At 38.3% G+C, this 72089-nt stretch overlaps 1 long non-coding RNA gene across 1 annotated transcript; it reads right to left on the bottom strand.

The window, feature by feature from the left end:
- Window positions 1–20676: 20676 nt before the first annotated feature.
- LOC142063112 (uncharacterized) lies at window positions 20677–37230 on the bottom strand. The gene is made up of 3 exons (XR_012662639.1): window positions 36988–37230; window positions 35877–35984; window positions 20677–21750 (listed from the first exon to the last, which is right to left on the bottom strand). It is a non-coding gene; the product is annotated as an uncharacterized LOC142063112 (long non-coding RNA).
- Window positions 37231–72089: the final 34859 nt, after the last annotated feature.

The raw sequence follows: 72089 nt of genomic DNA, 5'->3' as shown, positions 1-72089 counted from the left end.
TGATTGGATACTTTTATTTAAGGCAATACATTTGATATTTATGAGAACGAAGCTGGAAATTGTCCATTTAGACAGTCTACATAAGGCATAAACCATTAGGTTGGTTACAGTCTGCTTTTAATTTTTATGGCCTCTCCATTTAGCATATACAGAACAGATGAAATAAAACAACAGAAAAGACCCACTCTGAACAGAACCCCAAATAAAAAATATCATAACAAATTCAAATATAGTCTCATGTGCATCCAAAGTGTTTGTTACTTATTAAAGGAACCAAAAATGCTTTCCTTTGAAGCTACTGTATCTGTACAATACACTGCTGAAAAGTTTACTTTTTCTGTCCCAAAGCTGAAATGAAGAAATAGTTTTGTATATTCAGTAGGACAAAGATGATTGTTATGAAACATCTGAGGTTTCCACCACACTAAGAAACAGTACTGGCATGTTACATGCATGAACGCTTTTTTAGCATATAATTCAGTGTGTTATTAAGCTGTGTATTAAAGCAGAAAATAGATGAGGTTGGACAAAAATGGAAAGAAGAAACTGTACTGGAAAAACCGGGTGCATTTGGTCACTCTGCATTGACAGGAGCAGCTTAAGAATGGTGGTCAGAAAGCAAGGGAAATATTTCATTCAGCTTTTAGTGCCCTTGACTAGAAGAGAACCCACTCAACCAAATAAGATCAAGGATAAGATTCTCAAACTCTGCCTCTGGGCACTGCAGAGAGTATTCCCACTCATTTGAGAAGGAATGAGGTGTTTCTTCAAATGGTTGTGTTGGTCGTATTCGTCGTGTTCAAATGGCAGAAGTTCAAATGGTTGTAGTGGAAAACTCAGTGTGAATTCTCATTACTTGCTATGATAGGAAATGTTATAAATTGCATAATTTGAATTCAATGTATAATATATTTACAAATATATTTTTACCTTGGCTCTAGTGCTGGAGTAATTTCATAGGCAGAATTCTTTGTCAGCAAATGAATTAACACTTTTTCTTCTGTAGCAGTAAATAGCATGTGCCAATACTTAATTCAAAATAGGTAATTAGGAATCTTGCTAATGATGCTTAACACATTTAGTGTGCTGACACTTCAGCAGATTCCTCCCAGGGTGATATTATGCAGTTCCTTGGCTCTTTGCCCATTTGGGGTCATCGAGAGAGCTGCAGCAGACCCTTGGTACTACCTGGTGCATTTGTCAGCCACAGCATACCACCATAGCCTGTGCCTGGCGATGTGACTCAACAAATCGCTTGCATCACGAGGATGCAATGTGAGAGGTTATGACACAAGAGATCTGCACATGCCACAACTATGGCTTCACTTTTCATGCCTTTCTGGAAGAATCTGAACCTGTTATTGCCACTGTATGTCTAGAATATCAATGCTTGAAGATACGAAGTTAACATTCAGGAACAATTGGGTGCCGTTCTTTTGGGATGTAGAGCCCCATAAACTTCCCATCAGTGAAAGAAGTCTAATGAAAATTCATCTGGCCTATTGCATTAAATGTTTTCAGGGTAGGTAGAAGAAAGTTCATGACAAATTGTTCTCTGTACTTAGTTGTTGAGTTATGATCACTAAATATCTAGACCTGAGAATAAAATCAAAACAGCAGCCCTGGTCCAAAGCCAGTAAGAGCCTTTTCATCAGCTTCAGCAGACTGTGGGGTAGGCCAGACTATTGTTCAAGTCTTTGCTTACTTTTTAAATTCTGCTCAAATGTACTGGCTAATTTTTAAGGTGATGTAAGATACTACATCAACTGCTGAGTAAGAAGTCCAGCAGCTTTAGTGGAGATAAATAAGTTTGCATCAGCTGAAAATGTGGTTCTGAGTTTTCATCTAAATTGCAATGAACCGAACAACTAATGCTGCTAATAAATAAAACTTCAAACCAAGAGAGTTGCGTAGTGTAAGCTTTGAAATGCTATCAAAACAAGTGGCAATCCCTAAATGTATTGTATATTCTACTAAAGGAAGGGTTGATCACCTTAATTATTTATGACTGAGTGATTTATGGATTTTAGGTTGTGGTTCACTTTTGATTTTTTTCCATGTGTGCTGTTTTCTCCTGCTCTCAATTTAACAATCTCTTTAATATTGATCTGGATATGACAAGCAATGCAAATTTTTAATGTTCTGCATCATGTGGCATATTTCAATTATTGGGATTTACTGACATGAATAATTTATAGCTATGTTCTTTAATTTTTCATTGATTGTTGCCATCTTTTAAAAATGAATGTAGTTCTCAGTTTTGCTGGATCAACAGGCATGAGTAGACCTCTTCTGTTCAACCACGTACAGGAAAAACAGTGGTAGTTGAAACTTTCCCAGAATGTATCACAGTACGGTCTAGCACTGGTTTTTTACTACATCTTAAAAGGAATATCTTAGACTTTAGAGTCTTCCAAGCACGGATGTGTCGGTTGATATGGTAAACACAACCAACAATTCCATGAGCGGCAATTTTACACTGAGGCCATAAATCCATATCCCAGAATCTGAATATTTTCAGGTTTTAGGCTGCATGCAAACTAATGTTTTTGGAGTGCCAAGCATTAAAACATCTAGTACCCTAACCAATCCTAGAGGCCTAGAGAGAATGAACTTCTATTAGGTATGGAAAGGCAGAACTCATATTTTTAAGCACTACAGGTTCAGAGAGGTTTGGTGGATCCACGACGACATGATGGTGGAAGTAAGAGATAAAAGATCACTTAGCCTGAGAGAAGAATTACTTCTTTAGAGAATGCAGGGTTATAAGAGTGAAACTGCCAGGCTTTAAGAACTAACAAAGTGAAGAAAAACTGTCTGGAACTGAGAACAAAGCAGGAAAAGGAATAGTCAGCTTTTTCACATTGGAATAACAATAATTACTCCTCCTAGTTGTGTCCTGAATCAAAAACAGTACTGAAAAAAGTTTCCAACCATAGGAAAAAAACCCATGAGGCAGAAAGTTTAATCTTCTGCACGGTAGCAATCTGAAAGCTCATTTTCTGATTATAATTATTTTTAGATGGTATGGCTTCATAATAGGAACTTATTTCAAAATAAGGGGATGACATAGATTACTTAGAAGAAAGTATGTAGTTCAAATTATTGAAGGAACTTGTTACTCATTATATTCTGACTTCTCCTCAAATGAAAAAATATACCCAGACAAGGTCACTGCAAGCATGCTTTCCAGCTGTCAAGTGGGGAAAAATTGGCATCAGTATTTCTAGGGGATAAAGTCTTAATAACAATTGGTACTTACTTAACAACCATGACCTAGCTGAACTAGTAGTTCAACCTTCAAGTACATCATACAATGTAGTCATTGCCCATTTTCATGGAGCAGTGTCATGGTTTAAGCCAAGCCAGCTACTAAGCCCCACACAGACACTGGGTCGTCCTCTTCCTGGTGGGATGGGGGGAGAATTGAAAGGGTAAAAGTAAAAAAAGTAATGGGTTAAGATAAAGACAGTTTAATAGGTAAAGCAAAAGCCGTGCATGCAAGCAAAGCAAAATAAGGAATTAATTTGTTACTTCTTATTAGGAGGCAGGTGTTTAGAGCCATGCCCAGGAAAGCAGGGCTCCATTATGCATAACAGTGACTTGGGAAGACAAAGAGTCATCACTCCAAATGTCCCGTCTTCCTTCTTCTTCCCCCAGCTTTTATTGCTGAGCATGACACCATATGATGTGGAATATCCCTTTGGTCATTTGGGCTCAGCTGTCCCAGCTGTGCCCGCTCCCAACTCCTTGTGCACCCCCAGCCCCTCGCTGGTGGGCTGGGGTGAGAAGCAGAAAAGACCTTGACTCTGTGTAAGCCCCGCTCAGCAATAACGAAAACATCCCTGTGTTATCAATACTGTTTTCAGCACAAATCTGAAACATAGTCCCATACCACTATGAAGAAAATTAACTCTATCCCAGCCAAAACCAGCACAAGCTGTAAACTGCAATGCAGCAGATGGGATTTCCAAGAGTGTCTAGTATTGCCCTGTTCTCGCTTATGCTGAAGTTGATGAGAGTTTTCACATTGGTATTTATGGGTAAGAATCACAATAATACTAACTCTGTCATTGACCTCAGCAGTAGAAGAGAGAAATCAATGATGATGGCCTTTGAAAAGCTTTTCCTAAGTGAAATCAGCCGCCTTGACATAAAAAGATGTTAGCAGAAACAGGCAGGTCACTTTTCTCACCTCTTCCAACCATCACACTACACTGCCTTTGTAGAAAAACTTTAAGATGTTTCATTCACCTGCTGAGAACTGAATGCACAGTGCTTATGAAAAGCCTGTGAATGCAACCTCCGTTTTCCTCTCCGTAGAGTAGTACAAGAGAAAGGGTGAAGGCATAATTTTGTATCTCACAATAATGAATATTTTTGTAACTCCATATGACTAGGAGGACATTTTCCCTGCACTGCCACATGTAGAACAAAAATATCAAAACTTTCAAGCACATTTGGGATCACAGAATCCAAGTTAAATATTACAACTCATTATATGGTCACAAGCCATTAGTTTTAGCTCCAAATTGGCAAGAAAGTAGCAGTCAGAATTCATATGCATGTGGGAAAAAATGTACTCAGAAAAATCTAAAAATTAATCAGAAAAAATGTGTTTCATAGCAATTCCCTTTTTCCATTTTAACACCCTATTGCTTATGATGATGGCTCATTAGCTTCTGTCAAATATTTCATCATTTAATCCTCAGCCTTATTTGAGAATGGCTATATTACATTTCTATTCTGGCTTTAAGGAGGTTTATATTTGTTAGTCTTGATTTCAAATTTATTTAATGCTAATCCACTTCACTAATTCATAGTACTTCAAATACATGTTTATTCATTTGCCATTCTTCTACAATACTAAATCTGTGCTTTAGATGAAGTAGGAAATTGTGAAAAATAGTTCTTTTCTTCACAGTAGTAATTATTCTAAGTCACTGCACAAAACTGGTTTCATGTTACATATGGAAATCTGCAGAAAGATGTGGTCTGAACAATTAATCACTTCCTACACAAATGTAGCCCATTTTCCCCCTCTGTTCTAACAGCCTGTTAAAATAATTCTATTGGCAGCTAGCAAAAAATTCTGAGTGCTCATTAAAAGAAAATGACAAATATTTTTTTTCCTTAGCCAGTCTATGATGATAAGTGTCTGGGAATTACCAATGCCAAAAGACTTTACTGCAGCTGTGTACTACCTACTTAAACAAGTTGGAAACATTTCTCTTAGTTGGACTTTTGTTTTGTATTGGAGAAACTCTGTTAATGGATCAGTCAGGCAGTATATATTTTTTCTGCTTTTACTAAAGGCTTAAAATGTCCATCTGTTGTCCTTAGTAAACAGAATCCCATGAAACATATGTAGTCATTCAGTCAGGACATGTGACTTTTCTTTGTGCAAACCTGTGCTGCACAGTTCACACACCCATAATTTTAAAATAGAGTGGCATATGTCACAGTCCTGGTAAGCCTTCTCCTGGGGAGTCCTGGATCTCCGAAAGCTCATGCAGCGGCTGTGTTTGAACGCTAACAGAACAAACCCCTGTTGATGCAAGTAAGCTGGCAGACCCCAAATATGCTTCTGTGACATTCGAGAAATGCTGATTCATTTATTCATACGTATGCAACAGCAAGAGCTTGCATTAGAGCTTTAAAATGGCACAGAACTATGCATTATTGTGGATCCAAGTAGGTAGGATATCAGGCACAGGGACTTGTCTTTGCACCACCCTCACCAACCTGTAATCCTAAAGGTGAGGTTTCGTCTTTCCTATCTTTCACTAAATGGCTAATTTGAGATGGTGTAGTTGGTGCATCTCAGCCTAGGACAGATGTCTCAAATCACTGAGAAGGATCACACTCTAGAGGTGCTAGACTGTCTGTTGACTTTAAAGGGAGTCCAGATGATTAACTGCAACAAGATATTTAATTCTGGATGTCTAAAATTAGGTGAGATATATTCCATACAAATTGCATACAGATTCTTGTTACCAGCATGGCTTACAGGGACTAGTTTAGATTGTGTGTACTTGTCAGAAAATCATGAGTCAAAGTTGTTTTGATTACATTATTTCATTGTAATGCAGCAGAATATGGTAAGAATAAGGCTATACAAGCACAGGGTCCTTCTGCATAATTTGTATAATGATGATGACTATAATACAGGTAACATTTGGGAGAAGGAAAGCAATTGACAGAGGGTGGGAAGAAGTACAAGCAAATAAACTAAAACAATGATCTACTATCACCAGAAAAAAACAGAGCCAAATTTGGTCCAAGGGTTGCAACTGCAAATATACGTTAATAGGATTCCTCACTGGATGTAGCAGAACATAATTTAATCTGAATGCCACTTGAGAAATTAGAAATATCTCTCTTTTGTTGCTTTTTGACATGACAGAGGTCTGGATAAGTGTTAGATTTTAATGTAAATTAACAAGATTAGTATGTCTGCAATTGGTCTACAAATAGTCTTCGTCTGTTTAATTTCCTTCAGTACTGTCACCCTCCATCTTATCCTCTTGGAGATGCTCCAAGGGGAAAAGAATTGTCAGGGCACAAGAATTATTTAAATTTCATTTTAAAATACTGTCTTGGTTTCTTAGACTGTCTTGTAATCAGGCTAACCATCTTGAAGAGTAAATCATAGAATCATAGAATGGTTTGGGTTCGAATGGACACCTTCCACTAGACCAGGTTGCTCAAAGCCCCATCCTACCTGGCCTTGAACACTTCCAGGGATGATGGGGCATACACAACTCCTCTGGGCAACCTGTTCCAGTGCCTCACCACCCTCATAGTGAAGAATTTCTTTCATGTATCTGATCTAAATCTACCCTCTTTCAGTTTAAAGCCATTACCCCTTGTCCTATCACTACATACCCTTGTAAAAAGTCCCTCTCCAGCGTTCTTGTAGGCCCTGTTTAGGTACTGGAAGGTCTCAATAAGGTCTCCCCAGAGCCTTCTCTCCTCTGGGCTGAACAAACCCAACTCTCTCAGCCTGTCTTCATAGAAGAGGTGTTCCAGCCCTCCTCTGGACTTGCTCCAACAGGTCCATGCTTTTTTTATGCTGGAGCCCTGAGAGCTGAATGCAGTACTCCAGGTGGGGTCTCACAAGAGCCAAGTAGAGAGAGAGAGAATCACCTCCCTTGACCTGCTGGTCACACTTCATACATCAAGTTCATGCTTGTATGTTCACAAAATTCCAGGAACTCATAGCATACACTGCAAAGAGGTTAAAATGATAATATTATAAAACTATGTTAAAATGACCTATGCCTTGGTTTCTGGAGAAAGGCTGGATAAATGAGCAGGGTACATAAGCATTCATTTTGTCAAGTACTTCTCAAAAAGCAGCTAATTAGAACCACTTCTATTCAAAGATAGCAAGAGTTACATTTGAAAAGGCTTAAATATAAATGGAGCTTTTTCTCCAGTTCAAAAATATTTTGATTATCTTTGGTGTAATTTTGCAAAGTTCTTTTATTACTCTTGTAGGAATGAAACCGAAATCTGTTCTAAAATTTAAACCACTCCTTCCCCCCAGCTTCACAGAATCACAGGTTGGAAGGGACCTCAGGGATCATCTGGTCCAACCTTTCTAGGAAGGGCACAGTCTAGACAAGATGGCCCAGCACCCTGTCCAGGCGAATCTCGAAGGTGTCCAACGTGGCCGAGTCAACCCCTTCCCTGGGGAGATTATTCCAATGGTGACTGTTCTCACTGTGAAAAATTTCCTTCTCATGTGCAACCGGGAACTCCCCAAGAGCAACTTCTGTCCATTCCCCCTTGTCCTCTCCATGGGACTCCTTGTAAAAAGGGAGTCTCCATCTTCTTTGTAGCTGCCCCTTAAGTACTGGTACCTGGTGATGAGATCCCCTCTGAGCCTCCTTTTCTCAAGGCTGAACAAACCCAACTCTCCCAGCCTATACCTCGTATGGCAGCTTCCCAGTATTCTGATCATCTTGGTGGCCCTTCTCTGGACCCCTTCCAGCCTGTCCACGTCTTTTTTGTATAGCGGGGACCAGAACCGTACACAGGACTCCAGGTGTGGCCTGACAAACGCTGAGTAGAGTGGGATGACAACTTCTTTATCTCTGCTGGTGATGCCCTTTTTGATGCAACCCAGCATCCTGTTGGCCTTCTTGGCCGCAGCAGCACACTGTTCGCTCATGGTGAGCTTTCCCCCCACCAGGACCCCCAGGTCCCTTTGCACAGAGCTGCTCTCCAGCCAAGTGCATCCCAGTCTGTGCTGCACTCCTGGATTATGTTTTCCCAGGTGCATGACCTTACACTTGTCCTTGTTGAACTTCACAGGGTTCTTGTTGGCCCACTCCTCCAGCCTATCCAGATCTTCCTGCAGAGCAGCTCTCCCTTCTGGAGTGTCTACTTCCCCACTCGATTTGGTGTCATCCGTAAACTTCATCAGGCTACACTTGATGCCGGTATCCAGATCACTTATGAAGGTGTTGAATAACATTGGGCCCAATATCGATCCCTGGGGGACTCCATTTGTGACAGGTTGCCACTTGGAAAGGAGCTATTTACCAGCACCCTTTGGGTGCGGCCTGTCAACCAGTTCCCCACCCACTGCACAGACCACTTGTCTAGGCCATAATGCATTAATTTCTCCAGGAGGAGGCTGTGGGAGACCGTATCAAAGGCCTTGGAGAAGTCCAGGTAGACAATGTCCACCAGGCAAGTCACTTTGTCATAGAAGGCCACCAGGTTAGTCAAGCACGATCTGCCCTTAGTCAAGCTGTGTTGGCTTTTCCCAATCACGTGCTTCATTTGACTTGTGGTTGCCCCCAGGAGGATTCGTTCCATAACTTTCCCAGGAATTGAAGTAAGGCTGATGGGCCTAGAGTTACCCAGATCCTCCCTTGAGCCCTTCTTGTAGATAGGGGTAACATTTGCCTTCCTCCAGTCCTCCGGGACATCCCCCGTTCTCCATGGCTTCTTGAAGATTATGGAGAGTGGCCTTGCAATGGCATCAGCCAGCTCTCTCAACACCCTCGGGTGGATGGCGTCGGGGCCATCAATTTGTAGGGGTCAAGCTCCTGTAGTAATTCATGTACTAACTCTTCCTTCACTGATGGTGGGTCGGTGTTTGGATCAACTGGCAATTTTGTTCCCAAAGCCTGGGACCCGGAAGTGCTGGTAAAGACAGAGGGGAAGATAGTGTTGAGGATCTCTGCCTTTTCAGCATCATTGGTGATTAACTCTCCTTTTCCGTTTAACAGTGGGCCTATGTTTTCCTTCTTTTTCTGCTTATGGTTCCCCAAACTTACTTTCACCCTGAACATTTTAAGATCCATTTTGCAGTTTTTTAAAAAAAGATAAATTAAGTAGGTCCACCAGAAATCTCCAACTTTTGCAGGGCCTAATTTCAGCTTCTGCTTCCTTGGGTCTCAAAGAACTTTTCTTCCTCTCCACCAACAAAAATATCCTATAGTGATAAGTAGTGATATAGTGAATATAAAATGTTTTTCATCATATCATTAATCCCAAAGTGCTAATATGGACTCAATGTGTTTTATAGCTATGCGATTTGTGTGAATGTGTATGCATGCATAAAGGGAAAGGAGGGGATACAGAGCAGATGTTTATTACAAATTTTGCATTACTGTATAAATTTCATTTGCAGATTCTGCTCTTGCACATGAACCCTTTCAGCTATCAGACTGTATAGCACAAGGGCTTACACAATATCAAGTAATTTTTGGCAGTTGCTGCTCATTCTTTCATTGCTGCCAGATCTTTGGCAGTATAAGCCGAATCCCTGTCTGGTGTACAACTAGCACAAGGTCCTCATTATACTGGAATTTAATACTTGGAGCCAGAAATCTCTACATACAATGTAAACCCAGACTCTCTCCCTTGCCTTTGAGTGAACAACCATTTAACACGTGGTGCCTTACAAAGCTGACATAATTAAAAGTATAATTATTTATATGCACATTCAGATCCAATGTAAATAAATAAAAATAAATAAAGTAATGGAATAAATTTCAGAAGTTAAATATACTTGAATATATGCATTTATGCCACCAGGGAACAGAAACAATTGGCACGGAAGTCTACATAGTGCGATTATGACCTACTGAATATCAAAGGCAGCTTGAAGCCTGCAATACATCCTAGTACTAGAAACAATATGTATACACAAATATACAGCTGTGCACACACAACAAAAATCCTTTTCTGCTCATTCTTCAAGGCATTATTTTAAACATGAGCAATAGCTTAGAACCACCAGACAATTTTATGCAATGAACTTTTAAATTTCAAAGTCCGTCCATTCTCTAAGTGGGAAAGGAAGAAAATCTTACTGAGGTTCTTTGTAATGTGTCCGTGCAAATATACCTCTTCCCAAAGATATCAGTTCAGTGCAATGCTTACACTGTCAACATGTACACCTGAAAAATTCATTACAAGTAAGAGTTTGAGAAAGCACCCACCTTATAAGGACAACCTTGTGGATCCAGAGCCTTAGAAGTTTATAGCTCCCAATATCATGATTTCTACCATATCTGCCCCATGGAGGGTCCATGCACACCTCTAAACTTTTTAAAGTTAAAACTCTACTAAACATAATGTTCTTCTCCATGAGAAGCAAATAAATGAAACACTCTTCTCATGCACACTGTATTAAAAAATACTTGTGACATTTCCTTATTGGGTTGCAATTTCTCATCCATGTCTCTCTTTTCATGAATCTTTCATTCTGTATTGAACAACCACACAGATAGCCTGCACAAAGGAAATACTGCAAGCGAAAGTGATATTCTTGCATGGAGTACTTTACACATATCAAGAAGAAGATATTGGACTTCCTTTGGCTGAGATACATGCCAAGCACTTTCCATCATTACATCAGCCTGATATAATTTGGTTTTGATTTTTGACTCAGTTCCTAGTATCAGGAGAGAGGAACAGAGTGCAACATAAGGGTATATGAGGGATAGGAACACAGAAGGACTCTAAAGCTATGCTGTTTTCTTTTGGAACATGTACATGTTGGTAATTCTTTCTCTAAGGGGTCTCTGAAAGCTGAGTATTCCCTGCTGTTGTGCAGTTAAAGTGCTTCACTATCCATGGGCAATTTCAGCCGATGGTCTACATTCTTCCAACAGACATCTTTGATAGTAAAATTGGTGTCCTGAATCTCACCTTCCCCCTACACACCCACACAAAAAAAACAAAAAAAAGAGGAAAAAAAAAAAAATAGGGGAAAGGATTCCCTACTGGGTTTAAGGCAGTTGTTCTGAAAACAGAAAAAACAACGATTTTTTTTTTTCCTTAATCTATGCCCTAACCTAGAAATATTGAGGAGCTTTGTGTGGAAGATGAGTACCGAGGCAGCACTTCTGGACATGCACAGCAGCATAATGCAGAAAACCTAAGGAATTTTTCACCTTTTCAGTCTAAGTAAAATTTTTGGTCTCATTTAACTCCTGGTCCCTGCATACACCACAGTCTAGGTGCCTATGTACTATTCTGGATTTTTATCCTAAATTAATAGATAATCAGAGTAATACTATGGGATCAAATGGCTAAGTAGGGAGGAAAAGTGAATTATTTTGAATGGCCAAGTCAACCTCAATGATCAAGGCTGTAAACAGAAATAGGTATTTTTATTAATTCACCTTCAGTGTTCTTTTTTATTAAAAATGAAACAAGGCACTGTAAATGGGAAGAAGATAACCGCAGAATATGGAGATATAGTGGGCTTTACATCAGTTCATGGCGGTTTGAGGTTACTTCATTGTGCAATTTCACAAAATTAAGCGTTAGTTGCTATGAGGCTCTTTGGCACAAGATATCATACGGACCTTGAGGTTAAGTAAAAACTGAGGTAAACTGTGCATGTTTCTATTAATAGTAGTATTATTATGACCTTGACAGCATTTTCATGAGATAGATTAAAATTTTGCCACTAAATTCCCCTCTACATACTGAGATTTATCACAACAAGGCTTCAGTATTTTAATAGCTCCTCAAAAGATGAAATTAGACTCTGATGCTGGAAAAGGCTTTTAGATCAAAGCTCACTGAAATTCAGTTTTGTTTCATGGGAATTTAGAATATTTTGAACAAGTTTTAATTTCAGTATAGACATGAAAGTAGAGTTTTCTAATTTTCCCATGGAAGCAAATAATTTAAAAAAATTGATAATTTTGATATTAATAATTTTGAGAAACAATACAGATTTTGATCAGGTCTTTCTAAAAAGAAAGTGAATCTGTACTATATAATTACCAGCTTTCCAGAAGGTTGGAACATCCAAAGACATTCCCATGAATTAGGAATGGTGAGTTGAGGTGTGGAAGACTCAGTCCCAGGCAGGTTTGCCAGAGTGTTCATGAGGAGGAGTCTGGACATTCCGAGTACCCTGAGCCTACATCTGAGCATCTGCTCTGAATACAATGTCTATTTGGCATTCAATGTGCCCTATAAATTGAAGAAATAGTCTTCTTGTTTTGAAAATGGGGACAAAGAGAGATGGAAGACATTGCCAAGATGTAAGCTCATCTTTGCATAACTTAACCTTGGAAAGTCAGGGACTGAGAGCAACCAGGAAGTAAAGCCAAACAAGTTGAGAAGAAATATGTTGGATGGGCCTGCAATTTGGGCTGGAGGGTGATGCATCCATCCAATCAGGAATCACAGTAATGTTTTTCTTGTCAGGTCAGGAAACTCAGCGAGCTTTGTATCTTCTAATAGAAAATTCAGGAAAGTAGTTCTGACTCAGTGTGCCAGTACATCAAGGCAGGAGGCATTCTCAACAAGCTTCTTGTTACTCACTTCCAAAACTGTTCCACTCTCTATACCAAAATAATTATTTGATCATAGGCCTTAAGAGAGAGAATGACTTTGCAACCGAGTGGGTTAGATGCACCTTTGGGAGTCACTCGTGCCTTGAGAAATTATATTGCTCCACAGTGAGATGACGAGTGGCAAGTTTGAAGGTCAATATTTTAGTTTTAGCTACTTTAAGATCCTTTGTGGGTCCAAGACCATGCGTTTATCTGTTCAAAGGCTCAAGAGGAAAACGGTAGTTGAGCGAGCAGCTTAACTCTCTCAGAAAAAATTCTTGTGCTATCATAATTCTTGTGCTATCATTGCTGAATAGTCACTGTTTATTGTCAAAAGGCATCCTTTCTACTAGTTTTCCTTAGTTTAGAACATAAAACTGCAACATATATTTGCAAAACTCTATAATTAGATAATAATTGCAGTGACAATAATAAATGTATAGTTGAGATCTGTAAAACGTAAGGGTGTGGTTTAGTGTGAATTATATTTTTCTAAGGAAACATTTATGACTTATTCTAACATTATATAACTCTATGACCAATTCATACTCTATTAAAGATCTATAATATGGAGTACACATTGATTTCTCTATTTCTCTAGCAGGACCCCAAAGGAGCTATTAAAATATAGGCGGTGAACAAGCATTAAGTATAAGTCACAAGTCTTGACTAAATCCTAATATGGCTATTGATAGAATATTAAACTCAAAATGAGTATCATATCACACTGTGTATTAATAAGACTTTGAAAATGCATATACTTTAATTTTGCCAAAACAGAATAGAAGTAAAAAGGAATGAAATTACTGTACAACATCATAAAAATGCTTAAGTAATCATGAAAATGTAAAAAACCCCTACCTTATTCCAAATCATTATGGCTATTGTTATAAGAATTTATGCTGCCTATGTGATCACAGCCATGACTGCCAACTTAGGAATGATTGTACCTAAAATAAACTGCAATATTTTACTGCAAGCCGTGGAAGAAAATAAATCAGAACGAAACAAGCTGGGAGAAGAGTGAGACATAAAGCCATGGCCTGTGATTTTACACCTTATCATGTTAAATCTGCAATTTTGACATGATTTCCAACAGAGGCATCCTACACAACATCAACTGTCATTTTTTTTGGAGTGCCTCAGCTATCTCATAGATGTTACTGTGAGCAAGGTTTGGCATGGGACTCGTTACATAGGGAAATAGTCTATCAGTACACATGTCCCCAAGTTCATGAATCTCAATTAGAAATAATTTGTGCCATTTCCTCAAAATAACAAGGAAAATCACCGGTTAAATTAGATCCATTACTGAAGTGCATTACATGGAGGCATGGATGGATGCATGCAAATTTTGTATTCCTAAATTTTAGGTGATGGGCAGGAACACCTATATCCTACATCTGGTGACCAAAAGATCTATCAGATTCTCTATGTGTACATTCATGAAAGTTCTTACTGGAGGTTCAGCAATGTGACAGATTTTGACATAAAAAGTTCAGAACTGTGAACTGGGAGAGGTGTCCAAATAAAACCTGAGTCTAAAACTTTAAACCAGGTCTAAACATGAGTGTTGCTAATCCAGCAGACACTTTATTCAGTGTGCTTCAGTGACTCACTCCAACTACTAATTGAATGCAAATAATGACATAAGAACAGTTTGCAAGATGAGACAGTGCTAGATGAAAGGAGTAGAAAGTGTTCAACAGCTGATCTGCATCTCTTTTTCTTTTTCCAAATCCTCAGTGACAGAAAATTAGGCTGAATTTCAGAAAGAGGGAAAGATCCCCAAACAAGTAAGTTTTGAATAAAACTGTCTTTTGAATCAAACACCAGCACTGTTTCCTCTGAGAAAATGCTTTGAAAATTATGAGCTTTCTTTAAGTTAGCACATGCCAAAAGAAGGGTTGACTTGCAGCTGTTTCCAGAGCTCAGCATATACTTTCAATCTGATCTCAGTTTCCTTTTCTATTAAAAATGTAAGAGAATCTTTCTCTGTGCTAAAAAGCTGAAAAAATGCAGTAGCTTGTAAAAATCTTATTCTATGAGGTTTAGAAGATCTCTTTAGTAAGGCATTTGATTTTGAAAGTTAAGGCTATGCTGCTTCCACAAGGTTTTTCACAGCTCCCACATGGAATATAATCTTGTTTCAGGATTAAAAAAATATAAATCTCTTGACAGTGATGCCTCCGGCTTTCAGTAGGACTCCTTCATGGTTATTGCAGGATGGCAAGTTATGTGTCGCTGGCCCCTGCTGAGTGAAGACACTCAGGAGGTATTGGGGATATGCTGGGGCTCAGCAGACTCAATAATATCCCTCCAGTAGCCGGCTACTGTCAGCACAGCAAAGCAGGGCTTTTTTTCACTCCTACAGCTGACAATAACTTGGATGTTTACATTATTTCTTTGAGACACAAATGTAATCGCAATGGAAAAGTACCTTCTCTGGGCTGACAAATCCCACAGCATGACAGCGTTAACATTTCGCAGGCTAAGTCGAGTGAGATGGGAGAAGTTGAAGGAACAATTCTGGACATGGTTCTAGTGACAGAGAGGTGGCTCTTCTTTGTGGCTGTGATAGAAAACATTTCTTATCAAATTAAAATAAAAACCCATTCATAGCTATGAGATACATTAATGATGAGGGCATAAATGTAATCTTACAGCTGTTATGATGAAGCTTTATAACCTGACCAAAGGTGATCAGTAGACATTCTGTTTTTTTTTTGTTTTGTTTTGTTTTTTCTCCCCCAAGAACATGGGTGTTAATAATAAATGAATAAATATTAGCCTGGGAGTTACATAACAGGAAAAAAATTACAAACTGCTTTCCTTTGGTGTAGGGCCTGAATAAGTGTGCAGAAAAAGAAGCATGAGGGAGCTGAGGACCAGCACTGTGCCATCCTTGTTTGTTCTGTGTTCTGATCTGCTGGGTCCTGGTGATGGGAGCTGTGAGGAGGCTCAGTGATTCATCCCGTAGGTGGCTGCCTGTCACGGGTGGGTGAAGTGCTTCCTATATATAGCTTGTGCATGGGTTCCTAACATACTTGAGGATGGCCTGGAATGAAAGGTGTTCTCAAAAAGCCCTGAGTAAATAATTATTTTATTATTGCAACAAGGTGCTAGCAGCTGACAATTTCAATAACTGGATCAACATTCATAATGCAAATGCCAGCAGGTTTGACTCAGCTGTTTATAGCTTTATAGCAGATAAATTACATTCTATGAAACTGATTTTATTTCAGGTGAGATTTTTGGGAGATGAGAGAAAGAAAGGCCAGCCTGTCCTTTGCAGATGTTAGAGATCCCAGTGCTGCAGGGCCAAACGACTCCTCTGTCATGTTGTGAGTTAGCCAGCCAGACAGTGACAGTTTCAGTTCATGGCTGTGGCATGGACAAGAAGTTCAGCTCTGCACTGTAATGACTCAGTGCTTAGCGTTCTTGCCTAGAATGATGAAATCCCCATTTCTGGCCCCTGTTCTGCTATAGGCACTGTGCAGCTCATCAGTGCCGAATCCAAACAGGGACATGAGTGCTCTCACACATGACTTGAGCTATCTGGGTCTTGGAGGGGAATCTAATTCCCAGTGTAGGTCAGTGAGTTCCTGTGCAATGAAGATGTGTTCCCCTCAAAGCCATTTAAAGACAATAGACTGGCTTACATAGATAACAAGGAAATGCTGCTACTCTTCTCTGGAGGGAGAAGTTAATCGGCGTCTCAGGAAATCATCACCGGCAGGGTCCCATAGCTGGAACATCCTCCTGGAAGGAGAGGCCTTGTCTTCTTTCTAAAATGAGGCACAAACCTCATGGCAGGAGGATGATCCTTTTATGTGGTAACCTTAAGTTTAGAGCACATATCCAAAACCATGCAATGTAGGTTCAGTTTCTTCCTCTGTTTGAACATACTCAACCTTCATTTTTTTGAAATCTCTTGATATCAAAGCAAATTGGGTCATTAACTTCTGTTAATACTCATCTAAACTCACACATGACAGAAACTATGTACTGAAGTAATAAAATTTTGCTTTTCCTCAGTGAATCATAATTATATCAACGGCCTGTGCATTCAAAGCAGTGTTTCCCAAGATGACCTACAATTTGTACATTGGAAAACTACTGAGAAGCAGCACTATGAACTTCAGAAGTATATTTATTAGGTCCAAAACCAGGAAACTTACCCTTGATGGTCTGTTTATTTACTTTCTCCATCACTGCCTCTCTTTTTCCCAGGCATGAATAATGTATCAATGCTCTTTTTTTGTTGTTGTTATTTTGTTTGTTTTTTTTTGTTGTTTTGTTTTGTTTTCTCTTAACACCTAGAGAAAAACTGAGTTGTTAATTTCTTACAGTGGCAGCTAAGACAAATACAATTAAGCAGTTTACTTTCTAGGGATTGCTCACCGAATTCTTCAAGAAGTTCCTATGCAGCTGATGCAGTGGAGAGCCGCGCTATCGATTCGTAGCTGACAGCAAACAGATGGCCTGTCAGCAGAATTGTTCATACTTTTAGTAGGGTACATCATTAGTGAGGCCAAATACAAGTTTATGTTTTCAGGTCCCTGGTATTAAAAAAGTGGTGCAGTATACTGTAAAAGTAGTTTATTGGTTCTCACGTGTCATTCAAGGAAACCAGTTACGCTGAATCTGTGACATGGAAAAAAAATCAGCCTTCTTCAGCAACATATGTTAATGGTGCCCTGCATTCTTTCTGACAAATTTTATTTTTCCACAGGTAAGTGCTAAAATACTCCAGTATTAGTAGCATATCTCTGTATTTCCTGACATATGTCAATGTTAGGTGTCAAAGGATATAGAAAAAAGTGGGACAGCTAGAAATGCCAATCAGAAAAGTCTATTAATTGGGGGATGCCCAATTGCTACAACATAAAATTGTAGTGAGATGGTGGAGTGTTGTGTGTAAAAATTCAGATTTTAAAACACCTGGCCACAATTTCACATACTCTGAATTCCAAATGAAACAATAATAGTTAAAGGATCAAATCCCACTCACTTTACTCTCACAAATAGTTCCATTGAAACTAACCCAGCTGTGTAATGTATGGTCTTTTGCTTATCGTTTTTTCCCTAGAACTGAATTTCCCCAGGGCAGTGACCTGTGTGATCAAGTTCACCAGTACAAAAAGGTGCATTGCTTCATAGTCACTTGGTACTTCTCTGTGGGGCAAAACAATAATAAACTAGTCCAAAATCCTAAACATTGAAAGATGGATTTAGAATAGAAAATATAGATGAATAACTGCTGTGATGCTTAATCTTAAGAGATATATTTATAAAGACACTGACAGCACCACAGGCAATATTCTTAAATACTGTGTTACTGTTCACATGATTTGTTGTTCTTTGGATGTATTTTTCTATGTAATATACACAGTTTTAAAAGAAATTTCTTCATATCCCTGTAGTCATCTTTGTCAATTTTATAATTGCTTGATAGTTTTGTTCAGTAGAATGTTAGAAGGGTTTTTTGTGTGCTGTCACCTTTGATTAGTAAAGTTCTCTATAGGGGGATGGTGATGTCTGAAGGCTAAATTGGTTGCATTCAAGGGTTTTATATGTGAAGCTGTATTTTTTAATAAATGGCTGTCATTTAAGAAAACTCCAAGAGTATGGAAAAGTATTGTTCCTAGGGTGTATTATTGTACTTTATTTTTTTCATGTTCACCATTTGCTATTCTTCTATTCTTTCTCTCTCAATTACTATTGATGTTCACGATGCCTGTCAGCTGATAGCTTTTTATAAGCTGTTCTGCAGGCTGAACACAAATAACATGACAGCTTGCAGGCTACTTGTTGTCATGGTGTTCTTGCTTTGCTCTGGGCAATGCCATATAAAGAATATTACATCTCGACTCCTATTTGCATCAACCAAATATTTTAACATTAACACAATAATATCAGAATGGCAGGATGTTTATGACATTACCAGCACCAAGAAAGCAGAATAAAATTATGTCCTGTTTCCGCCTACACATTTTCACCCACACCCAGGCTCTGTACTACTGTGGTTACAGAATTGTTGATTTCTGTGGAGGTAAGTTGATTTCAGGTTCTAAGCCCAATTATGAAATTTAATTTAAAAGGGCCTTCTGACTGCAGTTGCAGGCATTCATTAAGTGAGACGTAACACAGGGAATGTCACCCTACATGCTACTCTTTGAACTTGCTTCCAACAATTTAGTCTGAGGACATCTTAATTTTAGACTTCTGTGTAGCATCCACAGTTGAAAAAGCTCCAAGGAATACTGACCAAGAGCAGGTGAAAAATCATTGGTATGAGAACATTACCAAAATTATGGATCACAGAGATTTCCTGCACCAGGAAACACCTCTCCATTCAGTGTTCCTGCAGCTTAGGATTGACTTACAAGAAAAATATGAGAAAAAATGCCTTCCCTGTGCGGGTTCCAGAGCAGGGGCACAGGCTGCCCAGGGAGGCTGTGGGGTCCCTTCCCTGGAGACATTCACACCCCGCCTGGACGCGGCCCTGTGCCCCCTGCTCTGGGGGTGCCTGCTCCAGCAGGGGGTGGGACAGGGTGATCTCCAGAGGTCCCTTCCAATCCCCACCGTTCTGTGATTCTGCAATTCTTACTCACTTTGGAAATGGACTAGTCTAAAGAATAAAAGGCTTTTGTAAGCAAGAAGATGTATTTTAAAGCAAAACTCTTTGAAGAGATTGGTTTGTAAAGTTACATATAAGAACTGTAGCCACAGCTCTCACCACATAGCTGGCTGCAAGTTTCTAATAGATCATTTTGAATAAAACATCTTTCAGTGCTGGTAGCTGGACATATCCGATATGTTGCTGTATGACCCTTCCACAGCTTTGCAAACCAACTCATGTTAATAACTGCAAATTTTTGCCTGCAAAGCAGTGTCATCTGCATCTTTACTCTCTTCCCCTGGAGTATGAATGTTTGGGAACATGAGGAATAGCAGGCAGAGCATTGCTGGAAGCCTTGAGGTTGTCAGGCAATACCTGCCTCATCACAGCAGGCTTCATCCCAAAAACTAGAAAAATCCAGTGCAGGAAGGGTTGTGAGAAGGACCTTCAGAGGTGGTCTGGACACTCTGAGTAGCTGCTGTGGTTGTCCCTCCAAAACAACAGTAAGAAGGTTGCTTTCTCTGGCTGAGATATTTCTGATTTGACACCTACTGCCTCTTTCCTCCTCTCATCCTATCATTAACATCCATTGCCCATTATAACATTGGCAAAGAAGCAGCTCAGCACCTTAATGCTTGTTCCTGTGTTTCCCTCTGGGCCTGGGAGGAAGACCTTGCAAAATCTGTACAACTGATGTATTGCTTTGCTTCCAGACTCCTCTCAGAAACCTGTTTGAGCATGATGTGTACACAAGCCTGACCATGGGTATACTGAGTGGAACTCCCTGTTGTGCTAGCAAGTGTGATCTTAACATACTTATTAGCATAGCATGCAACAAATACTCAGTAATAGTTACTACTGCTATTATTTTCTTCTACAGATTACCTTTCTAGACAAGATCTAAATGCCAAGAAATAAAACCAGAGAATAAATACCCCATGGACGTGTCTCTCTAATTAGGTTAGGCTACAATAGCCTTTCAATTTTCCAGCAGCCAGCGCTCAAGGTAAAGAAACACACCCTTGTCTCCCAGCAGTGCAAAAGAGAGAGAGTGTTGCCGTTCCTGCATTGACAGAAATTAACGACAGACAGCACCACTAAATCCTCCAGTCTAACATGAACAAGAGCATATACCTGTGGGCTTTAGACCTGTTGAAAAAAGTATTTTGGTAAAAGGAAGTATTTAAATAAAGAAAAAAAAAAAAACAAACCAAAAACAACCACAAGTTTTATTTCACTGAGCCTTTATTTCCTTTCAGGAAAAAAACAGAGGCAAAATACCTGGTATCAGTTTCAAACCTCAGAAGTCTTTCAAAAGAGGAACTTAGAGAGGTGAAAGAGGGAGCTTAAAATTGGCAGGAAGAAAAATATTTACAAACCTGTGAAACCAGCAAACAAACCAATATACTAGTCAAGATCCCAAATCTCATCTAACGTGGAAAGTTGCTGTGAAAAATATTGCTTTTGATTCTAAAGCATTTTTCAATTGGGAAAACCTGATCTGAACAGTGTAATGAGATCCAGAGGAGATGTGGTGATGCTGAGAACCAGTGAAGAACTGCTGTAGATAGACTTCAGAAATGTGTTCTGCAGATAGGTGAGGACAGTTCTTCCTGACAACATCAGCAGGATTGCCTGAGGAAGCTGAACTACTAAATTTCACAGCTACATGATTGCATTTCCATAGTAGAAAAGGGAAGAAATTAGAGGTAGCTGCATGTGAATTATCCTGGTTTCCTCATGTATATCATAGATCTTTTTGTGTATTTTTCAAGTCAGACTTAGTGACAGACATCAAGGTCACTGTGGCAACAGGTGAGACTTTAATGCTAAGACAGAATGGAGATAAACATAACCAACCGGGCTTACAATTGGCTTTATATAAAACAAAGGTATTGTTCCTTCCTGGGATTTGAAGGTGGTATTTTGTCTTTCACTATTCATCAAAGCTTTTGCACTCCTTGAAGTATTCACAGAAAACACTCTGCTTCAATAAAGAAGATTTTTTTTTCTTTGTGTTTCTTTGTGCTTTTCTTATGGTGTGTGTCACAACAGGGCACAATGGATTCATCTGGGTCTAGTTATTTTTTGCACATTCTTTCTCACTTTTCCTGGACAGCCTTTCTACCTGCCTATTTCAGCAGTGTTCTTCCTTGTAGGAAGAAAGAAATTAAAGATTTAAGGATGTAATTTGCTTAAATTATGTTGCCCAAAATAATTCCATTCCCCAAAATACTGTTGATTACTCATCATTTTGCTTTGAAGATGGAGAACAAGTTTTTCTTCCAAAGATCCATATTCCTAGAAACATAAAAGAAAGTGGAAATTAATAAATAATGTATGTACAACCTGCTTAAGGCCAACTAATGAACAGATCAATAGCCGGGCATATTCCATAGTCTCATAGCATATTCAAAAATGAAAGACATCAGGCAAATTAGATCAAGTTTTATAATTTCCTTCATTTGCATTCACACCGTGTCTTGTTTTACTCCCAAGAATTATCACGTTTTGCCCTCGCCCCCGCTTCCCCCTTCACAGCAAGTATTAGTGTACACATGACCTCATCCTGCTGGTATGAAAAGAACCTAAAACCTCTTAAAAAAGGCTTAGGTGAAGAGTATTTGCATATTGTCCCCTGTATCACCCACCACTATGAAAAGCGGATGCTTCTCTTCACTCCCTTTCACAAGAAAAACAGCAGCTGAAAGTAATTTGATCATCTCACAGACTGCTGTAAAATACTTGGCGTGCAACTACTTACAGTGAGGCTGAGCAGCATTTTTGAATCCACATTTTCAATTGAAATTGTTTGCTCTTTGGGTTTGACCCACAGATAAACCTTCATATCTACATCATGTAGTCAAAAAAAGGTTTGTGAGTAAGAATATTTGTACCAGGCCTATATCAAGACTTTTTTCTCTGAGTGTTGGTCTGACACTTTGGTCAACTTCAAAATGAAAGGTAAATGAAAAATAAATGCAACTTCCATGTTGAATATGACTTTACAGTTCCTGTCAAATGGGAAAGATTCACCTCTGGAGCTCCACCAGAGAACTGTGGTCCAGCAGAACATACAGTGTTGTTCTAACATACTCTGAAAACTAGAAATGCACCTTTAAGAATCTGTATGCATGAGCCAGCTTTTTAATGAGTATTGGTTGGAAAGGCAAGAGAATGAAATACTATTCAATTAAGTATGTTTCATATTTTTTTTAATATGGTATAATGTAAGGTCAAATGCTTATAGATTTTTTTGATACTGAATTATGCCATCTATAGTGTTCTAACACTACAGACAACAGAAAGATAAATGGTTAGGTTACTGGCTGTCTTCAGTCTTTTTAACAGAAACAGATAAAGAAAATAACTGGCTTTTAGAGAGCCCCTAAGGACATGTTATTGCGGGTTAACCCTGGTAGGCAGCTACGCCCCACACAGCTGCTTGTTCACTCAGCCTCAGTGGGATGGGAAAGCAAATCAGAAGAGTAAAAGTAAGAAAACTCGTGGGTTGAGATAAAGACAGTTTAATAGGTAAAGGAAAAGCTGCATGTGAAAGCAAGGCAAAATAAGGAACTAATTCATTACTTCCCATCAACAAGCAGATGTTTAGCCTTTTCCAGGAAAGCAGGGCTTCAACACGCAAAACGGTTACTTGGGAAGACAAACACTCTAACACCATATGTGCCCCCTTCCTCCTTCTTCCCATATCTTTTGTTGCTGAGCATGACATCAGTTGGTCTGGGATAACCTTTTGGTCAGTTGGGGTCATCTGTCCCAGCCATGTCCTCTCCCAACTCCTTGTGCACCCCCACCCCCTCGCTAGTGGGGTGGGGTTAGTGGGGTGGGGTGAGAAGAAGAAAAGGCCTTGACTCTGTGTAAGCCCTGCTCAGCAATAATGAAAACATGGGTGTGTTATCAAGGCTGTTTTAGTTATAACACTAGAACATAACACCATACAAGCTACTATGGAGAATAATAACTCTATCCCAGCCAAAACCAGTACACACGTATAAAGCTTGAATTGAAAAACTGTTAAAATATGAGAAAGTTCATTGTGGTTACTTTAATGCTTTCAACAAAATACTTTAAGGTAAAACCGAAGTCTAGTGCCATACCTTGGGAATGTCTTGTTGGCAGAAGCTTCTTTATAAGAGGATGTATTTGCAGTTTGTTCATTTAGCAAAGATGAATAAAATACTTAAGTATTACGTCTGTGAAATCTGGGACTTTTGAATGTTTCAACTGGACAGCATTAAGTAAGATTGAGTATGGTATTAAGTGCTGGGGTAAGTAATCAGTCCAGAAGATGAAAGGGAAAAGACCAGTGAGGAAAACAAGTAATCCCTAAGTCCTTTTCAATAGCCTGCTCTACTGAAAAAGCAATGGTGCTACAATGCTGTTGTGACAGTTCCTTAAGGGTCTTGTGATACTGCAGCAGTACAGGTGACCTTAAAGTGACCTGAAAACATTGATTTCCTGCAGTTCTAACCTCGAGGGCAGGTATCACCAAGATGACAGAAAATTACAAGAAATTAAGGACTTGGTCTGGACTGCAAAGGATTAGTTGAGCAGCATAATCCAAGACTGATTTGGCTCTGTTTGAAGTGACCCCTTTGAGCAGTGTCCATTATTATAGAAGCTGGGAGGGTCCTCTACTGAAACACAGCTCTGGGATGGTTGGAGTTCACATTCCCAGAATTTAAAACATTTCCATAGAGTTACCAGAACAAATTGAAGTCTGAACATCAACAAAACAAGCATCACTTAGTAAGTTCTTGGTCAGCTCTACATATGAAACAACAAGCATCAGTTGAGTAAACTGGGCCTTATTACCATGCTAGGAGCATCCTTTGAACTCCATAGTTCTTGAGAACAGTGAGTCTGGTTTACACAAAAAAATAATGAAATTAAAATAGATGATCTTTCTAGAAACTGCTTTAGAAGCTTACCTTAAAACTAAAGATAGTTATTTTGACTGGAAAGATTTCTTTAATTTATGTTCAGAATGTCTAGAATCTGGCAGCTCTGAACATCTGGTACCAGATATTCAAACAGCCAAGAGAAATGTGTGCAGTTCGAGGTGTTTATTGTGTCACATTTATTGCGTAAGCACAGAAGATCTTTCAGAATACATGGTGTAGGCTGTAGCTTTCTGAGACAGGAGGACCAAGAATAAACACCAGGACATCTTCATTTTTTCTTTTTGTATAAAGAAGTTTTGGAGCCTCAGATTAATTTATTAGTGGTAGCCTTCCTCTAGAATGGCAGGTAGAGCTGATGAAAGGCAGTATGTGATAGATTTGGCTAATAATGCAAAGGTAAATAATTCCAATAATTAAATATATCCACTTACATGTATTCTCTTTATTTTAATTTCTTTATTTCAATTTTGCTAGCTTGAAGTCCCGGAAGTCCTGGACATTAGATTCCTCTATGCTTTCATAAAATAGATTAAAGAATCATCTGTTTGTGAAAATATTAATCATTTAATATGATGGATTCATTAAATATTTACTAAAAATCTGCCTGTACCAAACCAACTCACATTTCACTTAGTTTTTTAAGGCATTTCATCTCTTCTAAAGCCTTCCAATCTTACAGTTAAATAACTATTGATGATGACTAATCTTTTATACTTTATTGAAAGCTCATTCTTGAGATTTCTCAATGAGTCCAAATGATCACCAGGGCTACCCCACTCTACATCTTCAAATATTTTCTAATCGTCTTTTTCATTCCCTAAAGAACTAAACATACCTCCAAAGGACACTTTCTCAAAGTAGGTCCATCAATTTTGTGCTTACATAAGTTGGTTCATTTCCCATTCCTCTGCACTTCACCAAAACCATTTTTAAAATGCATCATCCCGTTCACTTAATTAAATTTCCACTGTATTTTTTCCTTTATCTCTTCCTGAAACAAAAATCCATCGCATCTTTAACCTCTTCCTTAACAGCCTTACAAATTCACCGTGCATCATACCAATGAGTGATACATACTTAAGCAAATATGGTCATATATGTTCTTTAATATATTCATGTTATTGATTGGTTTCACTTCATTCAGGAATATTTGAACATGAGCCTGTAAATGCTGTCTAAAATAATCCTTCCTTTTCCCTCTTACATTTTCTTATAAAGGACTTGCACAGCACAGTACACAAAGGCGGGTTGGTACACTGAATTAAGCTGGTAGTGATCAGCAAATGTCCATCAGCATGTTTATGTAGCAAAACATCAAGATTCTATTTCATTGATGATCCAGCAGCTGAATGAATTCAGTCTGGATGTGTCTCTGAACGCTCAAGGCACATTTGATGTCAAAGTATGAGTATGCAAAGAAAACATTTTCACAAGAATGCAAATATTTTAAAAATTTGACATTTATTCTGGGTTTTGAGAGTTTACAACAAAAACCATCAACCCAGAGATTAAGGATCAAATGGCTCAGAGCTGCTATGGAATAAATAGTCCATTTTGCACAGTGCTGTCCTCAGCAAAGAGTGAGCACAGTGCTGACGTCAAGGAACAAAAAAGCTGACCCTTCTGCTCTGACTTTTTCTGGTATCTACATAAGCTACAGACTGTCTGGTTTATGGATGCCTTTGTACCTTCCCATAATTAACAGAAACCTTTCTGTAGTTACAAAAGCACTCCTAGCGTGCTGTAGAGTTTCAGAAAGGTGTAGTTTCAGCATGGTCGCTTAAGCCATCTGTGTCCCTAATCTATTTTTTCACCTGAAATCATCAATATTCTGATCTACAGAGTCACAGCTAGGTTTTGTTTGCTCTTCAAATAGAATCAGTTACACGTCAGTCAAGATCTAATTATACTGGACTGCAAATGACATAAAACTAGGTAATTTGTTTGGAAAGAGAAAATAAATTAATCGAAAACTTTTTTGCCACCCAAACAGAAATTTCCCTAAGAGGATTTCTTAGGTTCATATTGGTTTGCTTTCACATTTAGTGCTGTTTTGCAACAAATTGCTGATACAGCGTCAGTAGTACTCAGGACTGAACATTTGTGAGGAAATCATTAAATGGCCTTTTTTGAGTTTGAATAAAACTTGGTCTGAAACATTACTGTTGTACAACTTTCCAGAAACATGTATTTGTAAATATTTTCAGTGTTCTTCATTGATATTATGATGGTCTAGATTATTTCCATAATCTGTTTGCATAATTTCCATAAAAATATAAAATATTTGTAGTCTTTCAATATTTTAGTACAAAGACTATTAAAATAGCAAAAATATTTGTGAATATTATCTTTCCCTATAGTAAATAAAATCTGACTAAACTTTGTTGTTTTTCATTTTTATTATACACTTACAGGAACATTTTTATAGGAGGCAAACATGAAAAATGTAATTTGTCCAGAAAGATTCAAACCTCCCAAAATATATATTTTTAATTTTTTTGTAAACTGAAAGTTAAATTCTTTGGGACAAAGTTTTCGCCAACATTAAAAAAAACTGTTTAAAATTTCATGCACACAGACACAGAAGAAAATCTCCTTCATATTATTCAGCACAAAGTGCTATGAATTTGTTTTAAACTGCATTTTAGTGAAATTATGTACATTATTTACCAAAGAAAAAATCTTTTCAGTTATTCAAGAAATCCTGCAGAGTTACATCTGTGCTTATGATTGCAGTATCAAGATGTGAAAAAGAAAATGTGAAAGAATTATAAATAAATTTTTAAAGTATTGAGAAGACATGATAATGTCTGAATAGCACATGTAAGTAGGCAGCAGATCTGTGGATTGGTTAAACCACAACAGAATTGGTTTACAAAAGATTCATATGGCTTTCTAATATTAACAGATCCGAGAAACCCAATTGCTTATGTTCAGTACCACCTGTTTCTTCAATAAATAACTCTGCCAAACCTCCAAGGTCTGCTCCACATTCATTACGAATAGCAATCTTTATGGTCTAGCCAGCTCGGAATGTTTCCTCCTTGTCTGCAGTGTGACACGGGACCTCTTAGGACATGCCAGTTCTCAGAACACTGAACACTGCTACTCCACAAATAAATAATAAAGGTAAAAGTGGAGTGGGTGAATCATTTTAGAAGCAAACTGAATCCCATGAAAACTTGTTCAAGTTTGCCATTAACAGAACTCTGCCACCCTAAATCCACCCTGTACTCCAGCCGTTAGATTCATTATTGATGATTTAGATGACAGGATAGAAAGCACTTTTAATTTGAAGTTGATAACAAGCTGGGAGAGATGGGATGCACTTTAGAGGACACGAATGAAATTTGAAGTGATGTGATGAAATCAACAAAATAATAAGTAATTCAGTGGCATTAAATACAAAGTGACACACAGCTACAAGACAGAGAAAGACAGAATAATAGAAATGGCTCTACAGAATATGATCTGAGAATTAATGGACCAAAACTGGAACACACATCCACAGGGCCATAATGTACCGGGAGGTATATGTTGGCATGCTGTACAGAAAAATACCTGAAGTGTCTGTAACATTGGTATGGCACAGGTGGAATACTACACCAGATTTGGGCACAACATTACGGCTGGATCAACTGAATAACGTCCAGAAAGGAGCAAGAAACACTGAGACTCTTCCAACAAAACCTGTGAAGAAAGCTGGAGAGTACTGGCTTTATTTAGCTGAGAGAAGACCAAGGCGAGAAACAAGTATGGACTTCAGATGACAGCTGATGTCATGAAAAGGTTGGGAAAGAGAGGAAAGCGCTAATGTATTCTCCGGGACAATAAGTAATGCATTTAAGTTGCCACAAGGGAGATTTAACGTACACATTAAAAACATGCTGAATGGCAAGAGAGTGAAGTGCTAAAACACAACTGTCAAGAGAAGCTGGGGATTCTGCATCACCGGGCTGTTTTAAAAACAGGTTAGACAAATGGCTGTCAACCATTATTTAGATAAAGCTCAATTTGTATGGGATTAGTAAAGGAAATCAGTGAACTCCCGAGGTCACATCATTCCTATTCTTAAGGTTCTGTGTCCGTTTTCAGATTATTTTAACAACTCTCAAACACTGACTACTTATTATACATTGCATGTATTGAGCTTAACTCTGAACCAAATTACACTGATTTTAACACAGCCTGATGGAATGTTATCACCAAACACCACTGAGTCAATAACACAGACAAATCCTTAGATATAATGTCTGGGTTTTGTTCAGATGGAAAAAGCTTTGGTCAAGAGACAATTACCCTTATTTTTATTTAAGAAATGTACAAGGTCTAGGCTGATTGTTGAAATTTAGTTCAGTAACTTTAAATATAACAGATTTGTGGTCCTCTTTTGCCTTTCACTGCATTTAAGAGACAGTAAAAGACTGCTAAAATAATGTTTGCCTCATAAAAGTTAGGCGTTGAAATAATAAGCTGGAGGCCATAAAAACAAACATCCCTTGGAGATTTCATCCATCTGGACTAGATAGAATATATAGCTACTGCAGTTATTTTGCAAACAATGTTAACAACATTATTCTAAAGTTTTCACATTGAATCTTAAAAACCACAGCACATATCTCTTCTGTTCCAAAGATTCCCAGACTTCAGATTTACATCTAAAACTCACAGATGGCCTCATACTGCAATGGACCAGACCAAATCACTGACTCAGGGAAATATTTAAGCAACAGTTAAATCCATCTTTATTCAGCAAAACGTTAATATGTGCTTAACTTTAATAGCATTCACATTTGAAACAAAATCTTTTCTGCTCCCGCGGGCTTTCATGTATGCTCAGTAATGCATTTGTTTAAATCCCTACCATGAATGTGAAAGAGGCCCCTAAAAGAGGCGAACCTGTACATAATCCTAAATGTGGGCTTACTCGGGAGCTGGAATGCAAAGCTAGATGCAAGTGTCAAGGTCAGGCTCTGACACGAAACACTGTTACTCATTAACAGTTACAAAGTGCTGGCTTTTACTCTCAAGCACAGTGGTTATGTCCATATCAAATTTGAATGGAAATGCATTATGTAGCTTTTCAATGAAAGAAAGCCAGGCTTCTTCTATCAATATGAAAACAGCAATTTTGGATTATCTTATCTTTTTTTTCAGTTTCTCAGCACATAATATTCACAGTTTACTCTGGAATTACTTTGTCTTACTTCAGCATGGCTGATCTAATTCCTGAAGCATTAGTCCAAAGTGGTAATTTACAGGCATCATAGAACATTTACAGGAGAAAGTTAAAAAAATCTATACAGCATACGTGAGGGGTGTAGCTCTCTCAATGAATGAGAAGTGTTTGAAATGAGCTGTTATTATGGATAAAAAATAAATAAGTTAATTATAAAGAAAGAGCTATCGCTTCATGACTATCTTCTTAAACAACTCAGTAATCTGGAATAGTCAGCAGAGATCTGGAATGCCAAATATGTTCCCAGAGCAAGGGAGCATTATATGCGGTACTTCCAGGGTAGCTAGGAAATATGTGAAATACCTCCAGAGCTTCCGGGAGGAATATCACTGACTTCAGCTCTATGCCCACTAGTATGTATGCTTAGCTGGAATTAGGGTTAAGTCTCAGAACTAAAACAGGAACAACGCTTGTAGAAAATGATATTAAATTCAAAACCTAATTTTTTTTTTCTTTTATCACTAAGCAGGGGGTGTGCACTTTACTGCATTCCTTTTTTCTTTCCTACTTTTTTTTCCTATTTTTCTTTTTCCAGCCGTTATGAAGAAGGCAATAATTCTGTTTGAGTGGGTTGTTGAAAAAAAGTAAAGCATGATTTTCATCAGAAATAAGCATGTGCTTGAATGCCCTACTGCCTTAGGACCCATTGCCACAGGACCAGCTCAAGGAGCATAAATAAAAACACAAAGATTCAAGTGATTTCTGGCTAGTAGAATAGAGGAGAGACTCATGCATTTTCTAGGTTTGGGTGACCCTTTGGAAAATTCCTTAATGGTGGCATACAATATCAATGCTTGAATGCCACTGATAAAGATTTAATATAGTCTTGGCACCATATGCAGGCTGAAAGGAGACTGATCATTAATCACCTTATCTTCATCCTTTTTGGTTAAACACCCCATTACTCTCCCATCATCTTTTTGCTTTGCTGTTATTTCCAGCCACACCTGCTCATTTGCCCATATCTCTTAACCTCAACTCCATACTTTCTTCTAGACAGCCCTCTCCATGTGCAAAACAAGTCTTCCCCACTTACTTGCAAGATCTGCTTATCCTTTCTAACCCCCATGTGGGTACTTCTTAAAGACCCACCTCTGCTCTTTACAGAAAATCTCTTTGACTAACATAGAAATAGTTTTTAGCTCCCAGTGTTTACTTGATTTTTCTTAACTTCAAAGCAAAACTCTTCATGCTTGCTGAAGGTATAACAGGTGCCACAGTAAACAAACACGGTATTTAAGAAATAAAACAAAACCCTATAGGTGATAATATCAAATATGCAATGATACAGTCATCTCAGTGACATCCCCGAAGTGGTAGATTATTGAACAATACACATACTGTAGAGTGAAGTTTGGAAGATCTTTGGTCCTCCTATTCTTCACTATAATATTCTGTTTTAAATTTCTCAAAAGTACAATAGAGATGAACTGTGACAGATTAAAAAAAAATAAATTTTTTGCAAAAGAAAGATGCCATGGAAAGACAGCAGTGTTACATAGAACATAGTGTGAACTCATCCTGTAAAATTAAATTGGTCTACACTATATAGTCCTGGATTAGAGAGCAAAGAGTAACACCAGACAGTAATATTCTGATTTTTAGAATGTTCTCAAGATTTAACATTTGATTCACAGAGTAATTCAGCCATCCAAGTACCCTTTCGGCACCTGAAACTCTCTCAGTTGAATATGTATTATCCCTGTTCAGCTATTGCTTAGTGCAGTAAATCTCTTGGTACCTGTGGCTCAGTGTGTAAAATTCCATAGGGTCTAAATTTCAGCATTTGAGAAAGCCTGGAATTTCATAAGCCATAATGACACTGAAAAGCTTTCATTCTACCTTTGTCATAAACACCAATGAGACTCACAAAAATGCTCTCCGCTGGACTTGCTCGAGCATCTCCCTGTCCTTCTTAAACTAGGAGGGTCCAAAACTGGACCCAGTACTCCGAATGTGGCCTCACCAGGGTGGAGTAGATGGGGAGGATAACCTCCCTCGACCTGCTGGCCACACTCCTTTTAATGCATCCCAGGATACCATTGGCCTCCTTGGCCCCAAGAACACATTGTTGGCTCATGGTCAGCTTGTTGTCCACCAGCACTCCCAGGTCCTTCTTAGCAGAGCTGCTTCCCAGTAGTTCAGCCCCCAGCCTGTCCTGGTACATGGGGATGTTCCTCCCCAGGGGCAGGGCCTTGCACTTGCTTTTGTTGAATTTCATGAGGTTCCCCTGGGCCCAGCTCTCCAGCCTGTCCAGGTCTCGTTGGATGGCAGCACAGCCTTCTGGTGTATCAGCCACTCCTCCCAGCTTTGTCTGCATGCCCTGACAATGTTCCTATATTCCTCTCAAGTGGCCAGTCCCTTTTCCACATACTAGAAACCTCCTCCTTCCATTTGAGTTTTTCTAAAAGCTCTTTGCTCATCCATGCAGAGAGCTTCTTCACTCACTGTTGATGTAGCATTTCCAGAGTTTGCACAGCCTAGAAGGGTCCTCTGTGAACACAGCTGTGTTGTGGGCCTTCCCTAAATGAGTAGGTGGTCACATCTGCCAACCTCCTCTATGTGGTTGCTTACAAAATTTACTTTAAAAGGAAAGAAAAGTCCCTCCTTGTATGTTTACCAAAGGCAACTAGTGATGTCAATTTAACCTAATGTCGCTCTGCTTCAGTGATCACTAATGAAGAAATATAAGAGGAGAATATTTTTACATACTTCAATGTGTGAAGAAGCATGTGTTAGTGTGAATGGATATTTTTCCTTGTGAAGGTGTTTTAGTAGTTGTCTATATAAAGTTTTCAGATGATGGTGTCATAAACGGTCAGTCTTTTAATCTGTCATTGATGGAGGTTATAAATAGGCTGTAAGTAAATGTTAATTTAAAATAAGACATAATCCTATCTTTAGTCAGCTAAGTTGTAACTGAGTTTAAATTTGTTTGCATTTTCACACACTTTTTATTCTTCTGGATCAGATTAGGATCAGAATCAGAAATGACAAATGATATTAGCAAAACATAACTGAATATTTCTAAAGCGAAAGGGAAGAGACAAAACTCCTGTTCCTTAGCATCCTGCCTCGCTTTGCAGATAAAAAATCTACAATTAGGTCAAGGCAATTCAGATAAATATGATTGTCTGAATTTAGTGATTACTAACTTAAACCATAGAGCCTCAGTCAAGTGATTAATCTGAGAATATCACATATTTTATTTTCAAGATTTTTTAAAATTATTTGGTGCTGATGCTTTTTGCTGCAAAATCTATCACCATTCTCTTTATGAATCATTCATAAGCCATTCCTAAGTTCCAAAAATGCATTTGCTAACAATAACTGTTTCCTAGATAGTCTGGGTATATAATTTGCTTTTTACTCTTTCCTTTTCTTTGACTATTTACTATAGGACTAGTCATTTTTCATGATTTCTGACATATTTGGTCAGCTAAATCACACAGAGTTATCTCTTCTCCTAGACAGTGTGACTAAGGCTTAAGGAAAAAAAAAAGAAAGATAAAAGATATATATGAGAATTGCAAATGAGGAAAAGCCTCTAGGATCATAGAATCTGCCATCCTGGAATAAACTATCTTGCATATTGTCCAATACTTTGCACCTGAAAGTTGTCAGTACTGGATCCTTCAAAAAAGGCAGAAGAAATCTGTAAGAGCAAAGGGAAAATAATTAATTCGCATAGTCCATTGCCTGAACTCTGCCAGTTAGAGATCGGGGAACATCTTCCAGTAGAAGTCAAAATGCTTTCTAATGATGTCATAGTTATTAATTCTGTCTGTGGATATTCCTGATACTTTTATACACGTCAATTTGTTTTCAACTTGATTTTTTTTTGTTTCAAAATAGTAAATGACAAATACAGCTTTTTTTTTGGCACAAATGCTTAGTCAAACAGCCATTTACAAAGCTTTCAGGATCAATACATTCAGCAACATAGAAAAGCTGTCAAAACAGCTACGTGTGTGTAAAAGTACTTGGAAAAATATTTTGTATTTCTAGTCATGAAACAGAAATTTTGGACTCTTAACTAGCAGCAGCAACATTAATAAAAAAGCCTCTGGAATAATAGAAGAATCCCTCAGAAACTGAGGAGGTACTTTCTCTGTTTTCATTTTCTTTTCCTTTTTTAAGGAGACACAAAAATGTTTTACATTTCTTATGAACAGGTTTAAGTTTATAGAGCTTGTGGGTTGTTTCTGGGAGAAGAACTAACACTGAGACAAGGTTTGATCACCTATTGCTTAGCCTTCAGCATGTGATCTTTTACCATGGAAATCATGAAGCAGTCTTGGGCTCAGATTCCAAATAATCTGAGGAGAATTGTTTCCACTAAGATGTACTGTGATTCTTATTCCCTCCTGATTTTAGCCATGCAGAAAATTAGGCATTTAGTCAAAAGACAGTTATTTAGGCTACAGTTTGGGACAATGCAGAGAGATGGGCTGATTTTAGAGTCCACCTGAAAACAACTGTTTAAGACTCAGATGAATCACTCCCATCTTAGACACCTCTTAGGCATCTGTTTTAGACAATCTACTTGCATCACTTTCTGTGCTCATGAGCCAAATTCTGTGAACTGCTAAGTACCTTCAGCTTCCCATAGAGACAGTAGGAGTTAAAAGCACACAACTCTACCCAGGAGCAGCTCGGTCCCCCTCAGATGAAAGCTTTAGGGAACAGAATTCTCTTTTAATAATAATCTTGCAACATCATATTGAAAAGTGGAAACGTTGGGAGATAGGTGTTTCTGTATTTCCATTAGTATCACTGATCAAAGATTTACAGAAGTCAGCATTAAGTTCTTCTGAAATCTCATTCCCAGGAACCACAGTTCAGAACAATGCCACTCCATCTTATCAGTAGGTTTTACAATAAGTCCCTTATAAGATTTCAGTTGATTCACAGCAATCTATTCAATTTTAGTAAAATTAAAACAACCTTTATTGTAGTGCCACAGTTCATGCTGACACAATTAATATAGTGTGTGAGTATTTCTATTGTAAAAATCCTTTCTTCCCTTCCTTCTTTGGTTTATAGCTCAAGGATAAAGAACTCACATGGCACTGAAACTTGTCATACAAAGTCTCATCCCAGATGACCATGTTATTCTTTTAAATAAATAATAGTAGAAAAAGAATTTGACTGTTTTCCCCATCCAGGAATAAAAGGAGGTGTACAAAGAGGTGAGAGAAACTGGAAATGTACCACTGGAACTGAACACTTGCCCCATCAGATTAACATTCTTTAACTACAGATGACTAAGAAATAAATGTGAGGACCAGGAAAATAGGTAACCTGTTTTGTCTTCATTGTCTTCATTGTACCTGATACAAGGATATGAACTAACGACATGACCTCATATAGTTCCCATTCCTTTAATGTATCCTTAATTTCAAGGAGTGAACACAGAAAATAGTCACAGGGAAATGCACGAACCGCAGCCATATCCTGATGTTGCACAGACTGCTCTCTCACAACACAGCCAGGAGCAATCTGTCCCAGAGGGAGCATCAATGGATAAGCAAGAAAAGAAGCCGAGTGTGATATAAAGTCAGGTTAATACAAATAAGTTGGGAAAGTCATGAAACTGCAGGTGTCCAGATAGAGGATAGACTAGAGCATATCTTTTATTCTCTGCATCTGGTATTTATCCTGGACTGATGTTTTGGGCTACATTTTTAACTCAGTATTAATGGAAGTTGGACAAAGCTCTGTGCTTTGCAGAGATAATGCACTCTGTCATTTTTGTGGGCTTAGTGGTGCATGCACTATGCTATGTAGTGTTCATATACAAATTCAAAAGATATAGTGAGACCAACCTCAAGGTTAAGGTAGCCATTTCTCCATTTGCCCCCTAGTTTTAAAGGAAGCTGCCAGTCTTTCCTCGAGAATTGCACTCATGGTTCCTTGAGCACTGAAAGATGTTGTAAGCCAGCATTGCTGCTGAAAGCCCTCCATATACCAACAAAACCATCCTTTCACTTTAGCCAGAAGAAAAGTTCATGTGGCTGCTCAGGGAACTCATTCCAGTTACAACTCACCCGACAAAATAAATAAAGATTGGTTCCCAGACTTGGCTTTTTTTCGCATTACTAGATGGATGGCACTTGTGTAAACAAAAGGTAGGGGCTGGGAAGAACAAGTGGGGATAGTATTTCCTCCTCTGGCAGCAGGGAAAGACTTGGCTAACTTCAAATGTTTTCCTATGTTAAAGACAGTTTCCAGAGCCTGCTTCCTATGCAGCTTCAACTTACCTTTTGCCAACAGAGCACAGCAGTGCAAAACCAGACACTCTGGACTCCAGCAGGCACTTTTACTTGTAACGTGTTTTCTCCAGCTAGTAGTTGCAACCACTCTTTGTCCTGCAGAATGGACACAAGAAAGCCTGATTTGCTTAAAAATGCTTTTGAATAGAAGGTAGATAGCAATGTAATAAACAAACAGAGAAAATGCAAAATTCAACCTGCTCATTTATACTAAGGACTTTTGTTTCAACACCTGCAGTTCCCCTTCCCTACACCCTACATCCCTAAAAGTCAATTCTTACCACTATTTCACCTCTTTTTTTTTTTAGAAGAGTCTGAGGGTGGAGGGAAATTAAAACCAAAATGGTGGGTTGTTACTAACGTCAGCTTCCTGCTGATTCAACATCAGGCTCCATATGTTGTACTGGCACTACTGAGGGGTCACTGGAAAGATGCTGAAGCCAGAGAAGGTTCTTAACTAGAGCTGCCACCAAGACAATATGCGTGGGGACTTCCTTCCCCAAGGTATTGCCTTTCTGTGAACTTTTCTGTAGAGATTTTGCTCCCATAAATCTATGCAGACTGATTACTTGGACTTTGCTCAAAACTGAAAGACTCACTCTTCTTTGGGAAATGATCTTCAGAAATACCAGAATTCCCATTAGAAATGCAAAAAATTCCGGATATAATTTTATAAAATTGTTTGTTTCAGGGGAATAGAAATAATTTTCTAACACAAAATGGTACTAACATTGCATTGAGACATTAGGGTAGTCTCAGGAATCTCCTCGAGCTGAGAGACTCTTGTTATTCTGCTGTCCTTCATTTTTACTGCAAAATCATTTCTTGAGTACAAAATCCAAAACTGTCATTTAAACAGAGCAGACTAATTTAAGCATTAAACATTAGAATAATTTGAGTAGCAAACTATATATATGCATATATAAATTTACTTTTTATATATATTTACTTTATATTTATATTTACTTTTCTTTTTTTTATTTCCACTGGGCTTATCTTTCACACAAAGGTTGAACTGCATTTTCCAAACTGCCAAACCACCTGTGCAAGTATGGCTTCTTCTGAGGGAAAGGTTCTCAGTAGAACTTAACACACACACATTTAGAGACAGTTCAGGATCCAATTCAGGAAAAAATAATGATGATGGGAAGCTTGCCATCCTTTCCGACAGGAGGTGGATTGTTCTTTTAGGACTAGATCTTGCCACACCTGTGGTAGATCTTGTATCAGGTCTGTTGACATTTTTTCAAACCTGTATCCTGATTATAACAAAAGAAAAAAAAAATCATTGTAATCAAGTAGACATTACAGCTCTTTTCAAGTTTTGGCTCGGTTCCACCTTTCTTGCTGTTTAACACCGAGCATGAAGAGTGCCCAAACATGAGCTCCACTGAGATGCAATGAATTAAACTAGGGCAAATCTTTACATAACAACTTCAAACACACAGATTTATAGAAATACACGTAATTATACATACTGTTCAGTCATGAAAGGAAAAAACAAAGCAATGTGAAGAGCCTTTAGTGTTGTCATATAGCCTTGAATCAATTTGACTTTATGACTATCTCTTATTTATTTTTCAGTTGTAACACCTCAGCCAAACTATTTAAAGCTGATGTTCTGGTTTTTTCTATCATCTTATTTCTCAGAAATATGGAGCAATTATCAGTAAAGTGAATCCTTTCATCAGCTTCTATACAGATTTAAGTAGATACCAGAGAAAGAAAACTATTCCGTTTCCATTATTAAAGTAAAATCTAGTGGATTTTTATGAGACACAGTTCATTCAGTTGAGACAGCTTCTAGTCAATGTTTTATGGATATAATAGTGCTTGCTACCAGTAACTTGAATGTGCCTCTTGTGATGGCAGAGCCTGTAGGAGTTGTCCATAGGACCTGATGGTCAGAAATGTTAGATTTCCAATTACTTGTAGAAATTAGTACAAAGTATGCAGTGTGGACTTTTGGGAGCGAGTAATTTCAACTGATCTTTGTTTAACCTTGTGTGTGATGATTCTAGAGAAGTATATATATCCAAGGGCAGGCTTTCACTCATCACTTTCTCCCCCTCATTGAGATTCAGATGTAGGCACATATTAGCAGACAAATGACTGATGAGAACACATGTTGCCATATGCTAAACAAGACTATATCTGTCCCTGATTCCAGCACCAGTGTTACACTCTGACACAAGCATTGCCATTCTGCTACATGACAGCAGATGTTCAGAGCCTTAGAGGTTGGCTTCCCTGTGAGGGAGAAAGCAATGACATAAAAACAGACTAAACTCTTAACTGTTACTTACTAAATTTACACATACACAGAGATTCTGAACTTAGTCATAGAACACACAGGGCAAACACAGCTCCAGAAAAGATTGAAAATACCTCTTGAGACCTGCGCTTACAGTATTTTATTGTTAGTTTTGCAGACAGAGAATAAGGTCCTAATTCTGATTCAGAAAAGCTGATAAACTTTAAAAAAACTGGCCCAAACTTATCAATAAATATTGAGGTTTTCTACCAAAAAAACACCCATCTTGTAGACACACCTCCCCATGAATTCTCGGGTGCCTGGTACTAATTCATGGCAGTTCTTTGGAATAAAACCAGCATGAAACAAATGGTGCAGCTGGAGAAAACTCAGAGAAAAATTAAGAAAAAATTGGTGAAAAATTTTCTTCTGATGTGAAAGGCAGATATATACTCCTAGCTTATCATATTCCGGGCTTTTTTCATCGTCTAGCTGCCTTCACACATAATAGCTAAACTACTGCTTTATGTTTAAGTTGTTTAAGACAACTTAACTTAATTAAGAATAAACTTAACGCATGAAGTTAAAACTCAAAGACCATATCTAAGCAAGAATATCTTAGGATATGGGTAAATATTTTAATCAGTCAATATTACGTATATATTTACATACACTATTGGACAGATATAATGGAAAGTATGGGCTTTAATACTTTCCAGGTCTGAGCATCTAACCTGATCTCCAGAAGAAGAATGTGCATCTTTGCCTCTGCTCAAGGAGAACAAAAGCTCTTAACATCTGAGAACCAATCATGGAATATGCCAGACGGTAGATGAATGAGTCTCAGTCTGAACAGACAAGTACACAGATTTTGGCATTTGTGCTTCCACTTCTCTCTGTTGTAAATATTCTCTATTATTTTATTTATTTGTTGTAAGACCTCATAATGTGCAAACAAGCTAAACATGCCCATAGCAGTACCTTGGGTCTACTGAGCCATATGTCTCATTTCTCATCTCGAAAAAGAAAACCTGTTCACAGAGGTATTTTAGAACTAATTGCTGGGTGCTTCTGGCATAATCTCTCTGAATAGTGTACTAAATGCCAACGTTTAATTTTTCAGGTAGCCACCGATCCTTTTGTTCACATTTGGAATGTAACAAAGACCTTGAGCAACAGATTACTTTATTCCAATCTCGTCATACGAGAAAAGCTTGTAAACTTTTCTTCTTGTGCCTTCTCCTTTTAGGTTGTTCACTTATATTTTACTGTAAATAACAAAAAAAATATGAAACATTTTTTCTGTCCATGTATCACAAAATAAAAATCTTAACAGTCATTTCACAATAATAGTCTTCAAAGGCTAAAGTTCCTTTGAAATGACTGAATGACTGCTGAAAATCAAGCTAAAGAAGTGTCCGGCTCGCAGTTTAGAACATAGTAAGCAAATGCAAGCATACATTTTTAAGTAGTTTATTGCAATAAGGTTTTGTTCAATATCATTGCAGTAAAAGCTGGACTGTGAGTGTAATGCTCTAGGTAGGTTTTTTGCTCTTAGACAGGATCTAAATCCACTGGGAAAACTTGGGACCCAGTTTCTGGGACTACCAGCAGGAAACAAAAGAATGCAAGTCTATGAAAAGCAGAGACAGTGAGTGGGGAGCTTGTATTTAGAGACTGGAAGGTTTTATGCTATTTCAAGTCATTAAGTCATTTTATACAAACTATGCAAGGAATCCAGCACAACTTATACAGAAAATTATTTTATATATTAAAGCTCAGATTTCTTCCAGGACAGCACAACACCCCTAGCTGTTTATAATACATTTGTTTTATTTAAAGAACTGTAATGAAATAGAAAGTTTGATCAAAGAGGCAATAATTAAAAGAATCTTAGAATGTTCCCACTCCAGTTAATTTCTAAATATTTTGTATAAAAGCTGTATGCTGATTCTCCATATAATTTTTATAAAATATTTTCATATATGTGTTTCTTAATTTAGGGGTTTTTTTTTGGAAGTTTTATTCTGAAAGCCATAACAATATTTTGATTACCATTTTACTCAAAGAGAAAGCCAACATCAAAATATTGAAATTCCTCCTGGGACAGAAATTTCACTTTCTCAGCAGCTCTAGATTTCATGCACCTAATTTCCATATTCCAATTTTTATAAATAAGGCATACAGAATATTTAAGATTTCTTATCTTTTTCCTCTTTAGCCTCTTATGTCTTTTCTGGTAAACAAACAATTTTTAAAAAGCTTATGTATCCCAAGAATAACACCAAACACATGAAAGCAATATTCATCTAGAAAAATACTGAAAAGTAATATTTAACAAATATGGAAAGGTGAGTGTCTCCTGAGCTGAAGATATGAGGCAAGTAGGACCTGAATTCGGGAGCAGGTGTGCACCAGCCGTTTGTGCATTTTGAATTACTTTGAAGGCTAAAAGAAATGATGGAAGAGTTAACCTCTCTTGTGCAATCCATGTGCTCAGTATTCCACCCTTTCTTCACAGAAATTACCTTAACCCACTCAGGGCACCCCAGTACGTGAAACATTGTTCACTGGTGTCGCAATGCAGCACTGGGCTCTACAAGACAATGGGGAGGAATCCATACCATGGTTTATTGGGAGTCCTCTGAGACATCCTTTTTAAAAACCGTAGCTGGTAAGCATGGAGAGACAAACACAATCATTCACACTTAGTTACTTTGCTAACAATTTCTAAAAGAAATGTAAAAGGCTTTGCCGGCCTGTACACCACCCCAAAGCCAACACAATGGGGAAAGACCCTTCTGCCAGACTCTGACCAACCTAACTGGCTTAGAAACCATCTCACCGTTCAGCTGTAAAAAGCTTTAGCAACCTTCTCTTTAAGGGATGCTTCTATCTCTTTATTAGTTATTGTTATTATTAATAATTTCTTAGACTAAGAACAGGATTGTGGAGATTATATAGGACTTGTATACCAATCCTCTGCTGTTATACATCAGTGACATTCTTCTGTTTCATACTAGGCTGGCTATTGCCAGTAAAGCACAATTCTCAGCTAAAGTTGCTATATCCACCGTAGGAATTTTACCAGAGAAGCTCAGGCTATTTTCAGAATACCAGATGAAGCAAGGTCTGTAATATCTTCTTCTAAGATGACAATCTTTGTGCTACAAAGAGTGAAATCTGCTGTATTAATTGTGCTCCTCTGCAGCTCTGCATCTTGTAGGCCTGTATCTTTAAAGGTATTTTATTATCTCTGCACCCAAGAAAGGTTCAGTGTCTGGTTCCCAGCTTCCCACTGACAAAAGACCTTCCAGTCATTGCAAAGAGGATTTCCGTGAATAAAGGTTACCACAAACTGTAAGTTGTTGCTACTGACTGTCACAGTGACTTCAGTTCTGTGATGTTCTCTTACCGCTCCACATGCCTTCGTAACACACTCAAAAGTTGCCCTGCAAAAGTGCAGCTGATGATGGTTGCACATCCCAGATTTAAGGGCTTAGTTCTACCTATGCACCCCATCAATGCCAGTGTGCTTACAGTGTAATTCTGAGTTTCAAATCATGTAGTTATCCGTGGGTTCACTATGGTTATTTCAGAATGGCAAGTTTTGAAATATTAAGTTATAGTTTTTTCACTCTAACATAAAGATGCACTCTGACACTTGATTTGTTCTGTGGAGAGAGATCCCAAACTACAGCCAGACCACTCCAAAGGCTCCTGCTAGCTCTGAGTCATGCTGGCCAATTTATAAGAATTGGAGACCACCGTATGACACGTTTCACAGTCTCTGGGGTTAAAATTTGGTATGAAAAATGTAACTGAATCAGCTAGTGAGAGTATCTTTTTATATTTTATTGTATTGTGGTTCTAACAGCATTAAAAGATATTGTACTCAATTACTCGAATGTGAAAAAAAGTCAGTATGAACACTTTTATACACAAACATAAAGTGTTTGGAGTAACTAAGGGGTATTAATGTGTAGGAAATCTGATTTAAGTACACTTTGTAAGCTGCTGTGGAAGAAGAGTTCTTCTTTCTTTTCTGCTGCTAGTGAAGGATGAACATGATCATTTTATTGAGAACTGGGGAGAAACTGGAAACTAAGCAAACAGCTGCAGTTCCAGAAATTCTACTTCATAAATTGTGCCGATAAGGAAAATGTAGCTTGGTTTTTTCACAATGCTTGAGTTTTAAATTGAATTGAAATAAGTAAAAGTGCTTTGTGTGCATTGCACAGCACTTTCAGGAGGATGCTTCCTGCCTTTTGTGATGCAATATCTTTTAATTGAATAGGTGTTTGGGTTTTTCACTAATGTGATGCATTTTATCTAGAAGATCTTACACTGCACAGGAATAGTAAATTAGTAATTGAGCATCATGGTCCTTTTAGTCACTTATCCTCACAGTGAGATTTGAAGTATAAAATAACTTTAAAAGCTTTTTATATATTACCTTCTTTGAAATTCCCCTTTGCTCTAAGACCTCCCCAGAGGCACAAGTTTATTATAAATCACAAATGCACACATAAAAGATTCTGCCTAAACTGAGCATGTCTTGGAACCTTTTCACTGGAGAGCATGAAGAGAAAGGCTGACCAGAAGAAATGCAGTTGTGAACTCATGTCAGAAGATTTGCCTTTTGCATGTAAATGTAGAAAATTCCTGTATCCCTTATTTCTGAAAAATTACCATAAACATAATACTTTTTAATTTATATCTGAATTGTTTGTCTCTTTCCTTGACAAATGTACTACATATACTAGGAACATGCACCTTGCTTTTAATGTTTTTGAGGCTCTCACTTTACAATTTGGTGATAAAACACTGATCAATTTTTAAAGCAGATGCACATTCTCAGAAACGGCCCTAAAAATGTGTGCCTAAAACCAAAGAAAACCTTTCAGAGAATTCTTTTGTTACTCATTCAGATATGAATGCTGTATTCTGTTGCATTCACACAACCAAGCCTATGGTCATCATTTAACCAATAAATTGCTGGTTTGGGCTTCAACAAGCAGAATACTTTTCCTTCCTAAATGTATGTAAAATGGCCTATTTAATCTCTATTTATTTGCCTGGTTTCTCCATATATGAGTAAGCTGCAGCATACTATTTATTTCACAAATGAGATGTCATTTTTGCCCCTGTATCTGCAGAACTTCTCTGCCTTGTGAGATACTTCCATACATATGCATTATATGCTAAAAATGTCTTCTTTTAGTCATACAATGCCCCTTTTTCAGAAAACCACTGGAGATAATGCAATGCTACTATACCAGTTTCAGATTTTCCTAGTTGGAACCTAGAAATAGGAAATCATCAACATTAATACAAAATTTCTTACTAGAATAACAGTAATAAACTCTGCGTCTTAAAAATTTCAAGCGTTAGTCTTTCTATAGTTTTAAAAACTTACAACACTATGATTTACATGCTAGTATATTTTTAACATTGAAGGAAAAGCTCTGAGATTAAAAAAAGTGATTGTTGATGATTAATCTTAAATAAAAGAATTTTAAACTTCAAATTCTATTAATAAATTACCAAATAAATCACCTGCATATGAAATATTCCAGTAACAATCCTCAGTTCAATTATAATACGAATTTAAGAAACTAGAGATTGGACTTTCAGATTTCCTAATGTTTTGTTAAGATTTCAATAAGTGTTTTCTTGTCAAAGTCACAGATTGAAATCTCTTCACTGGATATATTTACCCTGAAGACTTCTAGTACTTTCATTGTTCCTGAAGGAGAACTGTAATTGGAATTTGGGAATTCCAATGTTGCTCTTTCTGGAACTTCTACGAACATTGAGCCTCACTTACTATGTATTCTGAGAGTTTCAGAGTCCAGCCTTAAAGTCTGACTCAGACCTCTGAAAGTCCTCCTAAGGGAAAGATATCTATAGATTCAGTCAAAGGGTATCAAATGCTAAGAAATTAAGCACACTTTTTGTGTATATCTCACAAACATAATGTGTTCTCTTTTGCACCTTTAAAGTTATAATAACTAAATTTATAATGAAAAACTAAAATGAGTTACTACTGTGCTGAATAAATACTCATGAGACACACATCTCACTTCCATTATAGTTTACCGTTACTATTAATTTTATTTAAGACTCAACTTGATTAATTCAATTCCCATTCTAATTCTAAAATTTTTATTTTTTATTTATGTTAAACAAAAAATATGCAGAATACTCTCATGCACTGTAATTAAGTATGGATCTTCCTTTTAAATATATGGAAATTGGTTAATTTTCCAGTTGTTTAAAATTACAACGTAGTTATAACAGAGATGATAGTGAAACACAGCCTATAAAGGCTACTGGTGTTGTGACTACTGCCCATACAGAGGCTTGAAGTCAAAGGGAGAGATGCCAAGAATTAGTGTTTGGCAGAGATGGGGATTTGACTCTCGGACACATTCCTAAAGGAAGAATAAATACTAAATAGAACGTCACAGCCATCGCTGCTGTAGCATCACCCGGTGGGTTGCCTCAGGAAATGTCAGTGGGGTAGATCCTTGCCTGAGATTCTGTGAGTGGGAAGAAGCTCAGGCTTCTTTCTTGGTACAGGAAAGAAATGGGGAAGTATTGGCTTAAAGGCACGTTTAGACTTCCTTTCTAGCATCAGAGAGGCCTTGCATAGGTGCTCCGCATAAGTGACTCAGAAGGCAAGGGCAGCTGCTTTCCCTACAGTTTTTGTGGACTGTCGATCAGGTTGACAAGATATAACTTGAGACGAGTTGGACCTCTACCATTGCTAAACTGTCATTAATTCAGAGAACAGGTTTCAACAGAGAGGAAGAATGAAAGACAGAGAGATATGCATGGAAATATGAAATACAGAAGTATTTACATCAGAGACAGCTCTGTCACAAATGATTATTCAGATTTACCAAAAAGGACAGAGATAATCCCTCTGCACCATTTCTCTCCATCATATGCAGATCATTTATTTACTAATTCAAATTAAAATTGTTTTAGAAACTCATTCAATTCTAGTCAGAACAATTAAAGACATAGCCATAACAGATTTTATAGGGAAAGCCTTTTACTCTAAAATGTTTCTAGACGGTCATGTCAGACAGTATTCTTAGCATGGGAAGTGGTCAAACAGCATAAGGAAATTGAGATACACAGCAATGGAGTAAGTCTTGCTTTTCTGTAACGGTGACATTAGCTTGCTCTGACTATCTGAAGAAAGAAATGCTGGAGTCACTTATTTTGGAGCAGTATTTTTACTAAGTTATATTGGAACAGATGTCTGTGATTCCAGCCTATTCCTGTCTAATGCCAGGATCTGGCTCATTTTCTTTAACCCTTTAGATGTATTCATGTAAATGACTTTGACTTGATGTGGAAATAAATAACTCGTTGGTTTTAATGGGATCTAGATTATTAACTGCAATATACATTGTTCTTTTTCATACACTGAGCACAGCAGAGTAAATTTTAATTGTGGTGCTTAGGGATTTTCATTAGCAGTGAAACCTCTTGTGCACTGAAATGAGAGTGTTCCCTAGAGAGTGCAGAAGCAAGCAAGAGAGAATATGTAATGAACTGAGCTCAACAAAATGAAGGTCAAATTCAACATTCATGCAGAAAAGAGGTCACCTTATGAAGCTGCATTATTAAATATGATCTGGAAAAGGTGTCTAACACCTTGACAAGCAGCAGGTAGATTGGCAGTGGGTCTGCAAGCCAAAACACACTTTAAGGAACAGGAATTTACTGATTTGCAAAACAGAATATGACTTTATTGTCCAGATTCTTGGCTCACATGACTACCAAGTATCAATTCGTACTGGTTTTAAACTGACATAAAGAGGTTTTAAGAAATGTGGATGTGTAAATGATTTTGTCTCACCAATCAAACAGAACTCAGCAGAGCTATTGCTATGGAATTCACAGAAGGGACAATTACAGTTTTAGGTTGCAACAGAGCAAGAAACAAAACAGGTGTAAAATTTAAGTGACATTCATCTTGAGAATGAACTAAATAAACAACAGGGGAGAAAAACCTCCCCCGACAAACATCATCATGTGGACAAACATGGACAGAAACAGACTGGATGATGAAGCCCAATCAACACCACATGAGTTACCCCTGGGAGAGACAAAAACCAGTAAGTAAACTCCAAACAGCACGGGTGCTGACAGTTGTGAACAGAAGAAAGCAGGCAGATTATAAAAGGGAAATGACTGACAGAAGGCCTAGTGTTTACCATCTAGCAACAGCATGTCTTATATAGTTCAGCTACAAGTCTAACAAGATGATAGAAGTTTAATATTTGCCTGAGCTCTTGTGAAGCAGCAAAGAAGCCACACTGAGCTCTCACAGGTATTTGATATTTGACAGCACATTTATTCTGTTTCTGAATGGCTGGGCCCAAGGTTTTGTGATGAATGGAGCTAAATCCAGGTAGATGCCGGTCACAAGTGGTGTTCCCCAGGGCTCCGTACTGGGCCAGTTCATTTAATATCATTAATAATGATCTGGATGAGGGGGTTGAGTCCACCCTCAGTAAGTTTGCAGATGACACCAAATGGGGTGGGAGTGTTGATCTACTTGAGGGTAGAAGGGATCCCTACAGAGGGATCTGGACAGGCTGGATTGATGGGCCAAGGCCAATTGTATGAGGTTTAACAAGGCCAAGTGCCAGGTCCTGCACTTGGTCACGACAAGCCCAGGCAAGACTATAGGTTTGGGGAAGAGTGGCTGGAAAGCTGCCTGGTGGAGAAGGACCTGGGGGTGTTGGTTGACAGCCGGCTGAGCATGAGCCAGCAGTGCCCAGGTGGCCAAGGAGGCCAGCAGCATCCTGGCTTGTATCAGCAACAGTGTGGCCAGCAGGAGCAGGGCAGGGATCGTGCCCCTGTACTCGGCACTGGTGAGGCCCGACCTCGAATCCTGTGTTCAGTTTTGGGCCCCTCAGTACAAGAAGGACATGGAAGTGCTGAACCATGTCCAGGGAAGGGCAACAAAGCTGGTGAAGGGCCTGGAGAACAAGTCTGATGAGGAGAGGTTGAGGGAGCTGGGGTTGTTTAGCCTGGAGAAGAGGAGGCTGAGGGGGGACGTTATCACTCTCCACAACTACCTCAAAGCAGGTTGTATTGAAGTGGGTGTCAGTCTCTTCTCCCAAGTAACAAGCAATAGCACAAGAGGAAATGGCCCAAAGTTGCACCAGAGGAAGTTTAGTTTGGATGGTAGGAAAACTTCCTTCATAGACAGGGTTATCAAGCATTGGAATAGGCTGCCCAGGGAAGTGGTTGAGTCACCATCCCTGGAGGTACTAAAAGATGTGTAGACATGATGCTTAGGGACATGGTTTAGTGGTTGACTTCGTAGTTTAGGTTTACGGTTGGACTTGATGATCCTAGAGGTCTCATCAAACCTAAATGATTCTATGATTCTATGATTCTAATCTGGGATGTCCACAACAGAATGATATATTTTAGGGTTATCCCCTATACCAGAATTCATCTAGCAAAATAGTCATTAAGGAGTATTTGAATTTTACTTTTTTTAATTAGTACTTCTTCTTAAACAGCTTTTTTCTTCACAATTGCTTGTTCCACAGACGTTTTAACTTTCACACTCTGTGGACCGAGTAGCCTGATGAAAAGAACTGTGGCCTTTCAATCAGTTTCTAATAGTGTTGTTCTTCCTTTTTTTTTTTTTCCAAATCAATTTACATAATATAGCACTTGCACCTACTGATTGCAGATTTATTACAGTTGTCAGTCACAGTAAGGATTATACTTACTACTTTACCATATTGCAAGAAACACAATGGTTAAGCTTACAAATTTAGTTCTGGTGCCACTGTGGTATTTTCTGTGGTTTTTTTCAAAGTGTATGGATACAAAAAAGCAGAAACAAGTCTTGAAAGTAGAGATGTTATTTAGGAATTCACTTAAATGGAACAACTTTATTATCTTCAGCTTTGCCTGTATTCACCCACATATGCATCAAAAGTAACTTGACTAACATCGATAGAGTTACTCTGCCTTTAGGGTGGAGAAATCAAATAGAACATGGTTCACTACTCACTCAGCATCAATGACTGATGGGGAGATGTCATGCCTAACAATTAAAACACCTGGCCTTGGTTTGGTGTGAAACCAAAATCCTTGGCAAAGTGAGAATAATATTGAGGTAACAAATAGTTCTTTTATGAGAAGCATAACAGACTTCACTGCTATGTTAACAGACAGATGAACGTTTTACATATTTCAAACTATTTAGAAAACCACGAATTTGTTTTTTTACTATCATGTCTACAAGTTTCCCCAAGAAGATTGAAGTCCATGATCTTTTCACATAACCCTGAGCATATTCTCTCTGTAAGCAGATGTGCTGACCAGAAGCAATAGGCTTGTAGCAAGGCTCTGAACCTCCATTAATATCTCCTGCTTCCCAACTGAGATTATTAGCTTGGGCTGAGTGCCTCATTAACCCTGACAATATGGCTTCTAGTTCACACAGCTTCAGAGGTCACACAGCATCTTAGAGGTGCCTGCAAAAGACTGGTGAAACTGCACTGTGTTGTATTTAAAAACAAACCAGCACGGATTTTAAACATTATTTTAGGCACTGGACGTATACGGGACTTCATGCCTTTAAACTGTTTCAGTACAGACAGATCCTACATTTTAAAAGGTAATCCTGTAATGATGTTCAAAAACAAGTCTATTGAAATGCATGAGCTAATATATTCTTAAACACCGTTTGCCAAGTCTATACATGTCAGGCTTTTGAGGTTTGCATTCTACTCAGGAAAGTGGAAAAAAAGAACTGATTGAGCTTGGAACAAAATTTTTAATGACAAATTAATGTAGAATGAATGGAATTATTAATGGAATAGAGAGGAAAGGGAAGAAGTGGAAACCTTTGTGAATAGATCTGGGGAGAAGATAGTGACAAATGTACCAGAGGAAGAGCTAAACAGACTTTTCCTTTCACTGATTGTTACAAAGGGACAGTAGAGTAGGATAGGAGTTTATAACCTGCAGGAAAATGTGCTCAGATGGGATAAAAAGAATGGTTTGTTGACCTTTTAACAAGGTAGTTGTAAATTTTATGCATACAACCTAGCATCTTGCTTCAAAAATCATGCCTTTTCTGACTCAAATGAACAAGGATCATGACATGATGGTAGCTGTAAAATGTTCAAGAACTCTGCATAAGCCAAATGTAAAGCACTGGCAGAGGACAAAAGACAAATCTCAACTAAAAATTAGTTGATGGAAGATATAATTGTGTAAAGAAGCTCTGGAAAGGACTGGAAGACTTTTGTTTATGTGAGCTCAATGAAATAGTTTTTTAATTAATAAATTGGTTCCCATTTCTTCCACTTCCCTCTCTCTTTGTATCACTAGCATTTTTGTCTGTTTGCCAAACAGGTTTAATCAATTAAAAATATGTATTACTATAGTTTTACAAAGTTCACAGTACTTTACAGATATATCAACAAGCACTGTCAGCGATGCTTCCTTTCAGAGGACAAAATCTTAACTGGCTGCTAGCAGGAAATAGACATGTCTGCTTCTAAAATTCAGACTCTTACAGAAGACCTAGGAACAAGATGGTATGGAGAAACATCGAAACCCTCTCTGTTTATAAGTGTTTGTTTAGATTTAGTGTGGACTGCTATTAATGGAGGAAACATTTCTTTTGGAAGGGCACAATGAAAAAATATTAGGCTTCAAAAAGGAGCAGCAAGGTTTGCAAACTCAGTATGGTTTGAGGTCTCAGCAAAACCTCAGTTGTTTTAAGACTCATCCAAACATCTGCATTCATTTCTCCAAAAGTCAGAATAATTTTTTTGCAGCTTCTTTGCCTCTTGCAGCTGACAGTAATTTGACACGTTTAATGACCGTGGTGAGTATTGAAAGCCATCAGTCACTAATAACCTTCAGTGTTAAGCAGAAGCAGGGTGCTCGCTCTCTTCTTGGCATAACACGGAAAACGGTCATCTTCCACTGCAGGAGTTAACAGTAATTGACACTGTCATTCTGACAGTGCCATACACACTCAATGATATTTTACAGGTGCAAAAGCAGGGAAGTTTCTCAATGTACATTAATATGTAGGTTCTGAAAAGTAAAATTTTGTTACTAAAAGAAATATCATCAGTCCAATATAAAACTCCAACCCCTTTCCCTTTCACATGTTAAAAATCAAGAATTGAACTCTGTAAACAAGGCTGTTCAAGTAAAGGAAACACAAAATTAGATCTTAATTTTAGAGGAAGGAACTGATAATTGTGTGATTACCCTTCAGCTGTGGGAACATCTTGCTCCAGTAAAGGTCCCATTGAATTATATAAGGCCACTTGTGGAGCAAGATAATATTAAATAAAAATATTAGTATAGATTCTTAGTCACTAAACTAAATTATTTCATCAGTAGTCCTACAGAACATGCACCTGGTCTAAGTATCAAGATCATCATATTTTCCTGTTAAATGCTGTCAAGTCAATGCTAGGAATACTCTCAAGTTAAAAATGATACACACTTAAAAAGCAAATTCTTTTATACATTGTTATTTTATTTATTAAAACTTGAAGTTGCTGCCTTTTAAAAATCTAATTCTATTGTAATTTTCTGTTTTCTAGATATTTCCCTATTTAGGTTATTTTTGTCCTCCACTTCTCATTTGGCAATGGGAAAAAAAACCAGTTACTTTCAACACACGTGTAACTGCTTATGTATTTGGATCTCTGGGTATCAGTCGCCATGAAATGTTGCAATATCCAGGTTACACGAACAATATAGCAGGTTAAATTCCAAATCATCAACTCCTTTCTTTAGAATTGTAAAAGGTCACAAAAAAGCTGAATCAACGTTATGGTTCATTAAAACACTATTTTTACAAAATCTGTATATACAGACTAAAACAAAATTATTATTTCCCACTTTTAGATGAAAAACATTTCTGGGTCCATTTGAGCAGATTTTAAATAACAAATTTGAAAGGGTAATAGATAAAACAAAAACACCTAGAAGCCTTGGAGAAGGCTAAAGTGAATACAGAGAAACATCTCTACTGATATGTCATATGTACATTTTCCAAATAACAACTAGAATTTAAATCCCTGGCTGTATTTACCCCTGTTTCGCCTGATGAATATTGTCTAGTGAATAAATTTGAAAACTGAAACATTATAGTAATTCAAAGTGATTATGAAACATACATATAAGAACCTGGAATTTAAGCGCTCAGAGCAATGAAACTATGAGACTGCACTAAAAATAGTACAAGTGTGCTGATTTATGTTATTGAAAGTATGGCTTTAATGTCTACTGTGTGATAATTGGGTGTATGCAACTGTTCACATGTTTATTTCTGTTCTATTTTTCTTCCCTTCAAGGAAAAGTTCAACAGTTAGAAGTATTGATCAGAACAACAATTAAAATCTTGAAGGCAGTTTCAAGAGAAAGACAAAACTTTGCTAGCTCTAGCTTTAAAAATGCAAATTAGTCACCTTCCCTCACCTGCCTACAAAAAAGCATCCCTCTATCCACACTTTTGCATTGACTGAATCACCTGGAACAGCCTCTGATCAGATTAGACACAAGTTAATTTCTAACTAAATTGCCTCATGACATATCACAAGCCATCGCATGTCCCACAGCACGGTGCCCCCGTTATGTGCAATGACATTACTAGGTGATATGTCATGTTCAGAAAGCGCCATCTCTTTAATTGCCTGTCACTACAAAACACTCCTGTTTTAAATAACAACAAACCCCACCAACTTTCTTTTCATGAGTGAGTTTATACAGTTCCATGTTGAATCTCAGGGGAAAGGAAAGAGACCAAGTCAGTGGCTAGAAAGGAAAGCTGCCAAAGAGCTATGCCAAGCAGAGCAGAAATGATCACACCTTCCATAATCAGACTGCCTCCAGCAACATTATCACCCTTGGAAGCTCCTCTATAAGGACAGTTAACAAATCTGGGCTTTCAGTAAAGCTGATGGTAAGAAAGATTTTCTTGTGAAGGACCTTGGTGCTCTTCTGCATATCTCTGAGATGGCTGCACCTCTGCAACTCTCAGTGGGAATGAGATGACCCAGCAGAGCAATGGTCTTTCAAGTTAAATTGCAGAGGATTTTGGAGGAAGGTTAAACCCAGGTGGTTTTGTAACCTCTGGGATTCATCTAAGCAGTGTCTAGAGGAGAAGACTATTGGTGAGGTTATGCCTGTTTCCTACCTCTTTGAGCAAACACATGTCAGTGTGTCTCCCTCCAGCTTCTGCGCTACTGAGTACATGCACAGCCCCTTTCTCACAGCTACGGCCTCTCAGACTCCTGGGAAAACTGAGCACAGCTGAGTCTGTCTTATACACACAGGTGTTTGGACATGGTTTTCATCTGTAGGAACAGACAAGTAGTTGGCCTGAAACTTTATTAGGTTAATCTTTAAATGGATGGTAAAAAGAAACTAAGGGTAAAAATTAGATTCAGAGTATTTTTTGGTAAAATTTGCTAGCACACCACCACTACTCATAAATACAGACTACAGAGATTAAGGATATTTTCATGGACTGTCACTGTCTTCAGGCTACCTTGTGTCACAGTCTCATCTTTAATTTCATTTTGTACATACATCACGATAAATAAGACTGTCTACCCTTTCTCAAACCTCAAATTTCCATCTTGTCCAAATGTCTCCCATGGAGAAAAGAGGTGAACGCAGCTATCTGTGCAGAGAAACAGCTGTGTTCCTTCCTACAGAACTGTTTTATAGGATCAACAGGAGAAAAAAACATGAGGGGCAAGACACTAGTATTATAATATATTTGCACTAGACAACTTTTGTTCTCACTACCAAATTTACAAACATCAATAAAAATCATGTCCAATCTACAAGAAAAGCAACTGGGCATTTATATACTTCTACAGCTGCATAGCCCTTATACAGCATTTCAGCTTTGAAGGCTAGTTCAAATTTGGCACAAATTACCATCTAAAAGAATTTGATACCATCAGCCTTATCTCCAAGGTCTTTTATTTCACATGTTGAAAGCATCAAACAGCTTGCCACAACTGGCAACTGTAGCTAAAAAAAGAAGACAAAGCATTACATTATAGTGCCATAAAAAATGTCCAAGTACAAAATCTTCTATGAAAGGGACTGGCAGGGGAAGTGCAGGGGATGGGTTGTTTGAAAAACAACAGCTGTACAGCCAATATGTCTTAGTCTTGTCTGTAGCCTCTCCAAAACTTCAGTCAAAATATATTCAAAGTTAACTACGTGCTTCCCCCTTTTACTTCATTTAACATTTTTGGCCTAATTCTATTTTTCTAGTGGTTTTCAAGCCTCCTTATTTTAGCTCATCATTAGCACAACTCCTAGGTACATTTTATAGACTAGATTTTTAAGTAGATTTAAAAATCCAGCTGGGCATATTAAAACAAAGCCAAAGGCACTGACCCAGTTTCAGAAGTTTCTTATGTTCTAGAATATTTTTACCTGAAGAAGGAAGGAATCATAGGATCCTACATTGGACACATGTTCCACAGACAAAAAAGCAATCTCTATTCCTCATGCTGGAGAATGAGATAGATTTTTTGAAGAGGTTCAGCCTCACTCAGCTTGCTATTCCAGTCAATCTTTTTGACTTTGATGATACGAACTTAAAACAAGAGTTCTGGAAAATCCCAGCTTGCTTGTCATTTAAACAGGAAGAATCTCTTGTCCACGTATAAACTGAGGTCTCTGACTGAAAACTAAACAAGGCTTTTTTGTTCTTTTGTTTCTATTTTAAAAGACTTAGGCATTTTGGATGGCCATTTAGCTGGTAGTGTTATCTGTCACGAACAGATATCCCCACTCATTGGGGATTTAACATAAGCCAGGTTCATTTCATACCAATAGTCAGCTTTGGTACTTCTGATAAGCTTCCATGACAATGATACAATTACAAGACTTGAAAATAAATAATGCTTTAGTCAATTAGACCTTATTTTTAAAAGGATTCATGGCAATTCAGTGACTGAAAGTCATTTGGCTTTTTCTCTCTTTCAGTAATTATTCTGACGTATTCCTTGTAGTTGAGCCAAGACATTTCATAGGTCAAGGAGACTAGATGAGATTTCTTGGGTTATCAGATCCAGCTCCTTTTCTTTTGGAGTTAACCGTTTAACAAAGCCGTGCTCACACATTTTTCACAAGCAGTCATAGATGGAAACGATATTAGGATATCTGATTTCACAATAGATGAAGGGGAAGGTGGGAAAGAAACAACCAGTTATCAAAAAGAATTTGGGGAGTCTTTAGAACCTTTTATATAATTGTATACATAAGTAACAGCTAAAGGAAGGCTGTAATTAGATTAGGGTATTTTTTAAATAATCCAGGCTTCACATGAAGAGCTGTATGATGGGACATTTTTACTACCAATATAACTTGCCCAAGCAGCTGAGGATTTAAACATCTTTTTTTGATTGTGTGCTTTTTTCAGCAGTTGCAGAATTGAATATTTAACTCTGAGGGCCTCTAATTTTATTACCTGGGAAACAGGATATCACATTGTGCTTATTACTCTATTCATAAGTGGAAAGACTAAACTCTGTTTTTTAAACATCTAAGAAAGCCTGCCTGGTCAGTTACTATTTTCTATGCAATCAAATTAGATCATGAAAGATGTTCCAGGCAGTACAGGGCTGGTATCTCTTACTAAAAATTATGCATTAGACTTGCAAGAGGTACAAAGGGTTACAAAGGAAAATGGTAAGTTGACATATGAAAAATATTTACGTACTACTGCTTTTTGAAAGCTTTATTACTAACATTATATTTCTGTACTAAAACAAACTATAATATCATTAAAATTCTTGCAAAGCTTTGAGCTTAATATTCCCTTTAATGTAATTTCATTTTCTTTTACAGATTATAAAACAGCCACCAAAACCTAGTACTTAGATCTGGAGAGCCAGAATTAAGTCTTAGATTTTGTTTCTGTTTTTGTCCCTGATTTGCTGTTTTAAGACAGACAGATCACTAGAGTTTATAGATCTGCCTGAAAATATATAGATATAAAAATTCAATTTCAAAAAGTTTGGGAGCCTTGCTTCACATTAATCTCAAACCATTGTGCTAGGGAGGTGGAAGAACATTGTATTTGGGCAGAGGTTGATAATGGCTTAATAAGGGAACATAAACTTTTTTATTTCTGTAACACTAGCAAACAAATATTTCTGTCCTATTCAGTGATAAAGGTGAAGTTTTGGTGAATGCATTTCAGCCCTCCTGAGGATTTCCAAACTGTCCCCTTTAACTGCCTGCTAGCCATTATTCATCGCATGTGATTTGGGATCTAAGACAACTGACTTGTCTTTTTTCTGCTGTCCAAAGAGATGCCTGAAACATCCTAAGCAGGAAAATAGATAACAGTAAATAACAAAGAGTGAACAACAGATATAAGTGTTAAAGCATGATCACTTTTGTTCAAAATCAAATTCAGGTGTTCATATGGCCCTCAGATGTTCCCTAAATATAGTGCATCGCATGAGCATTCATGTTTGGCAAGCAAGGTGTTTCATGAGGGTTGAATACAACAAATTTCAGGGGATTCACACCAATGTTGTTAACATTGTTTATTAGTATTTATGTGTCTTCAGGTCCTTGGACAGTCTTGTATGAAAAGCTATAAATATACACAAAGTGCAACACTGTTTTTTCCTGGATATCTAAACTTTTTCAGATACAAAAAGCAATCACATACCTACAAAAAAACCTCAGTGAGGTGCTTTCTGGGTATTTGACATTCCTTTTTAATTTACACCTATCACAAAATAAAAATGCTTAATTACTCCCTGCATGATCTGCAAATTGAAGAATTACAATAACTTCCTGCCTTTAGGGCAGGGAGTAGATGGAATTTCTTAAGCATACACTTTAAAACCCATTCCCAGAATACAGATCCATGATAGTGTGCTTCTCTACCCATTTCCTTCAGTTTTAACTGAACTTTAATCAATAACAGGGATCTTATAGATACTGTGCTAGAGCTCCAGACCAAAGTCAAGGAACATTGGCAGCAAAAATGCTCAGATTCTGATTTTATGCTCCTCTCCTTTCCCTGTCATTCTAATGATTATTTAATGCATTTATCTTTATAATAGGAAAAAAAAACCAGTTAATAATTCACTGGTATTATCAGAATTACTTCTCCAAAGTTAGGCACACCTAGATGATAGAGCACCATGCAGACAAGCTGAGCTAGCACCATATCAGAACTTGAAATTGGTTTTCCTTCACAGCCCACCTAATGTGGCAGTATCATTTCTGGTTTCAGCATGAACTCATTCTAAGTCTGATTGAGCATCTTTTCTCCTGTGAGGTATCAGTCTAAGTCCTAACAACACAGCTAAGTATTTATTAGGATTTACAAACCTGGCCCCTGGTTAGACATCCAGCTTCCACAACCTTCACTCACCTTCTCAGATAACTCTGCAAATCCAGCTGTACATTACCTACAAATGTCTATCTTGTTCAACTGCATGTGATCCTAAGTCAATCTGATAGGAAATGTTTTGACAGAGCAGTTTTGCATCTACGTCCACTAACCTGCCAGAAAGAGTAAATTTCTGTCACAACAGACCAGTAAAGTCAAAATGCATCATTCATGTGATGTTTTAACTTCTCATAACACAGATTATGACATATGGCTTACAATTTAAGAATAAAATATTTTTGTAACATTTCTTTTTGCCATTTACCTACTTATGTATTTTATGAGGTTTCTATTCTTCCATTTTAAGAGGAACATAAAACTTGTTAGGAGAGAGCAGAAGAAAGCCAGCTCTCTGGACTCTGGCAGGGACCAGTGGCACATGCATCAGAGGCCACAACACATGGCAGAAGTGCCAGGAACCTTCCTCTGGGACATCCCTTCCACCTCCTGCAGCTGGTGGTTGTACATTTCCAGACTTCCAGACTGTGAGTTGGAGAATCAACAGTTTATACACTTTAGCCTTTTATCACTTAAACACTTTTGGAAAGCTCACCTCTTATGACTGAAGTTTTGAAAATAACTCAAGAATAAAACTACAATGATCAGGGCTTTCAATTAGTGCCCCAAAATTTATAATTTCCCATTAAAATTTATATACTTTCTTGAACTGACACCTTTTTGAAGAACTGGGGGAAAGTGCTTAGTAATACTAATATTTTTCAGAAGATGCCTCCTATGAAGCAGTATATTTTACATAGTTGCACCATTTCACGTAGATAATTCAATAACACTGAAGCCAGGCAAATAAAGTAATCTATTTTGTTGTTCTAAATTGATTGTGCAGTAGATTTTGATAAATCATCCCTTTTACTATAGCATGGAATTACTGAACGTGGAAAATGTTCAAGTTACTAAATAACGCACTCAAATATATCTTCTATGTTAATGCTGATGTGAATTTTATACTGATTTTGACCCCAGAATAATTCTTTATTTTTTTCATCTTCCTACAAGCTGTCTATACAGAATGATTTATTGTTAAAGCAAACCATTTAAATGTAAGTTTATGACAGTATGCATGATTTCTTTTCTACAACTGACCTAAAATATCGTAAGAATTTAAGATACAAGTTTAACATAGCTAACAACTCACAGCTAATCAAATACAAATTAAGAAATTAAGTGCCATTTAAAAAATAGAATTATTGCTGAATATTTGTGTCTTTCTATACTGGCGTAACTATGAAACTTATTTTATTTTAAGATGCTGCAAAGGGATTCCTGTGATAATGAGCTTGCATTCATGAATGCCATTATTTCTCTTGGTAAATTAAGTTTCCAAAGAATTCAGTTACCTCAAGGTAAAAAATGCTACAGCAGAAGAAGTCTGGGGAAGGTGGTGAAACCCCTAACACTGTGGGGTAGCTGGTCAATACTGGTCTAAAAACATTCATGAACAAATGATATGGTTTTTAAAGCATCAAAGCAATTAAGAAGGAAAAAATGAAAATTAGTGGAAGCTGAAAGTCATCCCACTGCTGCTGAAAATCTTATCCATACTCTTCTGAGGGCATTACAAAGGTAAACAACATAAGGGAAAGATTTTCAAAGACACGGGAGGACAAATAAGTACCCAACTCCCATTAAAAGTTTTGAACTGTTTCAAATAAATCCACTAGAAACAAATATAAGGCCTTAATTTATGATGAAATGGGAAACAAATAGTTTTCCTCATAACATTATGAATTGCAGCACTACACCAAGAAGAACAATTTAGATAACCCTATCACTCAGACAGCAGAAAAAAAATCAGGGTTTTTTGCATTGAACAAGTGAGTGATGGTAATGAGAAAGGTATCAAAATGACAGGACAGAGACATTCATTGAGATAAACCTACCCATAAGGAAGGCACCCACAACATCATCATGATGATTTTTCAGCAAGTTCATGACATACAACTATCTCACATCCTTCATGAGGAGATTCCCTAGAGCAGCACTGAGCACTTAGAAGCATTGAGTATTTTGTCTTAATCCAACAAAGCACAGAAAATACATAGAACAATGATTTTAAGCACATTCTTAAAGACAAGAAGGTACTGTTCGATTTGCTAGACAGTGGACAGTTGTGCCTGTGCAGATTCTGCTAAAGATGAAATTCAAATATTAATAGCATTTCTATCTAACTTTTGCACCTGACAGCAAAGTGCCTAGGATATATAAGGACATAATCAAAGTATCACAGCCATATCTAAGAACTTTTCATTCAAGCTCAAAATATTAGTTTGCTCTAGTTTGTTTAAATGGCAACAGGGTATAAAAAAATTATCTTAATCCCTTCCCCTCTCCCATCACAAATCTTGGGAAAGGCTTCGTTCCTGGAAGTGTGTTGAATACGTGTTCAAGAAACATGAAACCCCTTTGAGCTCTCTAGAATACCGAACAGGAATTATACTGCAGTTTCATGCAACCATCTTGTTCACAGGAACATGCTCTTATTGTAAGTAGAAAGGCATATGCCAGTGTGGCCCAGCTTGGTGATTCTATTGCAAAGCCGCAGACCACCAGTTGCGTAGGAAGATGGACACAATCCTCACCTGAAGTGCCCCTCTATATCTATGACAATCAGATTACATATAGTGTAGTCTGGGATGCAAAGTCTGGGAGAGTTCACTGAGCTTTGCAATGTCAATGAAAAAACAAAACAAAATAAATAAAAAAAAAAAACACAAAAAAAGAAAGGCAATGAAAATTTGGATAAATATTTGACGTCTTCTTGTTTCACTACTTTTTAACTTCAGAGATGCAGTAAAACCTGTTCTCAGCTAACTGATAGTCCTAAGGTGATTTAATATCCTCAGATAAAAGTAGCCATATAAAAAGTAAGTGACTATAGATTGGTATTTGTTATTTCCTGGCATAAGCACAACATGTTCTCATTTATGTGGCAACAAACAAAAGAGGTCTCAGCATGGTTTACAGGTGGGGAAGAAAGGAATAATTTCCTAAATGCATGTATATAGGAAAGGATGTGTTAAACTAAAAGGATTGCAGCGGTTAAGCTAGGGAGAGCGTAGAAGTGTTTCAACAGCAGTGAGTAACTTTTCATAGGAAAATACTGCATTTCATTTTCTCTCTGCATCACAGCTGGCTGGAGTCTCCTCAGTAAGATAGACAAAAGCTCATTAGATGCTCCAAGCATTAAGGGCCAGTCATTCTGGCCACAGGAGGGGAATGGAAATATAAAAAGATGGGGAGGTGCAGTAGCTGGAGCTAGTTCTGAGGAACTCAGCTTGCTGTCCCTGGTGGAGGGGATAATACCACTGCTAGAGGCAGCCATCTTCCCAGAAGTAGCCATCATGTCTTACAGTCCACTGGGACCTCAGCAGCCGGCAGCTTGTTCAACTCAGTCACAGCTCCTGGCAGCTTGTCCTGGGTGGCTGACCATTTAGCTTGTGCTTAAAGCCTGCCTTGCTGCATCTTGTTACACTTTAACTTTCAACAAGCTTAGAGCCGTCCAGCACTGTCCTACTGCCTCTGAAGTCAACATTAGCATTTCTGCTGCCTTAACGGTGCAGGACTGTGTGGTGGAGAATATGGAAGGACATACTTACTCCCATGACACTGAGCAGATGTTTTATCATTCAGCTGAGGCTGGACAAATCTTTTATCACCATGTATTCAAATGAAATCACAGGCAGTGCTTTCAGTGGAGTGGAGCTACATGGGCAGCAGAAATAATGGCAAGGCAGTGGGATCACTAGTCTCTTGACAGTGCTGTTCTTCTCCCTCACCAGTGAAAAATGAGAGCTGAATGGACACTATAAAACCATAGAGAAAATGAGCCCACAGCTATTGCTGGCCAGAATGTTTACTACCCCTGTTTCTGCCATGTCATTCTAAGGATTTCAACTCAGCTACGTGAGCAGATAGTATTGCTTTTTTATATGGCCATCTGCAATGCTGAACCTTTAGCCTAGATGAACAGACACCTCATTAATCTTATTTTCCATTAAAGAAAATGAGATCATAAACAAGAATACAGGCAGGTATCTGGAGTGCTTTTGAGGATTTATCACATGCCTCCCTGTGTTGAGAAATTATTTATATTTGAAGTTCGTCAGTGTATACTATGACATTGCTATCAGAAAGCTTTTTCCAGGTATTTTGGGAGACACAAATATGGAAGATTTTTTCCTTTTCAGTCTCTCTATTTTCCCTCAATTACTTAGAAGTCTATTGGTTGATTTTAACCAAATCTGATTAAAGATAGTTATTTCAGAGAATTTAACTCAAGTTCCATGAATATCAAAGACCAGGTAAAGGACAGATACCATAGGAGAAAAGGGTAGGAAAAGACCCTGCACCCTTAGATGCTAGACAATCCAACCAAAGGGCATACATGTCAAAAAAACATTGGACTTCAAAAGTTTCATTGCTCAAAGAACCAAATCTTCCAGAATCAATATTTATCTGTTACTTGTATCATGAAGCAGCAATTAAACAAATAATCATTATCAGTAGCAACTTCATGCTAATAATTCACAGTTGGTCAGCAGCCCATTAACTTGCGTCTCCGTGGATGCAGGTAGCCTATTCTACAGAAGAAAAATGCTCTACACCATATTCTTCAAATGCATAATCAACAAGAAAGCAGCCCAGAGTGCTCATCACTAGTAAGGAATCGTTGGGACCAATCATCTGTTATAAACTAGTCATACTGGAAAAATGAAGAGAGTTTAAGTTCTTCCTACTGTCAGAAGTATGGAAAGCAGCTTCAGAAGATCTGTCCTAGAAGACTTTAAACCTGATTACACATACCAATTTATGATTGAAAAATATACTGAATTGATATATATTAATATACTGACGACGAAAATAACTGATTACTTGATGCAGTCAACAAATGGTCTTTGTTTTTCACACTGCATCTTTAGCTTTTATGAGAGAAAGAAGGTCTCCAAGAGTATGCTTAATCTTCCAAGGTCTTTTTCTGGAGAAAGAGCTTTGACTCTTCTTGCATCTCGAGAGCACATGGGAAACCTGGCCTCAAGACCATTATCATTGGACCTATAACAAAGAAAGAAAAAGTGCTTCTCTCATGTCTTCTGCCCATGCATCATCCTTTCGGTGCACTTCAGTACACAGTGAAATCTGTCTTGACTGTTCATTCCAGTTGACATGACAAAGATCCTTTGCTTAAAGTGATCCTTCAAGAGCTCTATGCATAGGGAGATTAGTATTATAGTATCATCCCTTGCTGCAGAAAATTGCCTAACTAGGAGCATCAGTTTTTAGCATTATAGTATGATCTCTTCAGAAAATTGCCTAACTAGGTGCATCTGTCTTTAGTGCAAAGCCATGCTGCACTATGTTAATAAAAACAAGGTGAGTTTGTGCCAGGCAGATAGAGAAAAATGATTACTACTGCTGACTGCATATGAGTGGAACACTTTCTTTCATTACATTTCCTTATCTGGCATCCTAGTTTATTTATTAATTTGCTCATCTCCTATGCCCTGACCTTTTATCTATAAGCGTTTTAAATTGGGACATACCTTCTAGGCCTGCAAGAACTTCCCCAAAATAAATTTTAATAATAAAGCCAGTATGTAAGCCCAGGTAAGAGAGAAAGTGCTTAGAACTGATGCAGAATTTGAAGATTTTGCAATATTCCCTCATCCCTAATCTGCTTGGATATTCAGAAGGCTAAACAGATCTCCTTCACTAGTTAAATATCATACTCCATAACAGGAAACCAAGTGACATTTAAGTCAGTTAATTCATATCCAATTTACTATTTTGATCATGCTGATGACATAATTAACCATTCTTTATGGTTTAGAAAAATTAAAATAATGAAATTATTTATTTTTATAAGCATAATTTTCAGTTGATAACCAATAGAATATTCTTTTACATTACTGTTATACTTTAGATTAGCTCCCATCCCCAAAGTTTATTTTTTACTTTATAGCTCCAGGCATACATATTGGATTCTCTAAGTGGAAATAAATTTAGAATTTACAAAGATCTTCCTTAGTGACTGTTTTGCTGAGATATTTTCTGTTTTGGGAGAGTCATTGTCTTTTTAATGAATCAGATCAGAATATTATATGCTTAATACAGGCCTCTGTTTCATCTGAAGTCAACTATAACATGTTTAGTGGAAGCAGAAACGAGACACACTTTAGAAAAAAAAAAATCTGTGGAATTGGTCTGTTCAGCTACAAAAATCAGATCCTGAACTGGTGAAGAGCTCTTTTACAGATTGGAGCCAACCTCCACAGGATGTGTGGGAATCTAAGATGTGAATGCTGCTTTCAGTATTACGCATGAATAGAAAAATCTTTGAATTAAACTTCTAGGGATGATCACTTTCTCTCTATTGATTCATACTTCTGGTGACCAGACAGACTGACTGATATAGTAAGCAATTCAATTTTGAAAATGTTGTAAAAATTAGGGATTTTCTGGGGAATATCAAAAGTAAATTCACAGATGACACCAGACTGGGTGGGAGTGTTGACCATCTTGAGGGCAGGAAGGTTCTGCAGAGGGATCTGGACAGGCTGGATCGATGAGCTGAGGTCATCTGTATGAAGTTTAACAAGGCCAAGCACCAGGTCCTGCACTTGGGTCACAACAACCCCAGGCAACGCTACAGGCTTGGGGCAGAGTGGCTGGAAAGTTGCCTGGTGGAAAAGAACCTGGAGGTGTTGGTCGACAGCCAACTGAACATGAGCCAGCAGCGTGCCCAGGTGGCCAAGAAGGCCAACAGCACCCTGGCTTGTGTCAGGAATAGTGTGGCCAGCAGGAGCCGGGCAGGGATCGTGCCCCGGTGCTCGGCACTGGTGAGGCCACACCTTGAATCCTGTGTTCAGTTTTGGGCCCCTCAGGACAAGAAGGATATTGAGGTGCTGGAACGTGTCCAGAGAAGGGCAACGAAGCTGGTGAAAGGTCTGGAGAGCAGGTCTTATGAGGAGCGGCTGAGGGATGTGGTGTTGATTTGTCTGGAGAAGAGGAGGCTGAGGGAAGACCTTATCGCTCTCTACAACTACCTGAAAGGAGGTTGTAGTGAGGTGGGGGTTGGTCTCTTCTCCGAAGTTACTAGTGATAGGACGAGAGGAAATGGCCTGAAGTTGCACCAGGGGAGGTTTAGATTGGCTGTTAGGAAAAATTTCTTTACTGACAGAGTGGTCAGGCATTGGAATAGGCTGCCCAGAGAGGTGGTGGAGTCACCATCCCAGGAGGTGTTCAAAAAACATGTAGATGTAGCACTTTGGGACAGGGTTTAGGAGGCCTAATAGTGTTGCGTTGATGGTTGGACCTGATGATCCTAGAGAGCTTTTCCAACCTTAATGATTCTATGATTCTATACCATAACACACAGGTCTTTTTCAATTATTCCATCCATGGTCTTAATTCAACACATATAAAATAGTAAAAGAAGGGAAAAAAGAAGTCATTACATAAGTCAAAATTATCTGCAATCACACAAGTGCAGCCCAAATGAGAACTAGGTAGAAATGCATTTTTGTTAAAAAGCGCACATTGCTCCCAAGAAGCTATGACATAGAAAATACTTCCTATTATGTTTTGAATGATCATATTAATAATGAGAAAAATACCAAAGCTACATAATACTCTCTCGGTAGTGTTCATTTTATTTCTACTTAATGGAAATCTTTATTATTTTCTCTTCATTAGAAAAAATCTCCTGGCATGAGATTTTTAAATTTCAGGGTATAAATTATGATAAGGGTCACTGTCACAGGACACTCTCTCCTGAGGGCAACAGAAGGCCCAATATCCAGACTGGACCCATTCCTGGGGAAGTCTGCTGCCCTCCTGGGGCCCAGGTTAAAGATGTGAAATCTTTCTACTCTGGTACGCCACTCAGATTATTATCCGTTATTGATTTTTCAGGCAGGCAGTGATAAAGTCAGAATAAGTCCAAGGGCAATCAAGAGAGACTTCAGGGCCTTGGGACAACAGGTTAAGGGATCAGGAGCACAAGTAGTGCTCTCCTCTATCCTTCCAGTTGCAGGGAATGATGAGGAAAGAAACAGGCAGACCCAGCTGACCAATGCCTGGCTCCAAGCCTGGTGTCACTGGTAGAAATTTGTATTTTTTGATCATGGGTCAGTCTACGTGACACCAGGCCTGCTGGCGACAGACAGGTACACTTGTCTCAAAGGGGGAAAAGGATCTTTGCGCAGGAGTTAGCAGGGCTCATTGAAAGAGCTTTAAACTAGATTTGAAGTGGGGAAGGGATAAAACCAGGCTCACTAGAGAGAAGCCTGGGAGCAGCACACCAATGTTTGAGGGATGGTGTGCTACCAAGGTCCTTCAGTCTGCCATCTCAGTGGAGGTAAGGGATGGAGATCCGTGCAGCAGCAAAGATGCAAAAGTTATGGATGTGTTAGAAACCATGGAAGCACCTGAGAATGGTCACGTAGGAATTAGGGCTTCTCCTCCAAGAAAGATGATGGGACCAATCGCCCAACTGAAGTGCATCTACACCAACGCACGTGGCATGGGCAACGAACAGGAAGAGCTGGAAGCCATTGTCCAGTGGGGAAACTGTGACATAGCTGCCATCACAGAGACATGGTGGGATGACTCGCACAACCGGAGTGCTGCAATGGGTGGCTATAAGCTCTTCAGAAGGGATAGGCAAGGAAGGAGAGGCAGTGGGGTAGTCCTGTACTTTAGGGGGTGTTTCAACTGTCTAGAGCTTAATGACAGTGACAAGAGGGTTGAGTGTTTATGAGTAAGAATCAGGAGGAAGTCCAACAAGACAGATACCATGATGGGAGTCTGTTATAGACCCCCCAACCAGAATAAAAGACAGATGTAATATTCTATTTCAACAACTGGGAGAAGTCTCATAATCACTAGCCCTTGTTCTCACGGGAGACTTCAACTTGCCAGATTTCAGCTGGCAATACAATACAGCAGAGAGGAAACAGTCTAGGAGGTTCCTGGAGTGTGTGGAAGATAACTTCCTGACACAGCTGGTGAGTGAGCCAACTAGGGAAGGTGCCTCACTGGCCCTCCTGTTGTTTGTGAACAGAGAATGACTTGTGGCTGATGTGGTGGCTGGAGACCATTTTGGGCATAGTAATCATGAAATGATAGAGTTTTCGATTCTCAGAGAAGTAAAGAGGTTGGTTAGCAGAACCTTGGACTTCCAGAGGGCAGACTTTGGCCTGTTCAGGAGTATGGTTGACAGAGTCCCTTGGGAGGCAGTCCTGAAGGGCAAAGGAGTCCAGGATGGATGGGCATTCTTCAAGTAGGAAATTTTAAAGGCACAAGAGCAGGCTGTCCTCATGTGCCAGAAGACGAGCCAGCAGGGAAGACCATCCTGGCTTTGCCTGGAAGTCAATAAAAAAATGAGAGTTTATGCCTTTTGGATGAAGGGACTGGTATCTCAGGAGGACTACAAGGATATCATGAGTTTATGAAGGGAGAAAATGAGAGAGGCCAAAGCCCAACTAGAACTTAATCTGGCTACTGCCATAAAAGACAATAAATACATAGACAACAAAAGGTGGGGTAAGGAGGATCTCCATCTTTTATTGGATGCAGGGCAAAACATAGTGACAAAGGATGAGGAAAAGGCTGAGGTACTTAATGCCTTCTTTGCCTCAGTCTTTAATAGCAAGACCAGTTGTTTTCAGGGTATCCAGCCTCCTGAGCCGAAAGACAGGGATGGGGAGCAGAATGAAGCCCCCATAATCCAAGAAGAAATGATTAGCGACCTGCTGAATATATATTTCATCAAAGAAGAATCAGTCTCTGAATGTGCGTTTTATTGTTCTGTGTAACTTCATGACTATGCAGAATATTATTAAAATCTAGGGTAAATGCTAATATATTCTAGATTAAAAATTAAACACATGGAATATAGTAAACCTCCAAGATTTTTCCAAAAGATTTTGGTTTGAGAAGGTCTGTTGAATTAGAAGAGCAGAAGGAGGGAGAAAGAATAATCTAGATTATGAAAAAAAGTCTTTGTTCTATTTCTGTCGACAGGAGACTACTTCAATACCTTGCTGATTACTAGACGATAAAAGATTAACGTGGTTGAGCTTTGATACATTTTTATGCACATCAGCTGAATTCATATCCAGTTCTATGAGGTTTTGTGCTGGTTTTGGCTAAGAAAGAGTTAATTCTCTTCACTGTAGCACCTGTAGTAGTCAGGGACCTTTCCAGCTTCAGTTGCTCTTCCACATGGGCAAGAGGCTGGGAGGGTCGGGGCCACAGCCGAGACAGCTGACCCCAACTGGCCAATGGGATGCTCATTCCATACCATGTGATGCCATGACCAGTATATTAACCAGGGTGGTAGGGGCTTGGGGAGTGTTGGGTTGGTGGGTGGTGAGTGGTTGTGTCAAGTGTGGTTTGTTTTGGTTGTTCATTTCCCCTTCCCCCGGTTTCATGGCTCTCATTGTTTTCCTTTCCATTGCGTTGCTGTTGTTGTCGTTGTCATTGTTTTATTTTAATTATTGAACTGTTCTTATCTCAACTCACCAGCTTTACCCTTCTGTTTCTCTTCCCCCATCTTGCTGGTGGGGGAGTGAGCGTGGAAGGAAATGAATGCTTTAACAGAGAAATTTTTGACAACTTATAGTCATCCCAATCTAGTAAAGCATTCAAACATGTGCTTAAGGATAAGCAGGTAAATATTCCTAGTCAAATCACAAGAACTATGCATCAGATAAACCTGAAACCAATAGCACTGTAATTTCAATGAAAGACATAATGTACTTTAGTTTTTTGCTGTTATTGTTCTCTTTTAGATTACAGTTTATGTAGCTAGGCAAAATTTTCAGATTTTGTGATTATTATTTTCTGCTCTGGAAAAAAACAGCAGAGCAAAAACCATACTGAGTTGTTTCTTATAAATCTAAGGCCTGAAATATATCTAGTCTGCTGGAAGACTAGGAAAAAAATGTACTTGTATTTAAAAACATATTCCTATTATTTCTTTATTTTCCTTTTTTCTATTTTACGGCATGTTCTTCTAAAGACCTTCACTGCTATTGAAGCTGACAAGGTAAAACCTGATCCATTTAGCAGATATTTAAAAGTATGAAACATGATTTTGTAACTGCATGACGGGCTTGAAAAAGAAAAAGTCAAGTCATTACTTTGTAGTACAGCTCATCCACTAATCTTTACCCTTTTGTTTTCTTTCACACTACAGGTTCTCTTAAAAAGGGTAAATCCCAAACTCTATAGATAGTTAGGTGTGAAGCACGGTTGTATAAACGAAACAATTTAACACCATGGTTAAAAACCGCCATTATTCTCCACTATAAGGACAGCATTTATATTGACTAATGAAAAAATAATGGGCTATATGCAACTAGAACCATGGCATAATAGCGTACTCCAGAACCTTACATCGCTATATCCAAGGGTTTAGGACTTAATTCTTTCAAAGTGATTAAATTGAGGCAAAAAAAAAAAAAAGCATATATAATTTTCTGCTTCTGTAAAGTTAGAGCTTTAAGAGTTCATCATAGCCAGGAGCCAGTTTGATGTGTCTGTATTATAAGGAATAATTATGTCTGGGGCGGGGGGAACAACTCAAATATTTCAGCATGGCATTGTATGCTCAAGATTTTCAGTGGTTACTCATGAAGACATAATCCTTACTTACTACTCTGAAGCCAGGGTGGTTTTTTCATTGCTTTCATTGGAAGAAGGATTGAACCATCACTAAACATGAAGTATTTGAGAGCTACTAACTTCAGTGAGAACCAAGGGAGATATAGCATATTCACTACTTCTTAATAGATTTTAATCTGAAATTAAATTAATCTCCTAATTATTGTCTTCTGCAGCAGTGAATTTCTAAATGCCATAGCACTCAAGAAACTTTATATGAAATAGATATTTCTTATAAGAGGGAATTAAGATTCACAGGCCTAGAGCCCAGTCCTTTGGCTTCTATTTCCATATAATTTACACCCTTCCCCTTGTTTCATACTCTGTTCCTTTCTTGGATGGAAGTATTATCTTCTTACAATTTTTGTCCCCTCTGTAAGAGGAAGATAGAGGTAAAACACAGGAGGTTCATCAGCAATCCACTAACCCCTCTTTGCTGTAAACCCTAACATATCAGACTCCATGAATTGATTTTCCTTCATTCTCTGCTGCAGGCGTAACTGTTAATGAAGTTGCCAGGTCTGTTGAGATTCTAAAGATTTATTTGTTATACTGAACATAATGTCAAGACAGAGAGTTATTGGTTGCTTTACTCTGACAGTTTTATTCATGAAGCAGAATACTGGAACTTATGGAAGCTTAGCTCACTCAATACATCATTCCTGAAACTTAGTTAAAAGCTTAATGCAAACTTAGTTTAAAGAAGAACAGTTGCCTTTAACATGCAAATGTTTTATAAATAAATTGCCTTAAAACATCTAAGTGAATTATTCTGTGATATAATTACTCTAAGGAAAGTTGTGTGCTGACTTCCTTGTACTAGCACTTAATCAATCCAAACCACAGGAGTCAGTATTAGAAATGTCCCTTTAAGTGTCCTACCCTGTTCAGTTTGTAGCCCTTTCCCCTCTTTTACTCATATTTGAATTCAATTGCATGAAAGCAAATCCGGGACTCAAATTTGGATCTGGACATAAAAAATCAGATTTAAGACAACACACCAGTTTCTTATCCCTGGAAATAAATAAAACCTCTCATTATCATTATTTGTGCAATAGCAGTACTAAGATTCACTTGGCAACAGAGGACCAACACCGTGCAAGGTGCTATCTCTCCGGATTTAATTGTAGCTGAATGCCAATGACTCAAACAGGTTCTCTCATGGCTCCTCGACCCTGATGAGCAGTACTGCACATCCCAGCAACTGCCAGGCTTGGCTGTAAGCTACCACAAGAGAGGGACTTATCTTAATATTAGGACACAAATTAAATATGGACTGCTTATTGATAGCTGTTAGCCATAAACAGACATGCATACCTTCGACCCTGTTATCCATAGTCATTCAGAGTCATATCATGAGTTCCAAGAGCTGGAAACTTAGTTAATTCCAATTTATTTTTAGGAAAGTTAAAAAAAATTATTATTTTCAAATTCAGCTTTTCTTAAAAGTAAGCTTGAAATGTAAACTAGAAGAAATCAGTATCACTACCTTTCAACTATATGACATGATTTAGAAAACCAATGCTCCACTCTGAAATGAGCAGGAGGAAAATGACTGAGGCAGATGAGAGGCTTTTTGGAAACTGAAAGCTCACACAAGATGTTTCCATATCAAAAGCAGCACAATTTAAAATTTTGAGAAAATAGAAATGAAAGTCCTGAAATGAATATAAAATTCTGATTCTAGGTGGTTGTTTTTCTTGCGTGGAAGATCCTGTATAGAATGTGAGCTGTTCACTTCTGCAGAGATTGATTTCTTTATGAAGAAAAGTCAGCAACTGGACTGAGTCTAGAAAGTGAAAAAAGGCCTTAAAGTGTTAAATCTACTTTGGTGACACTGACTCCAAAATATAAAAATAACAAATCTGTTTTAATTATTTCAGCGTACAGCATTTTGGTAGGAAATAGCTGAGGAAAAGCATATTTTATTTCTTGAATTTTTTAACAAAAATATATATTTTTTTGAAAATCTGAATTTGCCAATCAAAAAGTTAAGATCCTGAACATCAGAAACATTTGAGATTAATAAATCTCAGTCTAATAGGAGCTGAACTGCTAGCTTGAATTCAAGCAAGGATGCTTACATTTTGCAGCAAAAATGGCTTTTCTGGAATGAGTCCATGATGCTACAAATCAAATCCCAGTGCTACAACCACCTGACCAGAACAGACTTGATGTTTGGTCTCCTGCTGTCACAGGTAACTCCAGTGACACCTACTAGATACCAGACAAGATCTGTCTTACAACCAGTTTGGTTTCTTCTTTTCTTCCTCAGGTCTGCAATACAGTCAAATACCTCTACCTGAAAATATTTACTTGTGAATCTTGAAGTACAAAAAAGAGAGCAGAACCAACAAAACACTTGAGTTTAACAATACACATTTGCCAGAATATAAATGAATGAAATTTATGACCCCACAGAGGGAAGATACATGGCAGTGCTGTGAGAAAGGAAGGCTTTTACAAGTTTGGGATTGCTGCACTGCTCGGGGAAGGAGAATTAAATTCCAGTAAAATCCTTACACCCTTCTACATTGCTGTGCAGTCTGTATACACTTCCACTTGTAGAAAACAACCTTTTGGAGTGTTTTTAAAAGATCTATTATTTTTGCCTTTCTCGTGTAAAGCAAAAAACTCCAGCTATAACAAGTCAAACACAGAAGGAAAAGAATATAATAAGGAATATATTTAGGACATAGAATCAGAAGACATTGAATAAAATATTGTGCTGCATTCTCAGTGTTTTCTGTGTAAGTGCTACTTATCCAACAATTCCTTTGCTTAAAATAAGAGCATAGACAAGTTATGAAAGTGTGGGTTAGATGAGTGGACAGTTAAGTGGATTGAGAACTGGCTGAATGGCAGAGCTCAGAGGGTCGTGATCAATGGCATGGAGTCTGGTTGGAGGCCCGTAACTAGGGGTGCTCCTCAGGGGTCTGGGCTGGGTCCAGTCCTGTTCATCATAGTCATCAATGACCTGGGTGAGGGCACAGAGTGTAACCTCGGCAAGTTTGCTGACAATACCAAGCAGGGAGGAGTGGCTGATACACCAGAAGGCTGTGCTGCCATCCAACGAGACCTGGACAGGCTGGAGAGCTGGGCCCAGGGGAACCTGGTGAAATTCAACCAGGTCAAGTGCAAGGTGCTGCCCCTGGGGACGAACAATCCCATGCACCAGGACAGGTTGGGGGCTGACCTGCTGGAAAGCAGCTCTGCTAAGGACCTGGGAGTGCTGGTGGGCAGCAGGTTGACCCTGAGCCAGCATCGTGCCCGTGTGGTTAAGAAGGCCAATGGTATCCTAGGGGGCATGAAAAGGACTGTGGCCAGCAGTCCAAGGGAGGTTAGCTTCCACTCTGGTGAGGCCACATCTGGAGTACTCCGTGCAGTTCTGTGCTCCCCAGTTCAAGGACAGGGGACAGAGTCCAGTGGAGAGCTATGAAGATGTTCAGGGGACTGGAACATCTCCTTATGAGGAAAGGCTGAGAGACCTGGGTTTGTTCAGCCTGGAGAAGAGAAGGCTGAGGGGGGATCTTATCAATGCTTATAAATATCTAAAGGGTGGGTGTCAGGACGATGGGACCAGGCTCTTTCCAATAGTGCCCAATGACAGCCTGAGGAGCAATGGGCACAAACTGGAACAGAGGAAGTTCCACCTCAATTTGAGAAGAAACTCCTTTCCTGTGCAGGTGCCTGAACAGGGGCACAGGCTGCCCAGAGAGGCTGTGGAGTCCCTTCCCTGGAGACATTCACACCCCACCTGGATGCATTCCTGTGCCCCTGCTCTGGG

This window comes from Phalacrocorax aristotelis, chromosome 11, assembly GCF_949628215.1.
Source record: "Phalacrocorax aristotelis chromosome 11, bGulAri2.1, whole genome shotgun sequence".
Classification (NCBI taxonomy): Eukaryota; Metazoa; Chordata; class Aves; order Suliformes; family Phalacrocoracidae; genus Phalacrocorax; species Phalacrocorax aristotelis.
The sequence above is the reverse complement of the archived record's forward strand: the minus strand, read 5'-3'. Positions and strand labels throughout refer to the sequence as shown.